Source organism: Nelusetta ayraudi, unplaced genomic scaffold, assembly GCF_046127955.1.
Source record: "Nelusetta ayraudi isolate G7.1 ecotype Tasmania unplaced genomic scaffold, CSIRO-AGI_Nayr_v1 ptg000092l, whole genome shotgun sequence".
Classification (NCBI taxonomy): domain Eukaryota; kingdom Metazoa; phylum Chordata; class Actinopteri; order Tetraodontiformes; family Monacanthidae; genus Nelusetta; species Nelusetta ayraudi.
The window spans coordinates 4,097,965-4,158,912 of record NW_027466142.1 but is presented as its reverse complement, the minus strand read 5'-3'; the positions used below and the strand labels follow the sequence as shown (position 1 = coordinate 4,158,912).

At 41.9% G+C, this 60,948-nt stretch overlaps 7 protein-coding genes across 10 annotated transcripts in view; 4 read left to right on the top strand and 3 right to left on the bottom strand.

The window, feature by feature from the left end:
* The first annotated feature begins 3,403 nt into the window (after nucleotides 1–3,403).
* On the top strand, nucleotides 3,404–17,179 carry top3b (DNA topoisomerase III beta). Its single transcript, XM_076047084.1, has 18 exons — nucleotides 3,404–3,681; nucleotides 6,624–6,755; nucleotides 7,045–7,151; nucleotides 7,238–7,312; nucleotides 8,023–8,219; nucleotides 9,190–9,346; nucleotides 9,435–9,548; nucleotides 10,522–10,612; nucleotides 11,058–11,212; nucleotides 11,357–11,462; nucleotides 12,499–12,645; nucleotides 13,053–13,226; nucleotides 13,590–13,718; nucleotides 13,835–13,984; nucleotides 14,840–14,940; nucleotides 15,430–15,631; nucleotides 16,195–16,382; nucleotides 16,798–17,179. The coding sequence occupies exons 1-18, from the start codon at nucleotides 3,612–3,614 to the stop codon at nucleotides 17,071–17,073; spliced, it is 2,571 nt and encodes an 856-aa protein (XP_075903199.1). The 5' UTR covers nucleotides 3,404–3,611; the 3' UTR covers nucleotides 17,074–17,179.
* LOC142902284 (interleukin-25) lies at nucleotides 4,244–6,153 on the bottom strand. Its single transcript, XM_076047207.1, has 3 exons — nucleotides 6,139–6,153; nucleotides 5,395–5,573; nucleotides 4,244–4,472 (listed from the first exon to the last, which is right to left on the bottom strand). Exons 1-3 carry the CDS (start codon nucleotides 6,151–6,153, stop codon nucleotides 4,244–4,246), a joined length of 423 nt encoding a protein of 140 aa, XP_075903322.1.
* A 1,292-nt stretch (nucleotides 17,180–18,471) lies between the features above and the next one.
* ppm1f (protein phosphatase, Mg2+/Mn2+ dependent, 1F) lies at nucleotides 18,472–28,640 on the top strand. 3 transcript variants are annotated; one of them, XM_076047030.1, is made up of 8 exons: nucleotides 18,472–18,562; nucleotides 19,405–19,674; nucleotides 20,927–21,051; nucleotides 21,161–21,363; nucleotides 21,508–21,696; nucleotides 21,784–21,927; nucleotides 23,588–23,681; nucleotides 26,176–28,640. In XM_076047030.1, the coding sequence occupies exons 2-8, from the start codon at nucleotides 19,502–19,504 to the stop codon at nucleotides 26,553–26,555; spliced, it is 1,308 nt and encodes a 435-aa protein (XP_075903145.1). In that variant the 5' UTR covers nucleotides 18,472–18,562; nucleotides 19,405–19,501; the 3' UTR covers nucleotides 26,556–28,640. The 3 variants fall into 3 exon arrangements, with proteins under 3 accessions (XP_075903145.1, XP_075903144.1, XP_075903146.1); XM_076047029.1 differs by having other exon boundaries at nucleotides 18,517–18,629; XM_076047031.1 differs by lacking the exon at nucleotides 18,472–18,562 and adding an exon at nucleotides 18,624–18,760.
* Nucleotides 28,641–29,149: 509 nt separating this feature from the next.
* LOC142902291 (C-X-C motif chemokine 11-like) lies at nucleotides 29,150–30,843 on the bottom strand. Its single transcript, XM_076047215.1, has 4 exons — nucleotides 30,689–30,843; nucleotides 29,691–29,823; nucleotides 29,515–29,592; nucleotides 29,150–29,400 (listed from the first exon to the last, which is right to left on the bottom strand). The coding sequence occupies exons 1-4, from the start codon at nucleotides 30,744–30,746 to the stop codon at nucleotides 29,319–29,321; spliced, it is 351 nt and encodes a 116-aa protein (XP_075903330.1). The 5' UTR covers nucleotides 30,747–30,843; the 3' UTR covers nucleotides 29,150–29,318.
* A 3,851-nt stretch (nucleotides 30,844–34,694) lies between these two features.
* LOC142902258 (phosphatidylinositol 4-phosphate 5-kinase-like protein 1) lies at nucleotides 34,695–42,001 on the top strand. 2 transcript variants are annotated; one of them, XM_076047170.1, is made up of 10 exons: nucleotides 34,702–34,846; nucleotides 37,386–37,586; nucleotides 38,132–38,182; nucleotides 38,262–38,416; nucleotides 39,194–39,318; nucleotides 40,107–40,141; nucleotides 40,219–40,274; nucleotides 40,377–40,489; nucleotides 40,580–40,742; nucleotides 41,119–42,001. In XM_076047170.1, the coding sequence occupies exons 1-10, from the start codon at nucleotides 34,730–34,732 to the stop codon at nucleotides 41,561–41,563; spliced, it is 1,461 nt and encodes a 486-aa protein (XP_075903285.1). In that variant the 5' UTR covers nucleotides 34,702–34,729; the 3' UTR covers nucleotides 41,564–42,001. The 2 variants fall into 2 exon arrangements, with proteins under 2 accessions (XP_075903286.1, XP_075903285.1); XM_076047171.1 differs by lacking the exon at nucleotides 39,194–39,318 and having other exon boundaries at nucleotides 34,695–34,846; nucleotides 40,256–40,274.
* Nucleotides 42,002–44,602: 2,601 nt separating this feature from the next.
* Nucleotides 44,603–46,982, top strand: paxx (PAXX non-homologous end joining factor). Its single transcript, XM_076046883.1, has 7 exons — nucleotides 44,603–44,798; nucleotides 45,683–45,743; nucleotides 45,843–45,886; nucleotides 45,992–46,167; nucleotides 46,262–46,312; nucleotides 46,604–46,697; nucleotides 46,785–46,982. Exons 1-7 carry the CDS (start codon nucleotides 44,698–44,700, stop codon nucleotides 46,831–46,833), a joined length of 576 nt encoding a protein of 191 aa, XP_075902998.1. The 5' UTR covers nucleotides 44,603–44,697; the 3' UTR covers nucleotides 46,834–46,982.
* Nucleotides 46,983–48,089: 1,107 nt separating this feature from the next.
* Nucleotides 48,090–60,948, bottom strand: part of abca2 (ATP-binding cassette, sub-family A (ABC1), member 2) — a 43,060-nt gene continuing 30,201 nt past the window's right edge. Inside the window, exons 30-50 of the mRNA XM_076046882.1 lie at nucleotides 60,445–60,547; nucleotides 59,450–59,775; nucleotides 58,853–59,066; nucleotides 57,588–57,693; nucleotides 57,395–57,506; nucleotides 57,090–57,150; nucleotides 56,766–56,940; nucleotides 56,548–56,663; nucleotides 55,792–55,939; nucleotides 55,520–55,643; nucleotides 55,261–55,393; nucleotides 54,309–54,429; nucleotides 54,021–54,199; nucleotides 52,707–52,848; nucleotides 52,376–52,510; nucleotides 51,861–51,964; nucleotides 51,672–51,764; nucleotides 51,375–51,477; nucleotides 50,522–50,659; nucleotides 50,224–50,433; nucleotides 48,090–49,306 (exon numbers count right to left, since the gene is read on the bottom strand). Coding sequence (XP_075902997.1) covers nucleotides 49,271–49,306; nucleotides 50,224–50,433; nucleotides 50,522–50,659; nucleotides 51,375–51,477; nucleotides 51,672–51,764; nucleotides 51,861–51,964; nucleotides 52,376–52,510; nucleotides 52,707–52,848; nucleotides 54,021–54,199; nucleotides 54,309–54,429; nucleotides 55,261–55,393; nucleotides 55,520–55,643; nucleotides 55,792–55,939; nucleotides 56,548–56,663; nucleotides 56,766–56,940; nucleotides 57,090–57,150; nucleotides 57,395–57,506; nucleotides 57,588–57,693; nucleotides 58,853–59,066; nucleotides 59,450–59,775; nucleotides 60,445–60,547 — 2,879 coding nt within the window. The 3' untranslated portion in view covers nucleotides 48,090–49,270. The remainder of the gene's footprint in view (nucleotides 49,307–50,223; nucleotides 50,434–50,521; nucleotides 50,660–51,374; nucleotides 51,478–51,671; nucleotides 51,765–51,860; nucleotides 51,965–52,375; nucleotides 52,511–52,706; nucleotides 52,849–54,020; nucleotides 54,200–54,308; nucleotides 54,430–55,260; nucleotides 55,394–55,519; nucleotides 55,644–55,791; nucleotides 55,940–56,547; nucleotides 56,664–56,765; nucleotides 56,941–57,089; nucleotides 57,151–57,394; nucleotides 57,507–57,587; nucleotides 57,694–58,852; nucleotides 59,067–59,449; nucleotides 59,776–60,444; nucleotides 60,548–60,948) is intronic.

Below are 60,948 nucleotides of genomic sequence, written 5' to 3'. Positions count from 1 at the left end.
ATTCAGCCAGGGGGAAGAAATGATGACCATTAGTCGTTAAGGTGGTCACTATCATTAGTGGGACATGTGTAAGGTAAGCAAAGCAACATGTCAGCTCAGAGAAAAGAGAAGGTATCCAGGTGCTTTATTTTCCACTGGGTTTATGGCTCACGTGTCTTTCATCAGCTGATTTAGTACATGAAAACTTAACTTGACTCAGTAGCACAAACGCTGTATTTCTGATGTAGCTCACAAAAATGAAAATTGGGAGTGACATCCAATGTTTTTTTGAAACAAGAAATCGTGACCTGCCATTTTCATCTTTTTTATTAGACAGATGCATTTTGGCTGTATTTAGGCAATATATTGATGCCTTTTGGGGGAATATTAGAGGCTTAGCTGACCAACTAATGTGATAATAATACCGACAGAAATTATTGCTCCACAGTCCCGCAGCATAAACCACATGCATAATCACCCTCATGCAGCAGGGTGATTATGTGCAAGCAGATCTCATAGGTGCCATGCTTTGTCTAGATTATTAGTGTGTGTGTGTGTGTGTGTGTGTGTGTGTGTGTGCGTGTGTGTGTGTGTGTGTGTGTGTGTGTGATATCTTGCATTCAAAATTGTGCCTCCCTGCCTTCCCGCTGTGCACTGTATCACAACTAAGACCCGACCGACCGTCTCTCTGTCTCTCTAAGTTATCCATATCCGTACAAAAGTACACAGCCTCGCTGTTCCAGATCTGATCTTGCTTGCTATTTGCGCACCATTCCAGATAGATCCGGCACAAAGAAAGATATGGGAGCACGTCACCATGGCAACGCCATCTCAGCCACAGCTGTTTAGATGTATGGGGAGAGACGAGCAATGCAGGCTAATGTACACTCCTGCAGTCAGTCGTGGAGCTGTCTGGAAGAAACAAACGGCCTGATGGGGATTGAATTTTTAATACACATTTAGAACATGACAACGGCGCTAAGGTCTCTAAGAGGCAGGAGGATGATCATTTTCTTGCCATTGTGTTATACAGTGGGATGAAGGAGGAAGCAAGTGACCTGGCTTCTTAAAAGACATTTCTAGAGATCTACAGAAATGAATCTTCAAAATGTTGTCTTTTTCTATAGCACAAGACAGTCATTGTATTTCTTTCAAGTATTTTACAAATTAGAACAAATCCTGACACATGCTTCAACACATAAATGATCCACTACAATGTCAAAGCTAATCTAAAACTAAAAAAAAAAATGCTTCTTCATTTATTCCTGCTAGGTTGGCTGTGCACGTTCTCAAGACAAGTGAGTCCAACTTCTTCCCTTGTCTGATCTTCCTGCATTCTGATTTACTGCAGTCTCGACAAAAATGGCTATAAACATTTTACATCACAGTCTTTTGTTTAGTGGCACCCAGTTGAAGGCAGGCTTTGGATTGACTATAGGTAAAATATTGTTGTAAAACATATAGTTTAATAAATAGGTTTCAACAGTTTCAAATCATCAAAAATGTTTCCAAGACAAAATTAGAAACATGACAACATGCCAGTGTTCCATGGTCATGCAGTTGTTTACTGGATACATTTTTTTTCTTCAATTGCCTGAATTTAAGACCAAAACAGAATATTCTCACTCACATGCGCATCTATCCTGGGTCGAACAAAGCAACTGGAAATATATAAATGTCACTTGAGCTGAATCTGTCCCTTACAATTGTCTCTCTCTTTAAATCTAATCTCTACCCCCTCCCCTGACCCAGAAGGACTGTTATCACCAGCTTTGAGTCTCTGAGGGGTGGGTGTGAGGTTGCAGCACATTCTCCTTTTTTTTCCGAAAGCAGCATACGTTCATACAGTGATCAAATGTGATTGGTTCGATTCATTTGCACATAACATCAGTTATGACTCGTGGGAGTTCAGATAAAGCAGAGGAATGACTCACACTCTCACTCTCTCTCACACAAACACAAGCACACTTCCATACATGCTGAAAATTATATGCATTTTATATTTGGATGCATTTTCAGATAGCACAAAAACGAAACTTAAATGTACATTTAAAGTGTGTTTGTACTATTTATATATTCTAGCAAATAGAGATGAAGCAATTGAGCAAAGGGCCAGATCATTACCACATAAGGGAACAGCAAATTATTCATATTCTGCAGGCTTAGACCCTCAGGCCAGTCTTTTGCAGACCACCCCCCAAAATGCAGATTTGGGCGTCAAACCGTCAATAGGTTATGTAAAACATCTCCACAGAGTCACATCCATAGAGCTGCATCTGCTCTGGGGATCTGCTGACTCAAGGGATGGGAGAGTGGGGCCACAGCTCCCAGTTGGGGGCTGAGGATGCATTTAATTGAGCGCCCACTTTGAAGAGTGATGGGCACACACACACACACACACACACACACACACACACACACACACACACACACACACACAGCGTCTCCCAAACCATCTGCCTGGAGGTCAGCATCCTATCACCATCCTAGAAGAAGAGCCGAAACGCCCCCCACACAGCTTAACACACAACAGAGCTCCGAGAACAAACTGGGAGGAGAAAAAAACAGGGTGGAAACTTGTCCCGCCCCGTGTTTTGATTCCATATTTGGCCAATCTACAATCACCGTTCACTGTTTACTGTCAAACTGCTGTTTGCTTGTTTTTACTATAACGACTATAACATTTGTCGTTTATTTTGTTGTAAAAAAAAAAAAAAAAAAAAAAAAAAAAAAAAATCCATACTGAAGAAAGAAAAATGTTTCTTTAATGGAAACGTTATAATGGACTGGTCAGTGAATGACTTCATGTGCTCTACTGCCATCTAGCGGCTAGAATTGGGAACCGACTGCACTTTGACAGGGACACTTCAACCCAGACACGAAACATCAAACTACTTGTTAAACTGACAAAAAGGTGGCTGAATGAAACGTTGATAATATCTACCTTAATACTCTAGAAACTAATTAAAGTAACAAAATAATAAATAACATCAAAGTAATTTTCATTTTGTATATATTGGATTCAGGAAGTGCGGTTTTAAAATTAAATAAATAAATAAATAAATAAAAAGTAAACGTTAATAAACAGTAGTTATCCAGTTATATATTCAAAACGCAAAAAGAGTATTGTCAAAAGCCAAAAAAAACAACAACCAAGGAATAAAAAAAGGAAGAAGATATATTTCCTTACAAAGAAGGTGATAGATGTATTTATGAACGAAGTGAGATTGGAGTGGAGGTGCTTAATGTGCTTAAAAACTGCTATACACGTCAGTCGCAGTTGTACTTAGTTGCAATGTCGATGTATATATAGTTGTGCATGTTATTTTTGTGTTAATCGTACGCGTAAAAGTGGCTCTTTTTTGTTCCTCACAGGCACCCGTAGCTGTATTTGGCACCGGAAACGTTACAGTTGACCCGGGAAGAAGTAAATACGAAACGCGTCGTTGAATATGGGAACGTATGCCCATTGACAGTTGTCATCTCTTACACTACACTTTATTGTACTGTTACTTGAAACCATTCATATGTGATTTCGCTCAAAGTTTTGGACAGCTGCACGGAGTCTTCGCGTCCTTGTAGTGAGCTGAGATTGAAGGTTGGCCAAAGGAGCTGATAGCACATCTCTCAAAATGAAAACTGTTTTAATGGTGGCGGAGAAGCCCTCTCTAGCTCAGTCCATTGCCAAAATCCTCTCCAAAGGTGCGTGCAAATAATTTTTCATACCCTAAAAAACAGACCAGCGATAGAAGGAAAGGGTGATAGTTTTATGCACCTTAGTGCTTGTATTTTGTGCACTTCCCACACAATGGTATCAAAGGTGGGAAGTTTGAAAGAGGTGGTGGGTTTCTTTTTTTGTGTGTGTGTCACGGACTGTTTTATATCGTCGTAATTTTCTTTGAATATGTTACATGAATCTTTGTGGAAAACGGTTGCGTGGCAAATGAAAAGGTGTAAACTCAGCAATTAAAAACACGCTTCATGGACACAATCGTACAGGTTCATGATTTTTTTCTTTTATTGATTTCTTTTTTTTTCTTTTTTTTTTGTATTAGCTAATAGAGGAACAAAAACATTCAATCTTAAAATTATATATATATATATATATATATATATATATATATATATATATATATATATATATATATATATATATATATATATTTTAGCGTTTTCTAGAACCCATTATTTAAACCTATTGCTAAAGACCTTGTCAAATGTACACTGTGATTCGAGGTGTGTTTGCACGTGACGTGAGTGGCAATCAGCTGTGCCTCGAGATGGCACATAGGCAAGCCACGGTGATGAGCTCGTACTCCAAAGAGTAGGTGGCTGTGGGGAAACAGCTGGGATTCTTCTTGAGAACCGGCATCCTCAGGGACACCGGGATGGTCTCCAAGCCCAAACCATTCTCCAGTTCCCTGCACGAGTGGCTGGAATGGCAGCTGGCTTCGTGGATGACCTGCGGAACCCTGTTGAGGTCGATGTTCTCCCTGGTGAGAGAGGAACCACAGAGTTATCTTCGGTTGTTTCGACTTGCTGCTGCTGCTGGTGCCTGGCAGAATAGAAAGAATCCAAACTGAAGAGTAGTTGTATCTAATTTTCATTGTTTGCCCACAATCTGTCTGTAGTTATTATTATTTGATTTTGGGTAAAACAAAAAAGATGAATGGTTTTAGACATTCAAATATTTTTTTCTCACCCCTCAAAAAAACAACAACTTAATTTTCTTTCTCTCATTTTTTTCACAGTCTGATATATTATTGTACATTGTTGGGCATTATGTTATGCACTACAGTAAAATATGCAAGATATTAGATTATAGAAAAATTAGTTTGTTCTGATGTTGCTTGGCATTTAAATTCTACTGACCTTACATCTATCTATCTATCTATCTATCTATCTATCTATCTATCTATCTATATGTATGAAATTTATTTAAAAGCATGTATATAAAAGTAGTTTTAAAATAATGTATCAAAAGAAAATGAATGTGCAATAATATTCGCCAGTTTATTATTTAAATAAAGCCATCATCTTTAGGGGGGTTGACTTTAAAATAAAAGTTATTTTAAAAGGTAAATATCAGCATATGCACGATTTTTGCATATATTTATACCCTCGCATCAATTACATATGGCAGTTAACATGAGGAGAATTACCACATTTGATACGTTGGGGTGGTTGCACTGAAAATCAAAGAATGTTTAACTTCATCAAAATTTAGATGTTTTCACTTTTAAGTGATCGACAGCACAAAATCAAAATCCTAAAATTCAAATGAACAACGTATTGTGAAATAATCCACAATACTCTTATTTAAACACTTGTGACGAAAGTGAACCCTCTCTGCATTCTGCTTTGTTCAGGACAGAGCACAGTTGAGGTTTTGGTTGTGACGGCGTCTCTACTCACACGTAGGACCAGGTGGCAATGCTGCGCTCGTTGATGCGGTTTGGCAGGTTGACCAGCTGACTGTAGTAGTCCTGGAGGCTGTACGCACAGAAGGACTCGTCCACACACTGACTGGTGCCCAGTGGCATGGCCAGACACCGGTGGAGGGCCAGCAGGCACAGCAGAAAGACACGCAGTAGCTTGACACACAGAATGAGCTGGTTAGGTGGACGGCAACCTGAAAGTGTCTCCTGTTTCTCTGTCTAGTCGCCACTTGGCAAATTCTAATATTTTATGCCAAAATTAATAAATGCCACATAAAATAATAAATCCAAACAATATAAATAGAACAGTTTTTGCGCTTTTCTATGTAGTTTGTTGATTTAACACGTTCAACAATAACAATACTTCATATTATACTGCAAGCTCGACTTAAATGGAGAGAGTATTAAACATAAGTAAAATATTATTTTACATATCAACTTTCCTTAGAAAGTTTAGAAATAAACTGACTAAACCAGCATTGGCTTTTTAGACAGTTTTGTGATCACATTTTAATTGTTTAGTAATTCAAAATTCCAACAACTTGCAAGTAGGTTCATTCTTCTTCTTGTTGTATTTCTATGGCAGGTAGTTTCAGCTGTCAGTTAGACAGTTCCAAAAGCTTTAAGTTTGCATGCGGTTGCTAGTGGTGAAGACCTGCATAGTCCAGCTAGTAACTGTTCAAGACACATACGCTCAGCAACATGAAGGCAGTTCTCTTACCTGTTGCTGTTCCATCGCTGAAGGTTCTTATTGGAGATGCTGCTGTTGGTCTCTGATCGGCCCAGTGCCCTGTTGCATGGATTGCTGTCTGGCCACCCCGGACCTCCTTTATATATATGACATGTTCCTAAAAGTGCTTGCCCTTTAAAGCTGCGTTCTCTCTTTTTGCATGTGAGTTAGGGGGACTTTGAGATGACGGAAGGCCTATTGGTCATTCATGCTCTTAACATAATGTCCTGCTTAATTGACATTCAGCCTTGGGAGATTGATTTTATTAAACTGGGACGTCAGCACCCAGTCCAGGTAGGCAAGCAGTGAACCTCTTGACCGCCTGCTCTTAGTGGAGGCCGTGAATGGACTCATGCCCCTGACACGTTCACTACCTCTCTTACGTCTTACTTCCCGTTAGACTCCACTGGTGGTCACCGCAAAGTAAAGATTCAGATTTTTAAAAGATTTCCTTCACTGATCTTTTGTGTCTAAAGGAAGCTGTACAAGTCGCAGAGGCCTCAATGGAGCGTGTTCTGTCCACGAATACACTGGAAGCTTCCAGGGCCAGCCTGTGCGCTTCAAGATGACTTCAGTCTGTGGACATGTGATGAGCCTGGACTTTATAGGTAGGAAAATTTTAATTTGTGAGAAAAACTTTTTCTTTCCTCAAATTGTCATTATTTTTGCCACTGTAAGATTTTTTTAATGCATGTATTTTAACATGAAGTCATTGGTGAAATATAACAGTACAGCTGTGTCAAAGTAGATGTTCAAATAGATGAAATGTAATCAAGTGATGATGATTACAGAAAAGGCCAGTGATATTCTCATTCAGGTCACAGTTATTAAGTCCATTTCCTGTGTTTAAGAACTTGGTTGTTTTTTATTTATTTGTTTGTTTTGTTTCTCCACAAGGCAAATACAACAACTGGGATAAGGTCGACCCTGCAGAACTGTTTAGCAGAGCTCCTACTGAAAAGAAGGAGGCCAACCCCAAACTCAACATGGTCAAGTTCCTTCAGGTTGGTCCAGGAGGTTGACCTATTCACAATAAATGCTCATTCACTAGACGTGATGCCAACTCCAAAGTTTGACGGTATAATTTCAGGTTGAAGGCAGAGGTTGCGACTATGTGGTCTTATGGTTGGACTGCGACAAAGAGGGAGAGAACATCTGTTTTGAGGTAATTTGACTCTGTTGTGATTCCAAAGCTGTTTATGGCATGTCCTCTGAAGCTCTTAGATCTTGAAGAACTGCAAGACTGTTGCACAATGATCCAATTCCCTAAACCTCTTCATGTAGAAATTAAATCAAACAAGTGTTTTTAATGTAATAGGCCATAATGTAATTACTGCAGCCTGAGCAGCAGAGTTCTTATTCTGCTAGTTTATTTCTTTATTTCACTTTGATAATGTCAGTTTGATGTAATCTTTGACATCAACATCATTGTTTGAGATTGGTTAGCATTTTTTTTTGTTGTTAAAATTCAGTTGTAGGTATATTAAGACCATCACAGTATCTACAGGTGAATTGCTCCTTCCTGCCACTACACTGTTATAATGATAACTACCCGTGTAAAAAAATGTTAAGTTAATTGTGACTAATTTAATTTAATCGATTCAATTCTTAATCGACAATTAATCGATAATCGATTCATTGTTAACATCCCTACTTTGAAGTAATATCCGACTAAGAGATCATATTAAACACAGTAGACAAGAGTCCAAGAGATGAAATGACTGGTTGAAAATGCCAGATTTTATTGCTTATGCTGAGTAACAATAGAAAATCAGCTTTTATGGTTTGTAGCTCATGCATTTGCAGTCTGTGAGTAAGATCCTCCCATCACAATCTGGTCGTTCCTCTTTAGCCACACCTCCTTTCGTCTTCCAGGTTCTGGACGCTGTTGAGCCAATGATGGACAGGGCCAATGCCAGGGAGCAGACTGTGTTTCGTGCTAAGTTCAGTTCCATCACTGACACTGACATCTGGAGTGCCATGAACCGCTTGGGTGAACCCAACCGCAATGAAGCCCTGTCTGTGGATGCACGGCAAGAACTGGATCTCCGCATTGGCTGCGCCTTCACCCGGTACGCGATACACACCCACTACACACCCATTAAAAACCACATAAACAAACTCAGAACTTCAACATCAGAATTTAGAGTTATGTCCAGATATGATATTGTAGTTGTTTTTTTTCTTCTTTATGTGCTGAAAGAAAATCACCCACTGTTTAAGTTCCATTTACATGTATAGTCTGAGTCACTTTGGACAGATTGTGCCCATCAACTCTCTCAAAAACAAAAACAACACTCCATTTCATTTCCAACAGAAGCCGAGGCCAAATTAACTTTATGATCACTTTCATATTAAATGCTGGGAATTTTCTGTCAATCCTAATTTTGTTATGGACTTGCTCCAAACTTGCAGAACTTCACACACTACAGAGCAGTAGTCGACCTGGCCAAGACTACTGCCTGTCTTTCCTGTTCTGTTTCAACCACCAATCAAGGTTCAGTTTTTGCAATGTGCCCTGGCTGTAGACAGAAAAGACAAACAGTAGTCCAAAAATAGATAAACTCTGAAATGTACAGTGGTGCACCTAGAAATTTGTCTAGAAAGAAACAAAGTCAATATTTTGAATTGATAAGCTGCAGTAATTGTTTACACAGTAGTGGAATACCCTTAAAATTTTCCTCAATCCCAATTATTGTCATTAAAGAATTTGTTTTGTGTTTCAAAAGGTTTGGCTGCATCAGAGGCACACAAACAAATATAAATTATTTTGTTGTTTTATTGTTAATAAGACAAAATAAGAAACTAAATTCTTGTAGTTCTTGTACTCTGAATGTGTTGCAACAAGGGACAGAGTCAAACATTCAGTTCTGAGCTGGACTGAACAGTGCACGTGCTTGATGTATTTAAAAAAAAAAAACATCCACCGCTGTATGTTTGAATGAGACAGTTTCTTGCTAGAAGCTGTTGCACAGAGAAGGAAACCTGCCTTCATACTAACCCTAACTGAAGCCCGGTGTGTGTTGCTCAAACCTTTCTCAGTTTCCAGACCAAGTATTTCCAGGGCAAATATGGCAACCTAGATTCTTCCTTGATATCATTTGGACCATGCCAGACCCCGACTCTAGGCTTCTGCGTGGAACGCCATGACAAGATCCAGTCCTTCAAACCAGAGACCTACTGGATCCTACAAGCCAAGGCAAGTCCTCAGTCCGACTCACACAGCAAAGAATAAGATCTCCCTTCTGTGGTACTAAAGTAAAGATACACCTTGGTGTGTTGTCCAGGTGTTCAGAGGAAAGGACAGTCCACTGACCCTGGACTGGAGCAGGGTGAGGGTCTTTGACAGGGAGGTGGGCCAGATGTTTGTCAACTTGGCCAAGATGTCTAAAGAGGCAAAGGTGGGTGCTTCTTTATTTTACCATTATAATTATTTTGTTCTGTCCTGTCTGGCACCAGACACAGACACTGTTGTACTAAGGTGGCATTTATTGGGCTGTCAAATGATTCATTGTTTTAATATCAAGATTAATCTCTGACTTTCCACAGTTAACAGCGATTAATCGAGTTCTTATCTGTCATTTTGCATTTCAATACAGTTTTTAATGTCCGTATTAATGTATTAATTAGGGTGTCTTAATGGAGAACCAAATCAACACAAAGAAAGGAATTCCTTATTGATCGTTTGTCTCATTAACTCATTTGAAACAAGGAGCTGGACCCACTTTTTGCATATGCTTTTTACTGGACTTTTAATTTGGGTCCTTTCTCGGTTTCATACAGCACAGCTCCTGTATGTGTGAACAGTTGTTCCCAGTGACGGCAAGGTGTACGCCGGGTCAGAGCACTCAGTTGCAATCCATTTAGCAATCACTTTAGTTAGCTTCTTTGATGTATTTGATCTGTGGTGACTCCCACACTTACAAATGGTGTTAACTCTGAGAGATGTCCGCTCCGCTGCATATGGATGTTCAGTGTCCATGTGGTGGCTTAAACATAAAACCGTCACTGCGGTGTGAATTACACAAAATAAACACAGCTAACGTTAGCAGGAGGCAGCATTGAAATTGTTTAAAAAATGTACGTGTTGCTACTTGTGTTTAATCTCATTATAATTACCGCATTAATGCTCACAGCTCTAATTATTAGCAACACATTTTTCTTAGAACCAGACTGGACGGAACAACAGGGACGGACAGAACGTGAAAGATATTTGTGGAATCTTATGTGCTGCTACTTGTCCACGTGTCCACAGTGCCCTGCTGGAAATATAGAGCAGGAATCCTGCATAGTACTACTTTATTGACCTGTCACTAACATGTTAATAAAAAAAAATAAAAAAACGTTAACCCCATCTGATCTCTCTCATTTCAGGTGATATCAGTGAGTAAGAAAGAGAAGGTCAAACAGAGACCACAGGCCTTGAACACAGTGGAGATGCTGCGGGTGGCCAGCTCAGCTTTAGGTGCGTGCACATTGCCAAGAGTAGTTCTGTGAGTGTAAAGACACCGTTGTTTTTATTTGGTGGAAAGTCTGCCAGTCAGTCCCTCAGCTGCTGTCTGTTCAGCGTCAAGTGAGCAGGAGTGATGTGCTTATCAATATCTTTATCAATATATTGATCGCTAATCAATGTGGCACTTTAAACATTTTCTTTAACTGGTTTTCATGTTTTTGTAATAAATATATTAACTGCCACGTGTGTCTTGTGATTGTTAACTTTTTATTTATTGAAAAAAATTACAAACCAAAAAAGTGTTTTTTGATATCGATATCGCAATATCGACTCCAAAAAATATCGATTATCGTATCGAATTTGAGTGTTATCGCCCATCACTTAGCGAGCAGGCAGCCGGGAACAGTTCCAATATTTGTAAGGGTTTATGAAACGATTCTACTCTTCCATATCACAGGCATGGGACCCCAGCACACCATGCAGATTGCCGAGCGCCTGTACACACAGGGCTACATTAGCTACCCTCGAACCGAGACCACGCACTACCCCGAGAACTTTGACCTGAAAGGAGCGCTGAAGCAGCAGGCAAACAATCCCATGTGGGCGGAGGAGGTGAGGACTTTATCTGTACTGTACTAAGTGTGTGTGTGTGTGTGTGTGTGTGTGTGTGTGTGTGTGTGTGTGTGTGTGTGTGTGTGTGTGTGGTCTGAGAAGGTCTGTGTGTCCACCAACTGATGCATGTGCTTCCTGAATCAGGTGAAGACCCTGCTTTCAACTGGACTCAACCGGCCAAGGAAAGGAGCCGATGCTGGAGACCATCCGCCCATCACTCCAATGCACTCTGCCTCAGAGGGGGAGTTGGGTGAGTCATGCAACTCAACAGGCTTTTATCTGTTATTTTGCATTAAAAAAAAAAGTATTTTTCCCCTTGTCTGCTTTTTTTTTCAGTGTAACATTTCCATGAATGTTCGTTGCACAGTTGTTTCCGTGCCTGCGTCACCAGCTTCTGAAACTCTTGCGTAATTTTTGATGATGAACAATGTTTCAGGTCCACACTGACCTGAGAGCTGTACTGCGCTTTATCAAAAAGGCCGATAGTAGAAATTTGAGAAAATGGCAGCAATTTTAGCAATGCAGTACCCAAATTTGTCCGTTTTATTTTGTGTAACTATTGCCATTTGAACAAATATTGAGCTTCAGGCAGCATTTGATTGGTACAAGCACGGACAATGTTCACAGGTCTTCAGAGATGTAATTGATGTAATAAAATATACATATACATATATAATATATAAATAAATAAATAAATAAAAGTCATTTAATATAAAAGGTAAATGGACTGCACTTATATAGTGCTGTCCAGCACTTTCATAGTAAACCAAAGCGCTTTATAATGGCCTCTCATTCACCCATTCACTCACACAGTCATACACCAAAATATAAATATAATATTATAAATATAATACAATACAATACGATATAACAATGATAACTGGCAATTCCAGGAGGGACCTTGACACTGTCGGTGCACAGACTGTAATGAAGCAAAATGTATTAAAAAAAAAAAAAAAAAAGTTTCACAATATAATATATTTCAAAACAGCACAACTGGTCACTCAGGATCATTTTCAGCCGACTCTGTGCTTAATTTCACAAAAGAACCTGCTTAATTTCTGTTCTGTGTGATATATTTTGCATTCTGTCACAAGCACGAGTCTCTCGATTTGATGTGCGTTTTCACTGTTTGGCTCTGATTGTTAAAAGGCACCGTTGACCCGATGTGATTGAATTTTCCAATGTGTTCACGCAACTTAACACCACAGCTTCCAAGATTCCAACGTGGAGCCCCTGGCTTTTATTTTTTGACCCCGGTTTCTTGTCTTCTGCTGTTCCCTCAGGAAGTGATGGCTGGCGGCTGTTTGAGTACATCACGCGGCATTTCATTGCCACAGTGAGTCAGGACTGCAAGTACCTGCAGACGACCATTGAGTTTGACATCGGCACCGAGATCTTTATGTGCAGTGGCAAAACTCTAATATCACCAGGTAAAAATCCACATCACTTTGTCTGTAATCCTTTAAATTAGGGATGCACCGATACCGATACCGGTATCAATACCGATACCAGTGTTGAGTACTCTACTCGTGAAATACGTGCGGATACCACAACACTGATATCGGTTGTATATGTATGCATATGACAATTTTGGGGCCATCTGCACCCTGTCAAGCTTTTTAATCCGGCCTGTCAAACTCAAATTAGCGGTGAGTACAGAAATGCAAGTACTCGTACTCTACTCGCTCTGTTAAAAAGTGGTATCAGTGCATCCCTGCTTTCAATAGTCAACAAACACTTGTTTTTTCCCCAGCTATTGTTGAACTATTAGTTTTTTCCGCGTGTCATTCTTTGAGTGGGATTGTAAACCCTGATCCCTGCTGATGATCTACCCCAGGTTTCACCGCGGTGATGCCGTGGCAGGGTATCCCTCTGGAGGAGGCCATGCCGGCTTGCGAGAGTGGAGACACTTTCACCGTGGACGAGATCAAGCTGGTGGAAAAGCAGACCAGTCCCCCGGACTACCTGACTGAAGCGGAGCTCATCACGCTCATGGAGAAACACGGCATCGGTACACCCGAGTGGCGCTCACTGAACGAGCTGTAGTATTAAGCCACATAGCCAAAATCATTTGCTGTAGACCAGTGGCTCTCCCACGACATTGAGCATGTTTGGGTCTCATTGCCTACTCTACACTGTCATCCCATAGTGTTCCCAATGAAAGATTTATCTAAAAAAAACTGTTTCAGTCTAAATAGTCTTTGATGATACATATTGACAGTCTTGGAAGAATTTCAGGGTTCTGCATTTTTTTGAAACTAGTACAAACCAAATGACTGTATTTTGCGTTTGTTTGTTTTAGTTTGGACATATTTAAAAGAAACTTCTGCGATTGAGCAGGCCTAATCATCCTGTTTTCCACATCTCCCATCAGGTACTGATGCCAGCATCCCTGTGCACATCAACAACGTCTGCCAGAGGAACTACGTGACCGTGGAGAACGGACGCAAATTGAAGCCAACCAACCTGGGCATTGTCCTTGTGCATGGCTACTACAAGACAGGTTATCAGCAGTTATCAGCAACAGTCTTGGTTCATTGATGACCGATGAGTTTTTGTGTTACTGATGGATCAAATCGCAACATGAAGGATCATGGCTCTGTGTGTGTGGTTTTGCAGACGCAGAGCTCGTGCTGCCGACCATACGCAGCGCAGTGGAAAAGCAGCTGAACCTCATTGCACAGGGCAAGGCCAACTTCCAGCAGGTCTTGCAGCACACTCTGGACATTTTCAAGAGGAAGTTTCACTACTTTGTAGATTCCATTACCAGTAAGTTCATTCAGGTCACTAGTGAAAGTATCTTAAATGTTGTGCTGTGAATAATGTTTGAAACTACAACAAAAAGAACCCACTGAGGCCTGAAGAGACAACTTTGTTCTAGCTGTGCCAGTAGCTTGCGTATCATGTTTCAGACATACACTGATCACCCATAATACAAAGTGAAAAGGTTTTTTAAGTTTCGCAAACTGTAGTGGAGGACTTTCCACAAATGGTCAATTAGGCTTGCTAGTTGGGATTGATAATTGGCCAGAGAAGCAGGAAAAACAATGCTCAAGTTTCTAATTACATTGAAGAAGACAATGTCAATCTAACAGAAGATCCCAGCTCACAAAAAAGTTAAGGACGTTTGACAAAACCAACTATAACCTTCACTGGTAAAATTAGTTTGACCTTCTCTGAACTCCACATGTCTAACTTTAAATGTTTCACTGAAAACACAAAGTAAATTGCATTAGTAAATTGACAGTGTCCTCAGTGTCTGTTTACATTTTGACATGATGGCCAAGAGCACTTCTGACAAAAAAAGGACAAGATGACAACTTTACATTTACTTTTTTTTGTTGTGGTACAGTCACCACTGTTGTTAGTTTTTGTTTGATATGAAGTAATGACTATTACATACTTCACATTAAATGCCCATTCTCTTGGATTATGTCAACCTAGCATGAGCTTTTAATATATTCCACAATTTACCCAAAAGTTGCTATCGCTAGTTGCTAACTTTTTGCAAGTAGTGTGCAACAACATGTTTCTTTTCTTTTTGTTATTTTCCGTTTAAGCCTCATTTAGAGGTCGGCCTTAGTGTAGTCTTGACTCCAGCCCTCAGTCTGTCTGGTGTTACAGGCATGGATGAGCTGATGGAGGTCTCCTTCTCTCCCATTGCTGCAACTGGGAAGCCCCTGTCTCGCTGTGGGAAGTGCCACCGCTTCATGAAGTACATACAGGTTAGCAAACCTAATGCGTATTATATACAAGGGCTACATGAAATTGCGCTAGCACCCAATGTACTTTGCACTCATATTGTCACACTGTGTCATTGCTCAAAAGTTCTGACTTCGGAAATCGTAAAAGTCCCATTTATCCGCCGTTTCTGAGCCAATTGGTGAGCCGCTACTTCACGGTGGCCTTCAAAATTCAGAATGGAGAGAACATGCTCCATTGAAGCCCTTTTAATCTGAATGACCTGGATGAATAAATCATGAGGCCGCTGATATTTCAGTTATTCTGACTCAACGGCCGTAGTTGGTTGCGTGCGACTGCTAAGTGGCAATGTGCCGGTGGAACCACAAGGTCGCCATTTCATGTTGACTCGCAAGTCCCATTGATTGAAGTTGTGTGTCCTGGTGTGAACCTTGGTGTTGGTTTGACGTCAATGCAAACCTTTTTTGTCATTCAAGTTTGAAAAAGTGTTTGACGCTAAAGTGTATCTGCAGGCGAAACCCAGCAGGCTTCATTGCTCCCACTGTGATGAGACCTACAGTCTTCCTCAGAACGGCGCCATCAAACTGTACAAGGAGCTCCGCTGTCCCTTGGACGACTTTGAGCTGGTGCTGTGGACGTCTGGGGCCCGTGGCAAGAGCTACCCTCTCTGTCCGTACTGCTTCAGCAATCCACCGTTCAGAGACATGAAAAAAGGTGGGTCTTGTCTCTGAATGGTAACCCCTTGGAGCATCACGCATAGATTTTTCAACGCCAACATGTTGACCTCAAAACTTGGTTCAGCTCAGCAAAACTTAACACAAGGTGACGGGTCCCTGGGAATTTTATTGTGAAAGGCTGACATTTGGGGAAACATTGGCTACATGAGTAATCTGATTCAAAGCCACTTGTCATGAGCCTTTTGATAGTTGGACAGTAAAAGCATTTTTTTTTTTTGTCATACTTTAAAAAGAACACGTGTGTATACAGTATCTCACAACAGTGAGTGCACCCCTCATATTTCTGCAGATATTCAATTATATTTTTTCATGGGACAACATTGAAGAAATGACACAGACACAGTGTAAAGTAGTAGTAATGTACAAATTGTATAACTTAACATACAGCGAGATGCATACATACACACACACACACACACACACACACACATGTTGGTTTTGCGCTTGCTATCTGGGATGGGAGTACATTAGGCCCTTAACCTCTACAGCCATTGACTCGCATTGTATTCTGACCTTGGCTTTGATCCTATCTCTCTGCAGGCATGGGATGCAGTGAATGCACCCATCCATCCTGCCAGTACTCACTCAACTCTTTAGGCATTGGCCAGTGTGTGGAGTGTGAAAGTGGAGTTTTGGTGCTAGATCTCACATCCGGACCGAAATGGAAGATGGCCTGTAACAAATGCAACGTTGTAGTGCACTTCTTTGAACATGCACACAGAGTGCAGGTAAGAACACGGGCCTCTATCAGTCTTAGAGCGTGATTGGATGGATACCAGTGGTCCCCAAACCCCTGGGCCATGGACCGGTACCGGTCCGTTGATTATTTGGTACCGGGCCGCAGAGAAAGAATAATTAACTTCCGTTAAATGAATTTTTAGTTTTATTTATTATCCGAGTCTGAACAATTTTATTTAGAAAAAATTACCGGATTCTCTCCGTTACGTCCATCTATGGCTCAAATTTGGCTCAAAAGACTTCCAAGAAAAAGAAAGCAACATGTGACAGTAATATCAGGAGTCCTACCATTAACGCTGATTTACTAAATTAGCAGAGCTAATTATGTTTTGTCTTTTAATATCCCATGTTTTGCAGTGGCTTGATTCTTTGTGCTGACTCTAAGGTTGCTGTATCTCCATGCAGGTCGCTCAGGAGAGCTGTGACGCCTGCGACGCCGCTCTCGTCGCAGTGGACTTCAACAAGACTCGTACTCCGCTTCCCGCTGGTGAGACGCAGCATTCTGGCTGCGTTTTCTGCGATCCCGTCTTCCAGGACCTGGTGGAGCTCAAACATGCCACCATGAGGTACCCGAGGGGCGGTGGTGCCAGGCGAGGTGGAAGGGGACGAGGCAGAGGACGACGGCCCAATTCTAAAAAACCCAAAGACAAAATGGCTGCCTTGGCAGCATACTTTGTATAGTATCTGTGGGCAGTTCATCATTTTAGTCGCTCAATGTAGAAATCGGACATGTGTAGACTCTGTGAACTTTCATCTGTTTTGAAAACTAAAACATGAATGAAAATGTCATGCTGTTAGTGTGTCTTCAAAGTTCATGGCTTATCTTCTAAACACATCATCAGTCTTTGCACGACAAAAGAGGACCAACACGTCCTGGTACCCGCGACTCAGAGTGAAGCACCAACAAAACTGCATTTGTACTCTGTTTTGGTAGATCTTACTACTGTAACTTGTGTTTGGGCTGTTATTGTTTTTTTTTTTACCTTTCGCATTCATATGCAAAAAAATTATTTTGACGACTGACTGATGCAGCAATCTGCTGAATAACTTAGTTACACAATTAATGTAGTGTATGAAAAATGCAATGTTTGCCTTTTAAATGTAGTAACAATCAGTAGTTTTCTGAATTATAACAATGAGGGCTGTACAATTTGAAGCTTTGCTTGGCACACTCTGGGGATCTGTTCTAGCCAGGGCAGGATTGCACAGATGATTCCAGTGAAGTCCTGCATTCATCAGCGGGTGATCCCTCCTGTCTGTCTGGAATGGGGGCCTTTCAATTTGCAAATGTGATGGTCTCATGAATTGAACCTGGACTTGGTGGAATGATTCATGATGTTCAGGCCATATCAAGAGAAATGCACATTTTTGTATTTTGTAGGATGAACATACCTAACATTTTGTCAAAGTTTCATTTCACTCAATGTGAAGCTCAAAAGAAGAACTTGTTTGTAGCGTAGGCTTCAATTCATGAATGCCGACCTTTTGCTTTGTCTGGTGTGAACACAGCTGCCTTTGTACATTGGGGATTCTGCAGAATGTCTTGACAACACACACAGTGTGCAGTTCAAAGTCTAGAAATAATGCCGCTAACCAAAAACACTCGACACAGGAGAAGTTGTTTGACATTTAGATAGCCACGAAAGTTAGCATTGCTACTGCTCAACTTCATTCTAATGCAAAACTCGAAAATCAAGACCAGTTTCAACATTTATATTTAAAAAGACTTTCAGTACATGTGTTACTATGTTAGCAAAATATATTTTTGTCGTGAGTATTACATTTTACTCATGAAGAACTGGTTTGTGAATCATAGGACTCATGAACCAGACATGAACTGTGTCTTTTTGGGGATGCAGAAGATCCATCACAACAGGTCATGGTAGTCGAAACCAAACTTAGGGTTGAAAAGTATTTGTTACATGCAGCTCAATGTTTGGAAAACATTTTATAGATGGAATACAACACAAAAACTGAACTGATAATGATAATCCCTATTGTACAAATACTCTTTCCCGCTTTCTGGAACTGCCCATGATTTTGATGCATAACCAGCATAAATGGTTTTTGGTGTGGTCCTTTAAATCTGCACCGGAAGACGGAACTGACATGGTGACGCACCACTCAGGGGTCCGCCCTGCTCCGTGAGCAAACCACAGATCTCTCTACGGTATGGATAGCGTTCTGTTTTAATGTGGCCATCAACGGTGTTTTGATAATCAGTTCTGCGAGCACAGGTTTGTGTTTGTGCGCCGTATTTGTGAGTGATTCTTTTGTCTCGTCCAAGGGCGTTTTCTCCAGCCCGTGTGTTTTGTGTAGATGGGGAAGTTACCATGCTAAGACATTGTTGCAGTCTAGTTAGCCTCAGGTAAGTTGTAGAAATCAATGTTATTTCCACCGCATACTCTGAACGTGCATTGTCAAGAAGTTAACCTTGCAAAAAAAAAAGTGAACCGAGCCTCTGATAGCCCTACATTTACGAAGTAAACCCACGGTACGTAATGCCACAAAATGACACGGCTGTTGCATGTGTGGTTTTAGCAAAATGCACATCTGCACAGGAAATCAACTTCTGAAAAGCTATGCACAGTGAAACGGGTTCGTTTTTGTTTTTTTCAGACTATTCTCTAAGACGCTCGACTCAGGTTGTTGTTCTCATCAATAAAGTTACTTTTAGCCATTGGCATGAGGTGCGACAGCCGTATCCCATGGTTAGTTAAGACGAGTTTAGTGTTGGGGAAACGTCCTACTTCATCACAGTGTTCTTAAACACATCAGATAGTCAAAGTGCTCCTGTATCTGGGCACACCAAGTCCTTTCATTCAGCGTCTATTACTTCAAAAGGGGTGCTTAAAGCACTACATGTCAGGCTGTATATTCAGAGTACACACACACACACACACACACACACACACACACACACACACACACACACACACACACAGTCTCTGATGTGCTAACTAGTGACAATCCAAATGTCTGCCATTCTCTCTGCTGCTGCTGCTGCTACAGTGTGAAATTTGGAGCGTCCCACTTCTTGGCCCGTCTGTGCTGCTGACACCCCACACGCTTCACCCGCAACTCCACCGCAGCCCGTGCCAAGCCAAGGATGGGTGACGAGGAGGAGGAGGCCAGGAAATTCCTGGAGAGGTTTGCGGAAGAGTTCCCAGCTACTCTGGAGGGAGACAGTCCGCTGCCCGTCAGCCCGCTGAGCCGGAGAGTCTCCCTGGAGGAGCTGCACGGGGAGAGCCTGGAGGTCGGGCTCAAGCTGCTGGCTGCCAGGTACTGTTCAAGTGAGGGGGGGGGGGGGAACACATTTGGCACCATCGCATCAAAGCACCATTGTAATATATGCACTTGGGATAAGAAGACGTCCTTCTTTGCTTCGAGAGTAAGCAGGCAGCCCCTACAAGTGAACGTTGTAGTGACACTGTTGACCAAAGGCCTTGTTTCATTAGCACTTTGGTTTTTCCTGAACCCTCCTTGCATTGTGTTTGTTATGCTTTGTCACAGCGGATATAAAATTCGTCCTGACCATCTTTTGCATACTAGGCTGGGTTCCACACATTCCTGACAGCTCTGTTCTTGCATGCTCAGTCATGCTGGGTTGGGTGGTGGTAGGTTTTTCTTTTCTAACCATAGGTGTAGAATTGATCATATTCACAAAAACACTGTAACTGCAATTGGAAGGGGCCACCCAATGTCAGCTAATTATATCAGAGGTCACTGGCAACAAACCTGTAAGTTCTTTAATTGACACTGCAGTGCACATTTGGAAGGTTTCAAAAGGGATCCCCAAACTACTTTTGATGGTTGGTTATTTTATTGGGGCTGGAAGGTATTTATTTACTTTCTTATTTATTTATTTATTCATTCATTTATTTATTTATTTAGAATAATGATTTAGCTTGAAAGTCTCATCCTACTGCAATGAGCTTACAGTTGAAGAAAGTCAAGTTAATTCAAAGCCCATCAATGGTTAATTCAGTCATTATTGACTGAATTAATTGATAACAAAAATATTTTAATAATACCTCAATAACATGTCTCTAATGTTTATGTGAATTTTCCTTTGTTTTTGAAAGTTGGATTCAAGTCATTAATTGTTCAACCTCTTTTCCTGCTGTTTCACAGTGTCTTCTGTCTTTAGAATCCCTCTGTGCTTGTATTTCCTGTCATTAAGACTTGCTGTCCATTAATCAAATCATTAGTGCAAAACCTTATCGCCTTATACACATAATGATGGAAATTATTTCCAGTTTGCCTTCTGTCTTCTGCATTTAGTTTCTGTCAGGAAATTTTCTTATCCTGTCTGTAAAAAAGGAAAGAAAAAAAAAATCCCAAGCCATTGTTCTCCGTGCTTCCTGTTTCCCAAATCTGTTACAGCAGAAATGTCAGTCTTTTAGGAAATGTCCTTAGCACGTGACAAAGTGACCATATTGTTAAATTCAGCAGCCGTCCTGCTCAATGGGGAATGCATTACTTAGATTTATTCCGCTGGTGTTTTGTCTGTTCTGTGCGTTGAATGTCTTAGGGGCGCTCCTGCAGGCCTCAGCGCCCTCTTGAGCCAGACGGCGCTGTCCAAGCTGCTCCAAAGCGACCTTTCACCTTTCCATTGCTCTCAGGACGCAGAGGCTGAAGATGAAGAGCAAGTAGTTTGTAAGTCTGGAGGCCAATATGAAGCTTCTCTGCCGCTGTTGATGGAAACACCAGCAGGACATTCTTTAAACTATCCACTCTGTTTTTGTGCCCCCCCCCCCCCTCTCAGTACTGGAATCGGTGGCCGTGCAACGCGTCTTCTTGAACGAGCTGATAACTGTGGCTCTGGCTTGGCATCGTTCCTTTCCGGAACTCCCGCCGCCTCCCTCCCACTTCCTACAATGCTGTGTTCATGCCATCAAGAACACCAGGAGGAAGATGGAGGACAAGCATGTGACCTTGACTGAGTTTAACCAACTTTTTGGAATACAGGTACAGGACCATATTCGACCTGTTACTACTCCTTTTTTTTTCTTTCTTTTTTTCTTGTTATTCACTCAGTGCCCAAAGTCTAAGTTTACAGTAGATCAGAACACAACTGAGCCTGTTTTCTGTTTCCTGTCGCCCAACACGCAGGACGGCGTGCGGAGGGCCTACTACGCCGTGTTTGACGGCCACGGTGGGGTAGACGCCGCCACGTACGCCTCCACTCACCTTCATGTCGCATTAGCGAAGCAGGAGACGCTTCAGAGTGACGTCGCCACGGCTTTTAAAGTGGCTTTCAAGCACACAGACGACATGTTCAAGGGCAAAGCTAAGCGAGAGGTACTGAGGAACCCCACGCACGTCGCTCTCTCTGCCACTAGCAGGTGATATAACCCGTTTTGCATCTGTGTGTGCGGGTGCTGTCAGCGTCTGCGGAGTGGTAGTACAGGTGTGGTGGCGCTGATCCAGGGTCCGCAGCTGGCTGTCGCATGGCTGGGAGACTCGCAAGCAGTGCTGGTCAGAGGGGGCCAAGCGGTGACGCTGATGGATCCCCATAAACCAGAAAGAGAGGTCGGTATTCAATGTGTGGACACACACACACACACACACACACACACACACACACACACACACACACAAACGTGTGCCTTTTCAGATTAGTTCAACGTGTTCAATTAGCATTGTGCGCACTGTGTCGTACGTTTGTGTGTTTATTTTTGCAGTCAAATTAGCAAGAGCCTTGAAGGCTACACACCATAAACACATCAGTACGGATCAAGATCAAAGGAGTACAAACTGCAAAAAGCTGGCGAGGGCATAAAACAGGATGTTAAATTCACTTGTGACACCATTAAGACAATGGATTTGTTTTATTATTTCAGGCTTAATAAACAACAGCGGCTGCTAAAGTACCGACATTCTGTACTTAAAGGTACAGTGTGTAAAATATGGCTTGATTTATGATTTTTATAGCTGTAAAAGTGTAATACTGCCCATTAATACACTAAAAGTAATTTGGTTTTCCTACACTTAGAACAGTTTTCTAAGGGTCGGATATAAGAATATCCATAGAACAAGGGTCTTGCTACCAGTTAGCTGCCATCTTGCGCCGCCATATCTCTAAGGAAGCCTGGTGAGGACAATCCAGCCGCCTGACAGTGCGTATCGTATTTAGGGTGACCGTTCGGGTCCTCAAATAAACCAACGAAGAAGAAGGTGGACAAGGTATCCAGGTTTGTGTGCAAGAGGCCACTGTAGTTCACTGGCAAGCTCAGGAGGTGAAGGGAGAGTGAAAGATGCTGCAATCTGAAATATAGCCACTTGCTGTCGCTGTTTCTTCTTCAAGATCTGCAAATATTACAGACTTCACCTTTAATTAAAACCAACATTGAGAGTGGCTCACTAGGACAGAGCAGTAGAGAGCACTTTCATGGACAGTAGCAGTCACCATCAGACACAGTGTTATAACTGTGTCGGGCACTGATCCAGGGTCTGTAACTCCTGGTTAAACCACGTGTAATTCTTGCTTTGAGTGAGATTGATGATCCTCAGCGCCTCCTATTGGTGCAACTACCAACACTGCCCGGCTTTCAAATGAGTCATTTTTCCAGTGAAAAGTGCTGGTTCAGCTTCCACTGTATCGTTATCATTGTTGCAACGAGCTTCCAGTATATCCCCATTTCTGTCCAATAGCTGCGGCCACTGACTCATTCTACTCATTGTGCACCTGTTGTTCAGCTGACTGCATCGGGAAGCTTTTCAAGTTGCCCCTGAAATAATGCAAGCTCACTTGCAATGTTAACTGTCATACTTCCAGATGAAATTACAAAAAGTAAAGTTTTGGTTGAAGGTAAAGTTTACGTAGATGTTTAGCAATAGTAATTAAGCAGAGGTTTGTTGAAGGAATTGTTAAATTATTTAATTTTTGCCCTTTTTTAAATTCCAACATTCCATTTCAGAAACCTATATTTGAGAAGACGGAACAATTTGGAGCAAAGGGATTTTTTTTTTTACAGTCTTTCATGTCATGACGTAGTGACAATTTTGCCAATAGCCAAATGGTACTACCTAACCAAATGATAAATGGCTTGTGTACTGTTGCCCAAATGCTCCAAGTTAGTGTGCATATCGCGTCATAACAGCAAAACTGTACAACTTGGGTCGAATGAATAGTGCCAATGTGAACACAAAATAAAGTTCCATATGTTTTTTTATTTTTACCTCTGTATAGGATGAAAAACAGAGAATTGAGGATCTTGGAGGCTGTATCACTTTTATGGGGTGCTGGCGTGTGAACGGAACCTACGCTGTGTCCAGAGCCATCGGTAAGAGCTGCTTTTCTGGTTTTCTGATTTTTACTGGCAGCTCAACATACGAAACCGCCTCCTTTTGTACTGCCAAGAAGTCAGATTCATTTAAAAAATTGATTCAAAATTCAAAAAAAGATTCAAAATTGCTTCACCTGCCGGCTCTTACGGTGGCCGATAAGGGCCAAACAGAATACAACTGCCTAATGCGCCTTAGTTGGCGAAAATAGCTACAGGTATGAAAATGATGGAAAATTGGACAGTATAAGAGATTAAATTTTCATGCAGAATAAATCTGCATGATTTTGGCCAAAATCATTTTTGGTAAAACCACAAAAGACAATGGACTAAGTTATGTCAAAAAATCTTTAAAAGAAAATAGCAAACAAATTTCCCAGGGATGTGATGGGGAGGAAATCGAGTAAAATTTGACTATTTTCATTTTCGTTTACATTTTTTTTCCTTTTTACATTCTTTCACACTAATGAATCCAATTTCAATGTAAAATCCATTTGTCGTGCAGCCGTAGAATGTTGTCCTGCCTTGTTGTGTTGTGGAAAAATGACGTCTTGACTGAACAATCGGAGTCTTGTTTGTCGCCATTTACTTGAGAGTCTTAACGGCCTCAGTCTCGCAGAGCACTCTATAGTGATGGGAGTGCAGAAAGGAGACCAGTGCATCCTTTTGTACTCCTTTTTTGCATGCGTCCCATTCTGAACATCTATTGTTGTTTCCTAATTGTTACCTCTTAAAGAGCCAATGAGAAGGCTTTAGGCACTAAAGACGGTGGGTCATCCTCCACTCTGTCCATCTAATGAGTATGTACAGTATGTGGTGTTGAGTTTGTCGGTGATAGATACATGAAACAAAGACCAGCAATGAAAGAAAAGAAGAACATGAAGAAACAAAACCGTATGATTTTGGATGAGGTGATAAACCTTTTCTAAAGTTGTGGAAGTGTGTAACCTTGGTCCAAAGAAATACTGTATTGATGAACACATCCAGCCTTAGACTAACCTGAAGGGAACTTCTCATATGTACCCCTTGGGGTCAGTATGGCTCCACTTAACATATATTGGCCTCATACATTCCTTGGAAGGAAATCCTAGATTGGTCAATTTTTATGTTTTGGGCGAGATTCAAAATCCCATATTAATCCATTGTTGGTGACTGGTTCAGATATGTGACTTTCAGGTATCGCTGATGAAAGGAAAGTTTTGGCGTTAGTTGATGATGAGCTGCTTGAGAAAATCTGAAGGTAGAATCAGCCCCCAGGAATGTCCTGCTGATAAGACAACTAAATGAACCCATCAACCTGGCTCAGTTCCAGTCCGTGCCAGTCTCTGCTTAGTGTCGAGCCGTAGGTCGGTTTGAAGGCTCCCAACAGGGATTTGCTGGTGAGAAGCTTCAACCCCCAGTGGCCATTATGTTTGTTCACAAGAAGGCGAGGCTCTAATAATATCCAACAGTCCTGCAGAAAGAAGTAGAATCCATATGTGGCCCCTACAATCAATCAATCAATCAATTTTTATTTTTACAGCACTAAACCACATCAAAAATCTCAAAGCGCTTTGTAAGAACTGAGGAACGGTGCAAACATAATGAGTTGGGGTCCACCGATACCACTTTTTTACCAAATGAGTAGAGTACGACACTTGCATTTCAGCACCCACCAATACCGATACCAAGTACTTAACTTTAATGTGGCCATTACATATTATGGAATTACTTTTTTTTTTTTTTTTTTTTTTAATTTTTCAACAGTTATGTAATTTGAACAACATTCCTCAACACGTTTTCTAGAACAGGGCGTTGGTTTCACTGCAGCAAACACAAATTTAACAAAATTGTCATATTCATACTTACATATTCAGCTGGTATCTGTGTTGTAGTATTGGCACATATTTTACAGATGCAAGTAGTGTACTCAAACCCCGGTCTCGGTACCGATACCAATATCGATAACAGTACAGACACCCAATTCTGACATCGCAATCGGTACTGATACCCCAAATTGGTATTGATAGCAGTACTGATATTCATCAAGTATCGCTACAGATACCTGATACTGGTATTGATATTGGTATCACTATTGGTACAGATACCTGATATTGGCATCAAAATCACTACTGATATGCACTATGCACTGGGGTATCGGTACAATACCCGATACTGGTATTGAAATCGGAACCAATATGCACCGGGTAATGGTACAGATGTGCAACACTGGTATCCTGGTATCGATAACGATACACAATACTGCTGTCAATATCGGTACCAATACTCGATTTTGGAATCTGTATCGATACACGATACCGGTATTGATATCGGTACCCATACTCGATACGGGTATTGATATTTCGCCTAATAATGAGCATTACAAGGAGACTTGTACATGATAATTGTGAACATGGACAAAAACCCCACTACAGTTGAGAAATGCCTGTCCTCCATCCCACCCTGATCACTCAGTCTCAGTCACAGGGTCTTCATCTCCTCCCCTCTCCACCAGGCGACTTCGACCAGAAGCCCTACGTGTCGGCCGACGCCGACTGCTCGGTGACTCAGCTGCAGGGCGACGAGGACTTGGTCCTGCTGGCCTGCGACGGCTTCTTCGACGCCGTCAAACCCTCGGAGGTGCCGCGCCTGGTCCTGGCCGCGCTCCGCCGGACCGCCGAGCCCGAGGGCGGAGGAGGGGAGGACACCCCCAGCCCCGGCCCCGCCCCCTCCGAGGCCGTCGCCCAGCAGCTGGTGGCTCACGCCAAGGCTGCCGGCTCCAGCGACAACATCACCGTGCTGGTGGTCTTCCTGCGGCCCCCCGAGCTGCTCCTGGCCCGGGACTCTCCTCAGGGGTCCTCAGACTCCGGTGCCTCAGAGGCTTCGCAGCAGTAGAAGAGGAGGAGGACGAAGAGTAGGAGGAAGAGGAGGCCATTTCTGAGCCTTTTGTGCGTCTGTGGTGCCGTCGGGCATCATGTGCACTGTAGCCGGGCTGCTTAAAGAGGCATTCCTCAATGATGCACAAGCTTCTCCTCCAGAAAGGTCAGTTCCTGGGGGGGCGAGTGTCAAGTCTCGCTCCAACATGTCCCTCCCTGCATGTCAGCAGTATGTCCAGCAGTATTTCCTTACACACTTTCCATCATTCTGTTGTTGTGTCTTTGCTAGTTTAAACAAACTAAGTGTTGTCTAAGCAGTATTTTCGAATAACAGTGACCACTTGATGTTTGTATTTGTGTGTGTGGTTCTGGTTTTAATCTGACCATTGATCACGTGTGACATTCCCCTGCTTTTTAAAAGGGCTTTGTGTGAACGTTTTCCGTTGAATTCTGTGTTGAAAAATGTACATATCGCTAAAGAACAAAGACGAGGGCTGAAGGAAGTCCAGCTGTACTGAAACAGATGGGGTCCACTCTCGAGGGTGCGTTATTTTTCCTCAACCTTGTACATGGAACCAGGAGAGAGGATGATCTGCGCTGAAGCTCCAATTGAAACCTTTATTTGGTCTGGTCTTGTTGTCAAGATATTGAGTTTTCTTTCAAACTGCAGCTCCTGCACAAAGCTGACTTTCTCCAACCCTTGCGCTGACAGGCGTGGTTTGGTAGGTTGGGTGAGAAGACTTCACGCTTGCATTGGTATTCAAACAGGCAAAGTGTCTTTACCGTTGCCTCTTCTACGTTTTGTACTCGTAATACTTTGTACCTCTGGAAACTGTCGTCGGCCTCTGTACTCTCTCGGCCGACTTCGGGCACAAATTGTGGCAGTTTCTACTACTACTGCTAACCCAGGAGTTTGTTAGCTTAGCACTTAACAGCAGGAACTGCCCGGTTTGAGCTCGGCCCTGGCCGATGCCACGGCAGGACTTGATTCTGGCTCCGACTTCCAGATATCACAAATCAAAGCACAGTCATGTCTGGAAAGAAAACAATGGCAAAAAAGTGTGCAGGACACCTGGATGGGGGAGGGGTTCCATCATCAAACCACTAGAACCCTGTCAGGACCTTGCATCCTCCCCCTCTACGTTTGTGCCACCAAACAGTCTGTTTTACAGTCGGGACTCTTGTCTTGTCTTTTCTCTTTTTCTTTTTTTTTTTTTTTAACCTGATTTGGTTTTAAAATTATTAAAGGGTTCTCAGACCAAGTTAGGTCTGTTGGCGGGGAAACATTCCAGTCCAGGTCAAATTCTGAAAGTATTCACAAACGGTTTCACTGGATTGCAGACGTGATGAATCACAGCGGCTCCCACCGGCTTTATTGGTCTTCTCTCATGTGTGTCAGGAAAGCGTCGTTACCCCTGGCTGTTATATTTTGCCTGTTACCTTATCAGTTTTTTTTTAAGCTTCACATGTGAATGGATAATACATACAATACCATCCATTTTCTTTTTCTATGCAGAACCAGTATTAAATGCCAATTGTCTTTTCCCATGCAGATATAAATTTAAAAAAAACAAAACAGTATGCTTTCTCTTGGACAATTTCCAGCAAGTGCATCAGTGCCTTCACAGTCACGAGGAAGCTCCTTGTCAGCAGTGAAGAAGGTCTCAGGCTCAAGTCGACTTGCAAAGGGCTCGAGAATTTATTTCTGTCGATCTTGCCCGATCCGTGGTATTTCGCTCAAGCTAAGCAGTAATGAATGAACTGCCTTAAGGAAATGATTTCTTTTGTTTTGTTTTGTTATCGTTGCTCTTGAAGATGCTTTTCAACTGCCGCACAAAGAAACCTGCTGTATTTTTACTTGCATTCAGACGACCACAGTAGTTGTTTGTTATTTAACTAGCATGGCGTGACAGGAGTGTTGGTGTGAAGCTGTTTTTTTTTTTTTTTTTTTTGGACGTACTCTAAGGGCTCCGTGCGCGCGCGTGTGCGTGTGTGTGTGTCATATCGAGAACAATAACTTAAGCTGTAACTTTGGGCAACATTCTGCCGTGTGCCGTTTTTGTATTAACAGCTGAATTAAAGCAAAGAAAGTTGTTCAAATCAACTGCATTGCATTGCTGTTTTTTCCCCCCAAGCCTGTGACTGTTATATATATAGGAAGCTATAGAGTGTCACCACAACTGAAGATTGAGTTCTAATTAGTCATCCTGTTTCCCTTCCCACATTCCACTTGCAGTCTGAAAGTAGTTTATTCTGTCACTGCTTGAGGAATAAATGTTTTTCAACCGCTTTCATTTTTTTAAGGCTAACCAAAAACACTATTTAAAATATGTGTCCACAGCTGACATGCGTATATAATTCAAATAAATGTCAAGAAGTAATAGTAATAACTGTCCTAAGTACGATCCTGAGCTTTCTGAATGGAATCATCAGTTTTTTAGATGTCTTTCGAAGAATGAAACATAAAAAAATAAATAAAAAAAAGATTTATCAGAAACAACCTCCCTTGTGGTTCACTATTTTTAGTATCTAGATCTTATGAACATTCATTGAAATATAGACTTAGTGTAAGTGTATCGACACTGGAGAACACACACACAGTACGGCAAAGAATTCTACAAACAATGTTATTTTATTCAAAAACAGAAAAGATTATTCATTATTCACATCATCACATGATTTTACTAAATATATTTACAAAGCAACACTTCTAATACCACACCATTATCTTAAATGAAACTCCTTCAACCATCTCCAGAGCTGCAGCAGCAGCAGCAGAGACCTACAGCTGGGCTGTCGTCTGCCGTCTGTCTTGTGTTGAGCTCAGAGGTAATCCTGCAGTCACACTTGTGCTCCTCACGTTCCTAAATAAACAGAAATCATATTATTATTGATTCTTTTTGTAAAAAGTGTCAAATCTGTGTTACATTTTTATGTTGGAGAGTTTTTGAAAATGAACACAGCCTAACTTTACTTACTGGAGTTTTCTTGTCAGAACATATTTTCCAGCGTGAGACTTTGGATCCACACAGTAGGTCCCCTTTTTCGTTTTGATTCTGGGAGACAAAAAAAAAAATTGTTTCAGTGAAAAACTGAACAACACTGTTTTGGAAAAGTGGTTAAAATCTTTATATACATGTATATATATACTCACGTGATCTCCACCTGTGGGCAGAAACTGCTCGGGTAAAAGACTCTGCAGTCCTTCAGCAATGGCCCCAACCTTGCGGGAGTCTGTATGAATCCATTTTTGCACAGGCACCGACTGGATCTGTTGACTGGTTGTCCTGCGAGAGGAAAGCATGTGGCATTGTTTTTATTCACGTCACGGCTTTGTTCAGTCGGCCGTCTTCATAATAAACATTTGATTGAAACTTGACCCACTTGCATAACATTTCGACCAGCGGTTCTCAACCAACTGGTCTCAGTCTCAGGACCCACATTTTTTTCCTTATCATGAAGTCGCAACCCGGGTTTATTCCACAGCACTCAAAATTATTCCACAAAAAAATAAATAAATAAATAAAAAAAAAAAATATATATATATATATATATATATATATATATATATATATATATATATATATATATATGCTTTCTATCATGTCTAGTCAATAAATCATTGTGTGATTATTACCCATGTAAAACACATCAGTCAGGTCATGTAAAGAGACAGGAGACATGCACCAATTCTTTCCCAGCTTTCCCTGTTTACACCTTGACTGACTAGAAGTAGGGATGCACCAATACCGATACCAGTATTGTGTATCGGTACCGATAACAGTACAACATTTGTTTGTACTGCAGTGAAACCTGTGACAGTCGTTCCATGTTCTAAAAAAAAAAAAAGATGCAGAGGAATGTTTTTCAAATAATAGAACATCTGTGAAAATTTTTTAAAAAATCTAAGTAATTCTATGATGTGTAATGGCCCTATTAAGTACTCGGTATCGGAATCAGGTGAGTACTGCAATTGAAAGTAAGTAAGTAGGTGGCATCACATCCCTACATAGAGGGATGCTCACGCTTCTCCTCAACAGCGAGTTTCTCAAAAAATTTAAAGTCACGCAAAAGTGCTGCATTAGTGGTAAATTGTCCAACAGCTTCAGAGGTAAAGTTTTAGCTAAGGCCAGAATCTGTGTATGACAGTACCTTGTGCGTAGAAGCAGAAGAGTGAGTAGATGAGAAGGGTGGCGAGCGCTGAGTTCATGGTTGTGTCTGTGGAGCGAGTCTGGGCTGTGAGCTCTCTGCTGTTCTCCTCCGGATTGCTTCTCGAGCTGAGGCCAAGCTCTTTTTAAAGCACCCGTTGTGCAAAGCACGCATGCGCGTGGACATGCTGACAACGATTGTTTCAGTTTTCTGTGATGCAGTTTCACTTTCTCCAAGACTTCCCCTTTATCTGCAGAGACCCTTTTCCCAGAAATGGGCTGGAGAGGGATTGCATTCGGCAAACTGCAGCCTCCTGCACGTGGAGCAACGGAAAAGCTGCAAACTCGACTTTAATCCGTTTAAAGTATTAGACTATACTACTATATTATGCCTGTTGAAATGCACTGATTTATTAGCTTATTTGTTGTTTTTTTTACTTTTAGACCCCACATTCACAAAGTTTACTTTCTCATGAAATCATGTGGTCAGTAAAGCCGCTGAACTCTTATCTGGTTATCATGGGGGGGGAAACCAAACAAAAGGGACAGTCAAGGTCAGGGGTCACCAAGCTTTTTAAACCTGAGCGGCACTTCAATGGTAGCGAGTCATAGGAAGGACAACCAGTCTGCTACACTCTCCTGAAATAACACGTGAAGTCATATGTTATTACTAATGATACTCATCTATGTGAAGAAAGGCATCGCGTTAATGATTTCTCACAATAATTATCAGCAACGACTTAACAAGATTGGACAAAGATAACCTCAATATTCAACACTTCCTTTCTACGAATCTCAGCAGTTGCTTAAATTTTCAGGTTATCACTTCAAAAACATCTCATAGGAAACATGTAAAATTTTCACTATTTGCCACTGACAAACTCTTTTAACCAATCGTGAACTATGTTGCATATGTTCCCACACGTTTGCATGTGCAAATCTGCATTTTTAACAAAAAAAAAAAAAAAAAATCACTTTTGAAATGAACAGTTTTTAAATCCCCCCCCTAAATTTCTCCAGACTTTACACATAATAAAATATATTTTTTAATTGTTTTCATTATTTTGTTGTCATTTTAAATTTTAAAATGAAATGTGCCGGTTGCAATAAAATGCTACTTATATTAGAAATATGTTTTGATATTGAGCAGAAATACTGAAGAAAAAGTGAAAACTTGTTTGAGTGGGCAATAGACCCGCTTTCAGTTCCCAAAAGTATGGTGAAATCACGATATTGTGTTTACACTACCCCCCCCAACCCCTGCTGTGTACTACTGAGCGCAGTGGCTTCTTCAACAGAAGCGCTTCTGTTTCTGGGAAATGCTCCTCGTCTAGGAACGAGAATGTAAAAAAGGAAATCTGGGAAGTGAAAGCATGAAGCCATGGTGCACAGGGACCCTGAGCGGCAGAAGCTGATGCAGCCACTGTCTGCGAAAGGTCAGTATGTCCGGTGCAAACAGCCTGATTTAACTCCAAGACACTTAAAGGAAATCGAAAGTCCATCGCTTCTTTCCTGTAAAGGAGAAATTACAGCTTTCCTGGGGCAGTCCCATGAGTTCACTTCCTAGTGAATCACGTCCTGGTTGCAACAGCTTCCTGTGGTCAAAATTCTTCAGAACAGATGTCACTTGTAAAGCCAGCTTCTCGAACCTCAAACTTTGTCTCTCCTTCCCATTTTAGTTCATTTTCTGCATTCAGCATATATGCATGCACGTACATACATACATAGTTTGCTGCCATCTTGCACCGCCATATTTCTAAGGAAGCCTGGTGTGGACAATCCAGTACGTCTGACAGCGCGTTTAGTAATTAGGGTGAACGCTCGCGACTTCAAATAAGCCAAAGAAGAAGAAGAAGGTGGTCGAGGTATCACGTAATGTAAGTTTCAGGTTCGCAGGCCACTGTAGTTCACTGGCAAGCTCAGGAGGGGGAGGGAGAGTGAAAGACACTGCAATCTAAAATGTAACCACTTGATGTCGCTGTTTCTTCTCCAAAATCTCACCCTCAAAATATAAACATCAAGGGGCCCTATTATGAAAGACTGACTTTTTCTTTTCAGCACTTTAATTTCATTTTGCATGACCCGATTGCCAAGTAACACACCAAGTATGGAAATGTGCTGAATCAAACGTTCCCCGTTTCACCTGTTGTTGTTTCTGATGTGTTCCACCTGTGTCTTGTTTATCCTGATCATTTAAGTTGTAGCGGAGAACGTCTCTCCAAACCTATATGACATTTTAGTGTTGGGCGCCAGACAGAATTCACACTGTCAGAAAGATGAATTAAAATCTTTATATAGATATTTTTTATAGTTGGAGAGGTGAAGAGAATACCCGACTATTGTCTCCCTACAAAATTCACGCAATAAGGGAACCAAAAATGAGTTTGCAATGTAAGGGTGTTTTAAAGTCCAACAAAATTCATTACAACTTAAACATTGAGCTTCATAGTCACTTTCCCATCAAATATACACATCAACAAACAAACATTCATGCAATCCTAAATTTCTTGAAAACACAAACAATCAGAATCTCAAAGCTCAATATACAAATGAGTCCTTTCAATGTGTGAGTGAGTGAGTGTGTGTGGTCAGGTAGAGTTCAGTTCAGTTCATAGATGTGGTGTGTGTGCGTGTAGTCCTGTTCAGTTCAGTTCATGAGGGTGAATATAGGTGTGCGAGTGTAGTGTGTGTGTGTGTGTGTGTGTATGTAGTCAGAGAGGGAGAGTTTAAGTGAGGAAGAGAGCGAGCAGGTGACTTCAGCAGCCAGGTGGAGAAGCCTGGAGAATGAGGAGGTGCAGGGACTCAGCTGAGGGACAGTGGCCTTTGAGCCGGTCCAGAGCAAGGGTTTTGGTGTTCCAAACGGGTGACTGTTTGCCTGCTCCAGGGAGTTCACTGCTCCTCCTCCTTAAAGACGCTTGTTGTCTGGTCCACCTCCAGTTCACTCTGGTCGTTTGGTTTTTTTTTCGTAATCCATATTCAGGTTTGTTATCCTTCTTTTCCTGATCTCACTTCTCACTTTCCTTTGGTTCTGCCTCAGCTCTTTTGCTCTTCTTTGTTTGAAGATCCCTCTCTTTTTGTCAGCACAGGTGTCTCTGATTTGTAACTTCCCTCCTCCTCCTCCTCCTGCTTGTGTGATGTCACTTCCCATTTACACCACTTCCTGTATCCTACCTTGCTACAAAGTCCTGCGCTAGTGCGTCTACTTTGTTGTCTTTGGTTTCCCCCAGAGTGAGCTGTTTATGGATTAAAGAGACTGCTGACTGCAATTGAACCCTCTGGCTCCATCTGCTTCCTTTTGTGCGTGGGTCCACTTGTTCTGAACGTTACACAAACCATGTTTTGTGTTGGAAGTAGACCACTAAATTTATGCTCCTCATCTTTGCAACAAACTTCCAGAAGATCTGAGGTCTGCGCAAACTGTTGGCGCCTTTGAATCAGGGCTGAAAACATTATTGTTCACTGCAGTGTACTCATAAGTTAAGATTCTCCTTACTTGGTGCATTATATTTTGTGTTTTTTTCCCCATTTTTAATGTATTGTATTTTATCAATGCTTTTCTGGTTTTATTGTCTATATAAAGCACTCTGAATTACCTCTTGTTGAATTGTGCTATACAAATAAACTTGACTTGACTTGACTTGGACTTGACTGAATTGATTCCATTAAAACTGGACACGGCCATAATAGGACACATTTAAATGTGCTAACCGCTTCCCATGTTGCATCCTCCCTGTCGCCATATACTAAAGCGCTCTAAATACTTTAATTCATTAAACTAAAATTGCGTTTCAAAATTATTTCTAACATATAATAATTAGACATTTGTGGAGAATTTTCCCCCCCAGTTACGGCTGCTACTTTAGTTCAGAAGATGTTGCGTGAGAGCAAGAACCAAGAGTCGTCGATAAACTGTTTCACAGACCCATATCAGGATTTTCTTCTGCCCCTGGGGTTTTCTTCGAGCCAGGACTAAAGACGCTTCAAGCGACGCACCTTTCCTGTTGTGGTGCGACACACCCTCCAGACCTTGGCTAACCTGAAAGGAATGCGGCAGGGGCGGAAGCATCTCGCAGACAACAGGAGATTCCGAATCACTTGCCGAGGACAACGACTGTCAAGCATTTTGCAAAACTTTTCTGTGGAGTTTGAGCTAAACCCTCAGGTAAGAACTTCTCGTGTGAGTTCCCTCAGTAGTATCACTCAGAGGCGGTTTAAGCAGCATCCTGCTGTGTATCGACTGGCAACAGGCGTGTCCAAATAAACCCTCATACGAGTGACTCATTTAAAAACCATCACCTTGAGCTCGTGCTGTCTGTTTTCGGGAGTTATTGGTCACTTCAGCTATTTAACAGTAATTGGTATCTATTGTATGGAAAAAAGGTGAACGCTCAAGGTATATTAAGAATAGCACATCTATTTTAATAGTATACTAGACACAAGATACCTACCAGAAAGATACTATTGTATCTTACTGATATCAGTAAAATACAACAGCATCTTACTGTAGTGACTGGGTCCAAAACACCTGCGGTGACTTAATCACAGAACATTTATTCTGTATAACACTACCAGCACAATAACCCAAAAATAAAAATGGTAAAATTAGACAATGAAAAATGAATGAGAGAGAAATAAAATCCTTGGTGTAGTTGGTAGTATTGGTTCACTGGAGGCACCTGCATTTACCAGTGGTAAATATCAACTTAAATTGTGCGGGATTTGCCAAATGCAAAATAATACCAGTTCACAGATTCAGCAAAACGAGTTTCGTTACTTGTGTTCCACAGGGATGGAGTCAATCATCTGACTGGTTGCCTTGTTATTCTTGAGTAGCTACATTTTCAAACCTGAAGGATTAAAACAAAACCAAACATTGCATGTTTATCAACAGTTAAAAATCCAGTGTGTAATATGTGTGTAATATTTGGTTTGATTTATGATTTTTATATTGATAAAACGTTACTGACCATAAGTGCATTAACCAAAGCAAATTGATTTTGCTACCCTTAGAAAGGTTCTCATATATATAAGAAAAAACATAGAACAAGCTCTTGCTCCCAGTTAGCTGCCATCTTGCACCGCCATATTTCTAAGGAAGCCTGGTGTGGACAATCCTGACAGCGAGTTTCGCATTTAGGGTAACTGCTCGCGTTGTCAAATAAAACAATGAAGAAGAAGGTGGACAAGGTATCCAGGTTTGGGTGGGCAGGCCACCATAGTTCACTGGCAAGCGCAGGAGGGGGAGGGAGAGTGAAAGATGCTGCAATCTGACATGAAAACACTTGATGTCTCTGTTTCTTCTTCAAAATCAGCAAATATTACACACTTTACCTTTAAGAAGAGGTTATAACTGACTGTATATGCATAACTGGATTGAGACAACACAGTAGACAATCTTTTAACCTTACCTCCAACCATACAATCATTTCACCTTAACTTTACATAATATATAGAACTCACTTTATGTTGATAGGAAAAGTTTAATCTGTCATGTTTGATGAAGGGCGACACGGTGGCTAGCGGTGCCGCCTCACAGCAAGAAGTTTGTGGGTTCGATTACGGGACCCGGGCCTGGGACCTTTCTGTGTGGAGTTTGCATGTTTTCCCTGTGTCTGCGTGGGTTCTCTCCAGCTTCCTCCCACAGTCCAAAAACATGCATGTGAGGTCAATTGAACATTCTAAATTGTCCGTAGGTGTGCATGTGAGTGTGAATGGTTGTTTGTCTCTATGTGGCCCTGCGAAGAACTGGTGACTTGTCCAGGTTGTCACCCTGCCTTTGCCCTAAGACAGCTGGGATAGGCTCCAGCAGGACCCCCATGACCCTGAATAGGAATAAGCGGGTATAGAAGAATGAATGGATGGATGGATGGGTATAGAAGATGAATGAATGAATGAATGTTTGATGAAATGTGTATTCCAACACACGTTCCATGTGACTGTGATACCCCCCTTTTTCCAACAAGAAGAAGTCTGCCTTTTGTCCTTGTCGCCACCATTTGTGCTTCCTTTCAGTTATGAAAGAAATGGAATGTGCTCTTTATCCAAACATGGTCCTTTTGACCCCTTCTGTTCAATCTCATGATCTTCCAGCCACCAAGGACGGAGGCGGGACCTTTATCAACAACCAGCCCTTATGGGTCATGTTTTGTCTGGGTTGTAAATATCCCCTTTCTTCAGTAGCTGAGAACCTCTTGGACAACAAGGCTATGAACCCTTTTGTCAAGTTTGTTGCAAGTAGCAGCGATGTGCCTCTGCCCACTGTGCTCTCACACAGAGTGTACAGAGTGTGCACACAATTTCCTTGACGTGTCGCCAGCCGACATTAGTTAATGACTTAAATGTTAAGCCCCAATTCCACTGGCCAAAAAATGTGGTGTTTTTTTGCAAATAATCGGCATTTGGTGGCGGTGGAATCTGCTCACCGCGCCGCGCTGTCTCTGGCTGTTTCGCCCGCTGCTCGGGCACAAAATGGACCAGACGCCGAAACAATCGCTGCGATACCGAGATACGTGATGTGACCTAAAATTGGTTTTGGGGAAATATGCCTGCATATATCTGTATCATTTGTCATCGGAATTGGAAATCAAGCGGACAATAACGGCTTATCAGATATGGGCAAAAAGTCAACATCGGACATCCCTAGTATATTTTAATGTGCATTGTGTGGATAAACTTGAGTTGAATTCTGGTATTTATTCCAGTTGCCCAGGATGCCACGGCGTAAGGAAGCTACTGGCACCTCCAGCCAGGCCAGGCAGAGACGCTGGTGGCATCTGAGACAACGGTGGAGGATGCTGGGGGTGTTTGAGATCAACCAAAACCATGAGTTCTACCATCTGACAAGCATGATCAAGGAAGGCATGCTCGCATCTATTCAGACCAGCATGGACACAGCAAGCCAGGTGAAGTATCCTGATAATCCATCAGTGGCTGGATTTTAAAGGTCCAGTGTGTAATATTTGGCTAAATTTATGATTTTTATATTGGCGAAAGTTTAACATACTGGCCACAAATACAATAATAAAAGTGTAAGTAATTCGTAATTTGGTTTTCATAACCTTAGAACGATTCTTATATGCATATAAGAATATACATATATCAAAGTTCTTGCTCCCAGTTAGCTGCCATCTTGCGCTGCCAAGTTTCTGAGGAAGCCTGGCGTGGACAATCCAGCCCACCCGACAACAGGGTGAACACTCGCATCCTCAAACAAACCAGAGAACGGTAAACAGTTCGCAGCCCACGGTATTTCACTGGCAAGCTCGAGAGAGGGAGGGTACAGAGAGCCAAGTGAAAGAACATTGCCATCTAAATTACAACCACTTGATGTCGCTGTTCCTTCCTAGAAAATTCAAATATTACACACTTAACCTTTAAGTAGCGTACACACACAAACACCCAACACATTTTGTCGACACAGTAACTGAGACTTTTTGCTGTTCCTCAGGACACACTCACGCCTGAACATTTCAAGGCAGTGGAGACTCAGAGCCATGAGGTAAGCAGCCTCTTCTTTAACTTGTTACGATCATCCTTCAGCAGCAGATATAACAGCAGGATGCTTCCATGCCTAACAGGGCCTTGAGATGCAGACATTTGCAGGAGCGGTGTTCTCCAAATTGAGACGCTCCCTGGACATCAGCGAGGAGGAATACATGAACTCACTGTGTTCAGACGGCCACTACCTGCAGTTTGTCAGCAACTCCAAGAGCAAGGCGGACTTCTTTGTCACGTAAGCAACATTCTTCTATAGGGCAACCTTGCTTTAAATTAGTTTTACCATATGTGATGTGACTACAACTTGTGTTCCACCCTGTAGGGTAATGAGTGAAACAACAAGACATTCAGGCACATTCACTTAATGCAGATAATGGCTCTCCTGCTACTGACCACAGCCTGCCTGGCTTACCTTGTATATTACAGTGTTTCTCTGGCTGCATCCTTTTAAGGCTCCTCTCACCACCACTCCCCCACTACAATCATCTTATTGTGTTTACAAGGGGACCTGATGGACCTGCTTATGACACATTTGATTATATGTTCATTAATAGCGTGTTTGATATTCCAAAGCTAGTTGAAATACAACTAAACTGTCACTGGCAGCTGTCCCATTGGAAACCCATTGGAAAAGTTCTGCCAACTTTTCACATTTATAAGCAGCATAATTTTAGCTAACGACAGCATTGCTTTGGGTGCATGGCCGGTCCAGCTTTGTGAAAAAACGGATCGAAAGGGCTCGATCACCCTCCACCGCTATAACACCACCAGAGCTTCACATACCAACATTTAACATTCTATGTAACAATGATGAAAAACACATTTTGCAACTACATCTTTTTCATTTTCTCCACTTCAAAATCTAACCAGACTCTTTGATTCAACAGAAAAAAAAACCCTACGTAAAAACACGGTCAAAGAAACTTGAAAAACAAAACAATACTTGCTGTCAGCACACACTTTGTGACGTTAGACGTTATGATTTTTTTTTGTTTATGTTTACATTTTGCAGAAATGACAAGAGGTTCTTCATAAAGACCCAGAGCAGGCGTGAGGTTGCCTTTCTGCTGTCTAACCTGGAGAGATACGCAGCCCACTTGGAGAAATACCCACATTCACTGCTGGTGAGGTTTCTAGGTGAGAAAACTGCCACTCGTAGTGCGAAGCCTGCGGAGCTAGCTCAGGCAGACCACTCAAGGCTGGGTGTGTCACCTGACTGATCAGCTGATAGGTCAGGTGCTCTCCTCACCTGATAGGGTGGGTGAATTAAACCCTCCCAACACCTTTGCTATTCCTCTTAATGCTTCTGCTGCTTTGTGTGGTTGATGCTGATCTCCTGCTACTGTGCGCGCTCACTGCCACACTGCTGCTCGCTGCCTATGAATTTTTTTTTTTTGCAATCCCACCACCTAAAACTGGGGTGGGCAAACTTTTTGAGTCATGGTCCACAATGAGTTTGAATATTTGGCAGAGGGGCTGGAGCAGGAGGAGATGGATGGAGTGTTTTGGTGGACCAAAGGATTGTCCAGGCTGCTCCAGTGTTCCTGTACTTCAAGTGGCCTTAATTAAAAGCATCAGCTGGTCGAGACAAATAGACCTAAAGCAGTGATGTCAGCATGTTTCTACTGTTCCTGTATAAACATACGGAAAGCAGAGGAAGTGACCCTTTATACCACAAAGTCACGGTGGTTTCTGAGGTGTTGTTTACTTTGTTAACCGCCGCTGAAAAGGAAGTGATAAGAAGGAAGGGAAGTAAAGATTTATTTCAGTTCTGAAGCTGTGGTGCTGCTTTTGTTTTTACATCTCCATGTATGTACCTTGTAAATCTTCACCCAGAGTAGACCAATTTCATCATAATAGAATGTGATTACTGTAAATCTCTTTTGGTTTAAAGATATATACACACGACTCTTTCCACCCTGTAGGTGTCCACAGGATTGTGATTCCCCAGCAAGTAAAGGTATTTCACAAAGATAAGATTTCATTCTACGTGTTATTGTTGTGTGTTACAGTGTAGTTTTATCTGTGTGTCAATAGAAGTACTTCATAGTGATGCAGAGTGTGTTTTACCCAGATGAGAGAATCAACATCAGGTACGGTGTTGTGCGTCTCGCCCACATTTTATCCGTGTGATTTCTACTGCCGGATTCATCCAAGGAGTCTCCTAATGCAGTGTTGATGCTGTTGCTCAACAGATACGACGTCAAAGGCTGCGAGGTCGGCAGGTGGACCAACCCTGACACCGGAGGGAAACAGATCATCAAAGTGCTGAAAGACAACAACTTTCAAGGGCAGAGCATTGCGTTAGGTCAGTGCTCTACACTGTTCTAGACGCGTCTTTCGCTGCTATGTTTTGGTGCGTGTGCGCGACATGAAATTGCCGCCGTGGCCCTTGCAGGTGGGGAGACATCCTGGTTTGCCAGTCAGGTGAAGCTGGATAGTGCCTTCCTGCGGGAGCTCAATGTGCTGGACTACAGCCTCCTGCTGGCCCATCAACCACTGCACCAAGATGAGCTGCAAGGAAAACATTCTCTGGCAAACCTCGTCATCCGAACCGCAAAGTAGGTCATTGTTGTCTTTGTTTTGATTCAAGGCCTTGTATGTCGTCATATTTCTAAGGAAGCCCAGTGTGGACAATCCAGCTGCCTGACAGCGCGTATTGAGTTTAGGGTGAACGCTCGCGTCCTCAAATAAAGCAGCAAAAATGAAGGTGTAGGAGGTATCCAGGTTTGGGTACACGGGCCACTGTAGTTCACTGGCAAGTTCAGGAGAGGAAGGGAGAGTGAAAGACGCTGCAATCTAAAATGTAACCTTGTCGTTGTTTCTTCTTCAAAATCCCTGTAAAATATTACACACTTAACCTTTAAGCCCCAATCTGCTGATAATATGACACACATTTCATTGTTTTCTGGGGGGTTTTCTCCGTCTTTTCCACAGGTCGCTGGACTGGGATGAGAGTCCGACAGAGGCGACACCTCCAACCCTCCCGTTACTGGGGACAAACACAGACGAGGGGCCAACAGCTTCAGGAGGCTGCGCCTCGGGTGGGTCGCAAGCAGCGGCCAAGAGCTCCAGTGAGGAGATCCCTCTGCAGCAGATGCAGGGGCCCACAGGGGAGAACAGGACGGAGGTAGAGCTGCAGGAGTTCCACCAGCATCACGGTCGGCTGCTGCCCAACTGCAAAAATGCCGTCCATGTCATCGACGGGCCAGAGCGCCGCTACTTTGTGGGCGTTATCGACATTTTCACCGTCTACAATTGGAGGAAAAAACTAGAGAACCTGTGGAAAAGCGTCCGATACCCCGGGAGGGTCTTCTCCACAGTCAGCCCCGCCAAATATTCACACAGGTTCTGTCAGTGGATTCAGGAGCACACGCACTGAGCGAGTCGTACAACCACGGGTCTTCTTTTAGATGGAAGCTGATATGTTCTCACAGTTTGATATGCATTATTATGTAAATAATATTTACATTTTACTGAGCATTTGTATTTTTTCTTTATTAATGAATGATTTGTTCAATAAGCCTACTTGAATGTTACACATCATAACTGCAGCATCAAACCACCTCTTAATTTTCTCAAAAATCGTGTATGTTCGAAATAAAAATCAAAATATGAGTGAAATTTAAGGAAACTATTGATTTTGACTCATTTGAATCACTCTGTATGGTGAACACGACAGCAACTTTGACATAACTCGCTTAGAATCCCACTGATATTTCAGGCCTGTTTAAAATGCCACATTAAACGCAGTCCATAAATGCATTCGATTATAAATTATTACTGTTTGAGAAAATAAACTTGCAGAAACTCATTGAAAGACTGCGGCAAAGAAGCACATCACTATAAAACTGTCAGTGTTCCAGCAGAAACGCATATAAACAACATTTACAAAGTACTTTTTCACAAGCAACATCCATCCATTCATCTTCTTTACCCGCTTCACTAGTCAGAAACCCTCTCTTGGGGCAATGGCAGGGATAGACATAGAAAGACCAACAAACTTCTGCACTCACAGACACAGACACAGACACACACACACACACACACACACACACACACACACACACACACACACACACCTACGGTCAATTTAGAGTTCCCAATTCAACTCACGTGCATGTTTTTGGACTGTGGGAGGAAGCCGGAGAACCCACGCAGACACTGGGAGAACATTTAAACTCTACACAGAAAGGTCCCAGGCCCAGAATCCAACCCACAACCTTCTTGCTGTGCGGTGACTGTGTCAACAACTTTGTTCACAAATACAGCTCCCCCCACAAATGAAAATTTGACAGAGGGTACTGCAGCAGGAGCAGGTGGATGGAGTGTTTTGGTGAACCACCTCATAGGAGAAAAAAGTATGTCATGGGATATGTCGATGTGCTTTAGTGTCAATTGAAAATGAACAAAAGTGTTCCAACAAAATATGTCTTTGAAGCCCCACTGTATTTAGCTCTTCTTGAACTGACTCTTAAAACACTGAAAAAAATGGTTGAATACAGTTATTCTATGACTTTCATTTTTTTTTTTTATCAAGACAGAGCCTGACACCAAATTGACTTTATTGCTTTGATACCTGCTGCAGTCATAATGCTAATTGAAAATATTACTTTCACTGTGGAGTTGTCTGTCTTTTCAGGATGAACATGGGAAGTGTAATGTGGAAAAAAATGCTGCTGCGGGTGACATTGTGAGCAACTGCAGTTTTTTTTAGACTTGTTCTCCCTTTTCTACGACAGATATGTGCTTGTTATGTCTTACTCCGGTCAAGATGTTACTCCTAGTTCCTTTAACCTTGATTGGACTGTCTTCAATACACGATATAAGATTATCTCCAACTTCTTCGTCTGTTTTAGCCTTCCCCTCTTATCGGTGATGTCAACCACTTTTGTTCAAAACTCTTTGCACCTCGTTCCTCTTTGCAGTCCTACAGACACCATCCGAGTGTGTTTTCCCATTACAGAAGGCGTTGACATGGTTGATTAAAATGTTTGAATAAAAATGACCAAAGGATTGTCCAGGCTGCTCCGGTGTTCCTGTACTTCAAGTGGCCTGAAGTGAAGGCATCATCTGGTCGAGACAAATAGACCCAAAGCAGTGATGCCAGCATGTTTCTACTGCCCCTGTAGAAACATGTTGAAATCAGTGGACGTGACCCTTTACACCACAAAGTCATGGATGTTTCTGAGCCACCAAGGTATTTTTTAATTCCTTAACCGCTGCTGAAAAGGAAGTGATAAGAAGGAAGGGAAGTAAAGTCTGTTCTGAGGCTGTGGTGCTGGTTTTGTTTTTACATTCACCGAGAAAAACCAATTTCATTATCATAGAATGTGATTACTGTTTATCTCTTTTGTTTTGAAGATTTAAAGTTAATATGCATTATTATGTAAATAATATTTACATTTTATTGAACATTTGTATTGTTGTTTATTAATGAGTGATTTGTTTAATAAGCCTACTTGAATACTACACATCATAACTGCAACATCAAACAACCTCTTACTTTTCCCAAATATCATGTACTGCATGTTCAAAGCAGGGTCGCCCTGACTGTGCTTAAATAGTCAGTCTGATGCTGGTAAATCACATGGGACAGCACATGGCGACAAAAACAAGGGACTGCGGCAATCTCCGAGACAAAGACGCTGTTACAGAACCCTGACACATTCAAGTATAAATTATTACTGTTTGGGAAAATAAACTTACAGTAACTCATTGAAAGACGATGGCAAAGAAGCACATCACTATAAACTCAGTGTTCCAGCAGAAGCACATACAGACAACATTAACAAAGTACTTTTTCACAAGCAACATCCATCCATTCATCTTCTCCATTCATTTCCTTCACAATTAGAGAACATACAACACTCCTGAGGACCAAAGAAAAAGAAAGGACTCCAGGCGCTCAACAGACATCAAGCTAGGATTGGTTGCGGTCCTAGGGGGACATAAAAGCTTGGCAAGCGCGCCACCAAGGGGTCAGCAGCAAATATACGGCCAGCCAAAAAAAAAAAAAAAGCTTTCCATGACCATACTTAACAGTTTTTAATAATGCATACTTTTATCAAAAAGGATTTGCACATTTATTTTTCATTTTTGTCATTATCATTATTCAAATAAAGGTTTGTGGTTATTCCTACGACAACAACAACAACAACTACTACTACTACTACTACTACTACTACCACCGATGATAATAATAATAATAATAATAATAATAATGATAATAATAATAATAATAATAATAATAATAATAATAATAATAATAAGAAGAAGAAGAAGAAGAAGAAGAAGAAGCTGTAAATCAAAACATTTAATACATTTAGGACCTAAGCCTCTGATCATCGATATACACTCCGTCCAGGAGGTGGCGGTAGTGTACAACATAAATCCGGTCTGCCCATCGCCTGGAACCTCAAGAGGAAGAAAACTGAACGACGACGGACAACGACGAAGAAGAAGACTTGTTTATTTTTGCTTCCTCACTGTGTTTTGATAGAAGTCCAGGGAAACATGGCTGGGCACCAAACATTTCACTCCACTGTGTGGGACAAAAACAGGCAGTCGAAGTTTCTTCTCTACACGCACAGAAAAAACGAGAGGCTACACGTCTGGTAAGTCGAGGGCTGTTTTAAACTTGATGGAGGAGCATTTGAACTTTGTACCTGCCTCAGCCTTACATTTCATTCATTTATAGTGATTGTGTGAATTAAAATGTCATGAAAGAGAGACTGTCATAATAATATTGAAAATTATATTATTATTATTTTTTTGGTCAAACTGTTTCTGCTTATACAAGTTCATAGTGTACGATTTACATAGAGTGACGGGGTTCGGTGCCTCCGGACCGCGGGTTTAAGAGCCCCTACGAGGGCGTCCCTTATTTTCATTAATTTCAAAGGTGGAAACCCCACTTAAAACGTTTACAGTACACTCCAATAGGTGAGAAAATCATTAAATATCAAACAAACAAACAAACAAACAAACAAAGATTCCGCCATAGAAAATCCATTTATTTTATGTTACAAGGAAAACATAGAAACGTGATAAAAATGTATAATATCATGTACTGCAACACAGGGGTAGGGAAACCTTTTGCCTGGTGGGACTCAATAGGTTGTAGAATGTGACAGAGTGGCGGGAGCAGCAGCAAATGGATGGAGTGCTTTGGTGATCCACCGCATAGGAGAAAAAAATATATCATGTCACTTGAAGAAAACGTGTGGTTTAATGTATCTATTGAAAATGAACCAAAGCAAAGTTACAACGAAATATCTGCCTTTAAAAAGTCCCACGATATTCGGCTGTTAATTGAAGCGACTCATAAAAAAAAAAAAAAAAAAAAAAACAGAAAAATGGATGAAATGCAGCTGTTTTATGACTTACTAGATATTAATATCAGGTGGACGGGCCGGATTAAAAAGCCTAACGATGCCCGATGTAACATCATGTATTGGGTCCCGTTGCTAACGTCACCCACTTGGATGTTTGTGTGCAGCGTGACGGATGTTGTCAGTGTTTGGAGAACAGAGCACACGGAGGAAAGTCCGAAGCAGCCGGTAAGTCTGGATGTGCTTGATGCAGTCAGCCAGTGTGTGGAATCTTGTCTGTCTGCTGTAGTTGTCAGTTGTAACCACACCAGTCTGTTTTGGAGACAGATGTTTAGCGCCAAGTCCAGAGAGGATTTGCTGCTCAAACTGAGGTAAGTCAACACCAGGCTGAGCACCGACTTGTCTTGTTGCTCTGCTTTCAGTGTGTCAGTCAGTCAGTCAGCGGTTCTCTGTGTCCCCCCCCCCCCCTCCCTCAGCTCAGCCAGCGGGAAGGGGGATGTGTCTGTTGTGGTGAGTGACGGCAGCGTGGAGCTGCATGCAGGAGGCCACCTGAGTGCGACTCTGCCCAGGCTGGAGGATCAGCAGGGGGCCGCGGAGCTGCGGGAGCTGCTGTTCAGGATGGCCGACGCTCTCGCCGAGCACGGCGCCACATGTTGGTCCTTCCTCCTTTTAAACAAACAAACAAAAAAAACAACAACTGCTGTTTGTAAAAATCTGTGCTTACTGAGTCACACCATCTTTTCAAGGTGCATCTCCAGCTGTTAGTCCAGTGAAGCATCAGAAGAGACGAGCGGCAGGTACAGTGTGACCTGAGACTTTCATTGAGAAGTGTTGAGGTTTTGATGCTGAATTGGTTCATAACATTCCCACTTTTCTCCTTCCTTTGTTTTTTTAAATGATCCGAATCTATGGGAGATGATGTTTTATTATGCACTTGTTGAAACAGATAGTTTTGGACTTAGCGGTACATTAGGTACATTGTGGCATTCATGGCTCAGCTTCACTGCAGTCCATGTACCTCAGGTGGCTTGTGATGAAGTGGCTCTGTGTCACACGGTTCTGCCTCTTGGATTTTGCTCTCTCCGTAGAGTTCGAGCCGCGACAGCTGCAGAGCTCGGCTCCTTTCGTGGTGGCGAAAAAAAGACCCGCAGGCGCGTCGCTCATCAATCCAGGATGTAAAAAGTAAAGTGAAGTATAACGTTTGTCACCAATCTCTCAACGCATCAGCCGTCTTCAAATGGGAACCAAGACCTTGTGGTGTCTTCACAGGAAGGCGAAAGCCACCGGTGTGGCCTTTGACGACGCAGATGAAGACTGATCCTTCAGACTGCCGCTGCAATTTATTTATTTTTTTAATCTGCTGTCCAAGCATGACATCAAGTTTTATATTATTGCTTTTTAAGGAACATGATTTTAAGGGTATGATGTGTTTTTTTTTTAAATCTATGAGGCTTTATATTGTAAAAATGATTTGTGGAAATGCTGAGATTAATCAGTTCGGATGAGTTGTCAGTGCCTATAAAATAACAAACTGATTTTGTGCAGGACCACAAAATCCCACCTCTGTGTTGCCTTTTGTTGACAGCCATCAGCTTCCCTGAGTCAAAGCTTCCTTTTTAATTTAGTTGTAGCCATTTGAAAATAAATCTGACTTTAATTCATTAAACTGTCACTTGTATTTTATTAAATACTCTTGTCTCTGTTGTGCTCCTTCACATTTTAGTATTCAGCAGTTAAACTAGCCAACGTGATCCGTCGGTGAAGAATGAGCAAAAATTGACTTTCTGTGATTTCTAAAGCCTCCACTTCCAAGTAGGAGCCACCTGACTTCATATCAGATCCCCTTCCTGCTCTTGGAGGTTTCTTCTTTTTCCACAATGGGCATGGGCAAACTATGGCCCCGGGGGCCTTATGCAGCCTGTTAAGTTTTTAAATCTGGCCCACTGAACTTTGAAGTAATGATATCAATAGTAAGTAAGTCATAACATAGCTGTACTTCATCATTTTTATTTCCCAGTGTTTTAAGAGTCATTTCAATAAAGAGCTAAAGTTGTGTTACTTTGCTTTGGTTCATTTTTTAATTGACATTAAAGCACATTTTCTACATATCTCATAATATATTTTTCCACCTATGAGGTGGCTCACCAAAACAGTCCATCCATCTGCTGCCGTCTGGCTCCTCAGTCAAATTTTGGTGCCCATTGTGGCTCAGCAGTCAGCCCTGGTCTCAGGGTAGATGGAGGGCGTTGCTTCTGTTGAGAATATAAAACCCTTCGAGGCAAATTGTATTTGTATTTGCAAACCTGGGATGTACAAATAAAATATGATTGATCAATGGGCTGAAAGGAAAGCTCTGTTGTGTGTGTATTATTATTTTAATGGGCCACACAAACATGTTTTGTATCATTTTACAGCGTTATTGAAATAATGTTACAAAACGACATCTCAATGGGAAACAAAGTCACCAAAGTCAAGGTTTTTTTTCTTATTTTCTAGTTTAATTCAAGTAGGAAAACAGCGCACCAGTGCAATTATAATCACCAAAAAAAAAAAAAAAAAAAAAAGAGACCAGAATTAACTGTGAAAGAATAATTCAAACTGTATTATTATTATTTTTTTGACAGGACAGATTACAACTTAAGGATCACAAAACTCAGTTAAAATCCTGTGCCGACGCACAGTCAGAAGAACCTCCGTGCTCCTACCGAAAAGGTACGGGGTCGTCGGCAAATCATAGAACGTGTACTGTATCCGTGTTAAACAAGATATTATTCTGAGCTGAGTCACATCACAGTGATGGTAGTGCAGTTATTGTGTACACACGCCTAGAAAGCTAGTTATCCTCAAAGAAGGAACTGTATTAAAATGAATTATTGAGATTGTTATATCATACACGGTGTCTGGGTGTAAAAGAGGACCGTGTGTTGGCAGAGTCCACGACATAATGATATGTTACAAGAATGACGAAGAGCATTCATGAAAAAAACAAAACAAAAAACAGACCAAACGATTAGACGGGAGACGGCGTCAGCACAATGACCATGCCATGTACATCTTTTTTTCATTGGTTGACATCATTTTCAAAGATCTCTTATCTGCATTTCCCTCCCATTGGAACGAGCAGGTCTGTGGTTATAGTGCAAACAACCAGGGGAGAAAAAAAAACACACACGATATCCAAAATAGAATCATTCTTCTCGCTGCAGAAAAATATACTGTGTCACGTCACCACCGAGATGAACTTAATCACAACATGCTTTCAATGCAGCTCTAATTTGGTGCGATATGAACCGGCCCGCTCCGATACACTGGGCCCTTTGGCAGGAAGCCGTAGAACCGAGCCAAAGCGACCCGTTTCCCCCTCAGCCTCAGTGCGAGGTACATTCTCCATCAAGGAATAAATATGGAAACATTCAAGAACACAGACTTCAGTCCCATTCAAAGCACTTTTCCTTTCTCCACTGAGTCAGTACCTGCAGACCGGACTCGGACCGCGGGCAACCCGGTTGAAAAAAAAATGCTGTGGTCTCTCCTGGGAAGAGAATTTTGAGGCTGAATACTGAAACTACAAGTGCTGTGTTCCAAGGTGCACAAAGTTTTGGTCCTCTGAACGGGTCCCATTCAGCTGCTGCTTTTTTCCCCCCGCTTTGGACCTCTGGGTTCCCGTCCAACCGTGTGTGTGTGTGTGTGTGTTTGTGGGGGTGGGTTTCACCCCTCAACCACGCTCACGGTCAACTGCTTTTCAGTGGCTCAGTTTAGCAGAGAGTGTCTGTGTTAAAAGACAGCTGCACCTGGCAAAACACAAATAAAAATGTCAAATGTAACAGTGAAGGTCTTTTGGGTGGGGAAGAGAGAAGGACAAAAACAAATTGTGTTTTCTGGGGATTTATGATCAGTGCAAAGTCAGAGGTTTGTTAAAGATCCAGTATGTAATAATTGGAGATTTTGAAGAAGAAAAAGCGACACCATGTGGTTACATTTTGGATTGCTGCGTCTTTGCCTGCCAGTGAACTACAGTGGCCTACGCAGCCAAACATGGATACCTCGTCCATCTTCTTCGTTGGTTAATTTGAAGAGGCGAGCGTTCACTCTAATTACGAAACCTTCTGTCAGGCAGCTGGATTGTCCACACCAGGCTTCCTTAGAAATATGGCAGTGCAAGATGGCACCTAACTTGTACTGCGTATATTCTTATCAGGGCGATTTTGGACGAAAATAAAATCGCAATTTTTTTTCTCTTCGGGTAAACAGTACATGTCGTACGCAACTTAGGAAAATAAATATTTACTAACAGGTAGTGGCGAGGGAAGCATACGTAATCACTTCCTGGTTTTAACATTTGCTGTAGCTAGGACAACTACGGATGCGAGTAAACAAAGGTAGCCAGTTAACAGCTTCGAGGAGAGAGGAGGAGTACGGTAGCCTAGAGGCGCCGACTCAGAATCAATTATCCGATTTTCCTCTTTTTAACGTTGACTTGACTAAAAAAAATCCGACTTCGATTTAAAATCGATTAATCGCAAAGCCCTAATTCTTATATATTTGAAAACTGTTTGAAGAGTTGGAAAGCCAAATTACTTTTATTGTACTGCGAGTATACACTTTTGTTAATGTATTTATGGACAGCATGTTAACCTTTTCACCAATATAAAAATAATAAATCAAGCCAAATATTTCACACTGGACCTTTAAGTGGCCATCATCTTACCCTCTCCTCTTCAAAGCTAATGAGACCTTCATCATCGTCGCTCTCCAGCTCCTCGGGCCCTTCGCTGATCAGGGCGTTGAGCTCCGTGTTGGCTGGCCGGGACTTGAGCAGGTTGATGAATCGCTGCAGCGTCGACGGCCCTCCGCCCAGCGGCGACGCCTCCTGCTGCTCCAGGTTGTCACTTTGCTTCTTAGCAAAGTTAATAAACACCTGCACAGGGAAGAAAAAGAAAAGCACGGCGTCATCTTGACGATGGACTCTCCCGATGTCTCCAGCGTTATTTGGGTTTTGCGCTCACATTGTCCAGCGTGGTCTGGCTGACGGAGTAGTCCTCGATGCCAAGCACCTCCACCACCTGCTCCATCTTGCTGAAGACCTGAGCCAGCGAGATCCGCTCCGACTTCAACTGGTACTGCACTTTGGTGTGGTGCCGCTCCTGAAACGGGACAACATCATTATTCACATCTATGATCATCAATGGGTTTTCATACTCCCGTGATCAAGAAGTAAACAAGCATATTTTTACTACAAACTCCCAATCCTGGATCACAGAGAATGGCATTGCTTTAAACCTTACAGGGCATATTATGTAGAAATGCGGTCAAGACTTTTGAAGACACAACCAAATGTAGGGAAATGGAATGGAGGACACAGGAATATGGTGGCTAGCTTGTTCACAAATTAGCTGAATTAGCTCATACAGGCTAATGTTTTCCCCCTTTTTAGCTCTGCTCAAGATTTCATGATTATTTTAGATCATCTTAAATGATTTGATGCCAATGAAACAGGGAACGTGTGTCATGTGCAGAAAGCATAAAGCTAATGACCGGACTGACATGGACGGACAGTAGGTTTTGAAGAAGTTACTGAACTTAAAAAGCTAAATCTTCAGTTTTTTTCTCCTATAGCATCAAACAAACAAGAAGTGATCCTGATGACAGCAGAGGTAGTTGTAAGTAACCATGAAAGGGCAGGTGGGTTGCTGAGATCATTTCAGATGTATGAAGCATCCCTCCAGGTGTGTCAGGATAGAGTGCGTAAAGTAGTATTTCTCATTATCATTGGTACTATTCTAAAACACTTGGCGCAGAATCTGAGTTTGACAAAGACATCTCCAACTTGTCAGTCAGACTCAGAAGTAGACAAGGTACCTTTAGCACAGCTTCAGGGAAGTTCCTGTTGAAGAACCGAACTACCTCCTTCACATTGGAGCTGCTCTTGGTTCTCACGGTGATCATGTAGCCATCTCCAAACCTGGAACATCATCATGGCAATTTATGTAGCTATTGAACCTTGATTTATAGGCTTCTTTTGGCATGAGGTCTAACGTTAAAGGTCAACCAAGGTCAACTAAAGATCACATTCTCTGAACTTCAGTACCCGCATAGGTTATTTATGATTGTGCAGTTTTACGTGTCCCAACAACAACAGGACGTGACTCTTCTGACCTGTTTTTGAGGTGCTGGATGCTTCCGAGGCATTTGAACCTCCCGTTCACCATGATACCCAGTCTGGTGCACAGAGCCTCACACTCCTCCATGCTAGAGAGGACAACACGGTATATGATATCAGCTTCATGAGCTACACGTTGATCAAAATAATCAGTGGAAGGTCGTGACCCTCAATTGCTACCTCACCTGTGTGACGTCAGCACAACAGAGCGGCCGGTCTTGATTATATCGAGGATTAAATTCCAGAGGAACCTTCGTGCCTTCGGGTCCATCCCAGTGGTGGGCTCATCCTGGAACATCCCACAAAACACTTCAGTCAGAACCTTGGTAGTAGCTGAGGACACTACTGTTGGCTTTATATATGTATATATATATGTATATATATACACATATACATATACGTACATATATATACATACACATATGTATACATACACATATATATATATATGTGTATATATATATATACATATATATATATACACATATATATATACACATATATATATATACACATATATATACATATATATATATACATACATACATATATATACATACATATATATACATACATATATATATACACACATATATATATACACATATATATATACACACATATATATATACACACATATATATATATATGTATATATATAAAAAATCCTGTTTTTCCTGTCTTGAAACTTGAAAAGTACCAGGAAGATGAGTGCGGGGTAGCCAATCAAAGCTATGGCAGTGGAGAGCTTGCGTTTGTTTCCTCCACTGTACGTCCCGGCAGGCTTGTCTGCGTACTTGGACAACTCCAGCTTTTCCAAGGCCCACCGCACCACCTGCAGGAGGGGGAACAGGAAGTCACTGATGAGATGGTAGGAACCCCCCACCACCATCTCTGTTGAAAGTTAGTAAGAAAGAAAATGGTGTTTAACTAGTTAGCATCATTTGGATTTGACTCAGATGAAGCACTTAGATAAAACATCAAACAAAGCAGGTGTTTTTTGTCAACAAGCATTGTAAATCAGGGCCAACCCTCTCCTGGTCCTTCCAGGGAATCCCACGGAGGCGAGTGTACAGCTGCAGGTGTTCCGTGGCAGTCAAGTCATCAAACAGAGCATCGAACTGAGGACAGTAGCCAATACTCTGCTGCACACGCAACAGGTCCTTCAGGATGCTGCGGGGGAACAGAGAAGACAATCACCAGTCACAGAAAAGTTGATTCTAACAGCAAACTGTTCCACTGGAAAGCCACGGACGGACTCGCTCAGAACAAGAGGAACCTTCTCTTTACCATTTTCGTGCGACTACGATGGAGGTCATTGTTGCTTAACAGTGTGCAGCCTGGAAAAGTTGACATTTTATCACAAGGCCACAGAGAGACACACAGCTAATTGCATTCACACCTGCAGCCAATTTGGAGACCATGTAAACACCACATTGAGAGACCCCATGAAAGAATCCATGAGCTTCTTGCTGGGATCTGACAGTGCAACAAGTGCACTACCATGTCGCCTCTACACTGCATCTTCACTCATGTGAAGAACTCCATGATGCTGGGACTACTGGTTTATGGCAATAACAAGTGGCTGTCTGAAGTCGACATCAAAGAAAAGCTTTTGTGCAATTCTGAGGGCTGCAAGTTAAACACAGGCCTCTGGCCTGTTCTGGTTCTGGTACTGGTACTGGTGGTACCAGAGCAGAACTGGAGACAGAGCGCAGCACTGAGAAAACTAGGTATAGATTTTTCTTAAATAATTACTAACTGATACTATAAATTATTTGTCTAAATACTACAGAGTGAGCTAACAGCTATATGGGCTACAATAATACCCCTCAATTAAAAAAAAACAAAAAACAATTTGGGTGCAAAATACGTTTTAATCTGAAAAACAGATGTGCAATCTAACATGTGGCATTCAAACATGATTTTTTTTTTTCATTTAAAAGCTAAAAAAAAAAATTTAACTGATATTTGCAACTGTTGTAAAATACGAAGATATTTATTTTTTACTCAATTTAATTGAAAATTATAATAAATACATTGTGGGTGGAAACTTTATAATTTGGCTCTGAAACAAAGACCACCGGGTCTGAAATATTTCTACATTTCCATTTTTATGGCGCAACATTTAGTCTCCACTACAACTCATGCTGGTAACTCCAGCGAGGACGAACTTTATTCGTACATAGAATTGTACGACCTGGCAGCGTCACACTGGCTTCCTTGCGGCCCAGTGGTGTAAAAACATATTTATTTTCATTGACTCTCCAAGTGTGCTTAAGCATTCTGCCCGGCCATGAATATTGCACGCACAAGTAAAGCAAAGTGTCTTTTCTGGGACTGACCTGTTTGCATTAATAAAGGCTTCTCCTCCAGTCGTGCACTCGTCTCCCGTCAGCATTTTAAAGGTGGACGTCTTGCCGGCTCCATTCACTCCCAGCAGCCCGAAACACTCGCCGGGCCGAACCCCGAGACACAGCCGGTCCACGGCCAGGATCCGACCCATCTTGCGAGACTTGTACACCTGTGACACACCCGGAAATTAAACAGAGTGAACAGACAGTTCGCACTTCTAAAAGCCTTGCTTGCCTTATTTATCTATTTGAACGTGGTGGATCAAACTGAGGACAAACCTTTGTCAGGTTGTCGATTTTCAGCATGTCGTTGTCGGCGTCTCCACGCAGCACTCGGCGCCTCTCGCAGGCCACATCCACGTCGTCGTCATCAATGGGTTGGCTGCTGACCGGCATCCTCCTGCACACATTGAATTCAACTCAGGAATCATTTTTCTGAAGTTTTTTTTTTTTTTTTTCAAACTTAAGTTTTATTTTGGCAGGTTTGAAAATAAATGATTAAACGTCTTCATCAGGGAGGGACACTTATCAATGATGGATTAGGGTTCAACTAAGTAGTATTAGAGGTCCAGTGTCTAATATTTTGCTTGATTTACAATTTTTTATCTTGGTAAGAACTTAATATACTGCCTATAAATACATTAATACAAGTGTATACAATAAAAGTTATTTGGTTTTCCTACCCACAGTACAGTCCTTATACATATATATAAAAGTAAGAATATACATAGAGCAATAAGGGTCTTGCTCCTAGTTAGCTGCCATCTTCCACCGCCATATTTCTACGGAAGCCTGGTGTGGACAATCCAGCTGCCTGACAGCGTTTCGTATTTAAGGTGACTGCTCACGTCCTCAAAAAAACTACCAAAGACGAAGGTGGACGAGGTACCCAAGGTTGTGTGCGCAGGCCACCGTAGTTCACTGGCAGGCTCGGGAGGGGGAGTGTAAGAGCGCTGTAATCTAAAATGTAACCATTTGATGTCGCTGTTTCTTCTTCAACATCTCAAAATATTACACACTTTTACTTTAACTGCGTTTATAACAGTGAGTAAATTATTCAAATTAATTAGTAGTGTATATCCATGCAGGAAAAATGCTTTATTCATACAGTACTCATATAGTACATTTTGCTGATGCTTAAAAATTGTGTAGTGTTACCAAGAATCCTACATGGAAGATGCGTTAATCCTGAGGTAGTAAAACCAAACTGCGACAAGTACACATGACTTACATGGGTTTCCTCAGGAAGTTGTACTGGCAGAGGATGGTAATAAGGAAGCCGACAAAGCCTTCAACTGTCATAGCGACCAGTCCCCGAGTCACAATGTCCCACTCAAACGGAGACTTCATTTTATGAAACTGGCCTGAAAGAACAAGTTCACGAGTTTTATTGAAAGAATATGTTGAAAATGTGTTTTTGAAAACAAGACACACACATATCATACAACGCGTATTTCTGAATGAAGCGTGGGGCTTGTTTATCAGTGTACCTATTTTAGCATAGTACTCATTGATGTACTCATTGTAGGCCATTTCCATCAGACCGTGGCCGAGATTGTAGTTGGGGAAGATGAGAAAGCAGGATTTCAGGTAGCTGTTGACTTTCTTCAGGTCCTGGAGAAGATGATAAAAACGGAAACATTAAAATTTACATTGTGATAAAAAATAAATGGTAACCTACACCCTTAGGTCTTGGACAGATCAACGGTGAATTATATATATGTTATATAATTCATATACAAGTTATATATCTCAAACTGACCTTATCGTGTTCAAAGAGCTGGAGAAGGAAGGTGGCGACAGTTGCAGTGATGCCAATGAAGAGGTTGATGACTATGAGGAACACATACGCTGTGGAGGGGACCTCAAACCAGAAGGACGCTGGGTACATGATGGGAGTGATGGACCACCTGAAAGGTTACACTCATCTTAGTGTTCGTTTTCATCACACAATACTCTCAAAGTAGAGTTTATTGTCCAACCAAGAGCAGGTTGCAGAGGTGAGGTTGCGTATACCTGTGTGTGAATTAGCTGACACAGACTACAGTATATTGTAACCAGACAAACAGTTTAACAGACTGCATTACATATTCAGTATGAGCTATTCTGTAACCCTGCGGTTTCATATACATATTTTCATTTTCTCGATTAAAGATCCAATGGATGAAATTTGGCTTTATTTGCGATTTTCATATTGGTAAAATCTTAAAATACGGTCCATAAATACATTAATAAATGTGTATACTCGCAGTCCAATAAAAGTAACTTGGTTTTCCTACCCTTAGAACGGTTCTCATATATATAAGACTATACATAGAGCAATAAGGGTCTTGCTCCTAGTTAGCTGCCATTTTTCAAGGAAGCCAACCTGGAGAGAAAATATTTTTTTTTACCCTCTTTTCCTTTTTCCTTCTTTTCCCCCCTTTCCCTAAAAAAAATCCCTCACTGGATCTTCAACAGACAAGAAAAAAAATAAAAAAAAATAAAACAAACATGAAAAGTAAAAATAGTGTCTGACCCATAGAGAAGGAATAGAGACAGAACTGCTGGGAAGTTGGTTGGGGAGGTGTAGGCTGGCAGGTCGAACACAAACAGAATGATGACACAACATGTGGCTGGCACCAGGTAGTTGAGCTGGGAAAAGACACGAATGGCAAGAAGGTGTTCAGACAAAACACCGTCCACTGTAGCCAGGGGTCACTGTTCATCACGTGCACGCCGTCTGCCTCCTCCCACCATGTCCCAGATGTAGTTGGCCAGCCAGTAGATGACGGGGTCACAGCCGCTGACAAACTGCAGGTGCTTCGCCTTGGTCGACTTCTCCGCCACGAGGAACACCACGAAGCTGGCTGGCACAAAAGACATAGCCACGATGATGAAGATGGCGATGACCACATCGGTGCCTTGGAGCCTGAGGATGCAGGGGGAGACGGGCGGAGATGAAGAGATTAAACCAGCTCTTAATCGACATGATGACGTAAATATGATAACAAAGTTATTCTCCATTGTTCTCTTCACGTCATACAACATCCACTTGGTTGCTTCTCCTGAGGAACTTACAAGTAGTCCAGAGAAAGACTGGCACTGGTGCGATTCATTGGGTGGTTCGTCAGTGTGATGCCTGGAAAACAAATGCACCGAAACAAGTACATTAACACAAGTAGTACTCATAACTGAACACAACAGAGAAGGCCCACGCTACAATCTCCATCAGCGTTCCTCAACTGCTAAAGAAAAACTAGTTGAAAATGTTGGGAATTTATTTTGCAGGACACACAACTCGATTGAATAATTTATTTTCTTCATGATGAGGTAAAAATGTGGGTCCCGAGACTCCACCAGTTGAGAATCACTGGTCTGCTCACCATAGGCAGCAGGGTTGCCCTTCGACGTGGGCAGATTGGCTCGAAGGATGGCGTTGTTGAGGACGTTGAGGTACGTCGGCATGCTGTGGTAACCTTTATTATTGTACAAAACCTTAAAAACAAGCACTTTGTTAGTTTGTCAGTGTTTGGCAGATTGTGGAATTGCTGCGTTTGACCTGTGAGGGTTCCTGACCTGAGCAGACCTGCGAACTGCTATTTTTCGAACCATTGGAGGTATTTCTTCCCCAAAGGATGCTGGGATTGACTTCTGAATGTTTCCCACTGTTATGCCGCCATATCTGTGAGTGGACAAAGCATTGGAGAAAGAGGAAATATTGTTTATGTTACGAGAGCACAACAAAGTTATAGACACCTTAACTGTATCTACAGATTGGGGCAGGACTATTTAGGTAGAAATCTGAATTATGTTATTCCATCTCAAACTCAAATTGTAATGTATTGATTATGGCTGATTTGAATAATCGTTTGACATGATGCAGTTCTCCATAGGAGAAATAGAAAATATCCAAAAAGCACAAAATGCAGATCAAGATAAGACCAACAAAACATACAAAGAGACCCACAAATCCACAGGTGAACGTGAACCAAACTGTGTGGTTTCTATGTGTGAAGTCTTGAATTCGAGCACGACCTTGCCAGTCTTGCTCACTCTGCATTGAAAACAAAGTCAGTGAGTGTTGTGGGATGGCAGAATGGACAGTAGATACACTGTGGAGCCATTCCAGGCAGAATGGACAGTAGATACACTGTGGAGCCATTCCAGGTCAAACACACATTTGGTGGATTTGAGGCCAACCCGGGTTTCCATCCAATGCAAAAAAAAAGTCATTGTGAGTAACGTTGTTTGGTAAAATATGAAGATGAATCTGAAATTATGCCTCTACTGTCAGAAAGAGAAACAGTCGGCATTATTTAGGGAGACGCTTTAGTCCAACTTGCATGCTATTGCAACTGTCTGTTAGAATAAGCTTATCAAAGTATGATTGGTCTGAATGTTCATTCACCCAATGGACCTAATGGAGCAACTATAGGAATAGGAAACCAATCAAAAATGCAAGAAAGAAATAAGAAGAAAACTATGGCAAACTGACTCATGTAACCAATAAGTGGGATAGAATAGCTAAATCTGTCCAGAATACATTGACAAACTACAATTTTATTGAGAGAACATATTTTACTACATGTGGTTTTGTCTTGAACAAAAATAAAAATAATTTTTGGAGATTGTAATTGAATCCTTACTGAACCCTAAAATTCGGGCTGTGACGAATCCCTCATAACTTTGCAAGTGAGCACAGTTTCTAAACTGACCACGAAATCCTCACTGCCTGAAGCAAGCTTCTTGTTCATTTAGGTCGATGGAGTAACTAATAAGATGAGATGATCAGGCTGTGCTGTGAGAGTGGGCTGTTGCCTGCACCACAACAACGTTCCTACCTGTGCAAACGCAGTCGGTCGGACGTGAAGAGCACGTACTCGGACACGTTTCGACCCGTGATGTCCACGAGGATGTCGCCCGTCACCACCTTCATGAGAGGAGGCCTCCCGCCTACACCACTGGGGCAGGAGAAGCCCGTCCCCTGCATGGAGCAGGTGCATCGCACAGGTTCATGGAGAGAGAGGGGTAGGACAGGAGAGGACGTCACCGGCTCTAAGGAGCAGACAGACAAGGTTGAAGAAAAACTCGGTCGGTTAATGTGACAATATCTTTGCAGGATGCATTTTTTTCTGTGTGTGCGTGTCACTGTGTATGTTTCTCACATCATACATTCTTACAACATGTTTTTTTGTTTGTTTTAAAAAGGTATATCTGAGGCTTTTGAGAAACTTTATCAGTATTGAAGTTGAGACTGCATTAGCATCAAATTTGGATGCTGTGAAAATCATGCACATTGTGAAGTGATGGACACACAAAATATGTTAAGCGCAACGTAATTAAAAATGAATTTACACCTACTCAAACAAAATACCAAAAAAAAAAGAACGACGGACAGAAGTCTTAATGGTTACAAGTCAAAATGAAAACAGGCCAACCATGGACTCTAGTTGGCGAGGCCACTGTGAAGTTCCACAGTCCATCCTCAAAGCGAAGGTCTGGATCGTCTGAGGGTGCCGGTGACGGAGGTGGCGGCACAAAGTTGGAGAGTGGGACCCCCTGAGTGAAGGAGTCCAGACACATGGAGTCAAAGTATCGAGCGGCCAGAGTCTTGGAGTTGTTGGCGCTGGGGTTGAGTGTCTGCGCCAGCTGGTCCAGGGTGCTGTTGTAGGGGGTTTTCAGCGTGCACGTCGCGCCCACACCGGAGGGAAGACGGAGCGTGTTGATGATCTTCTGTGGGCTGGCATCTGGCGACAGCTTACTCCTGGAGATCAATGATAAAAGGTGCAACGCAGCTGTTGGTGGGGCAAAAAAACCTTGTGTCTTTGTGGTGTGGTGTGTTGTGCTAAGAATCATCCTTAAGTCTTCAAGTGCAGTTTGCTTTTGTGCAGTCACCCACAGTTACCCACATGCTGCAGGTGCACTGTTTAAAAAAAAAAATCTCTGGCAAATATTTCATTTATCATTAATACTGTATTCCTACAAACTAGCAAAAAAAATGATGGATGACATTTAAATCGATGCTGTAATCTGCCTTTAAATTTAAAATTAATCTTCTATGTAGCCTTGACAATTCTATTTCATTCTACGATATGCAACACAATTTCTTGCGCACCCCTGTGCAGAATTCCCACTGTCAAGAAGTAGCTGCAGCTATGTCACATTCATTTGATTTTTTTTGAGTCTGGCAGTAATTTGGACCGGACATAACCATGTACATCAACCATCAAGTGAACCTAAACCTGCTGCTGTCTAACTTTCTGACCACAGTAATGAGGAGACCAGCACTTGGAAATATTGAGACTGTCACAAACCAATCTTTTGCAACCCCAATACATGATTCACAGATTTATTAAAAACAAATCATACAATGTTAACACGTGAGATAATGTAACACAAAAGCACTGGATAATGTGCCTGTGAATCATCTCACCGATACTGAGGTCTGTCTTCATTGGCATAGGGGATGAAATTTCCTCGAGGTTGAGTATAGTTGTGGTACTGAGATGGGGATAAAATCAGGGGTGGTAAATCTCCTGCAAGATAAGACGGGGAGAAGTTATTTTATCACCAAGAAACCAATAAAAAGTCTTCACATCAGTGACCATGCTGACTGGCTACAAGACACGAGTTCACACAGATGTGTCACTACCAGGATGTATTTACACCACATCCTGTAAAAGCAGGCTTTCTATCTATCTATCGAGATCAATTTCCCCAACATATCAGTCACACGCTGTGGTAAATGTGATGTGATGATAGCAGATTTAGGGCATGTCAATCAAAACAAATAGATAATCCAGTATTTCCTTCAAAGTGGTGGTTTGGTATGAACACCACCCTACTTTGTACTCAGCTGAATGGTTCGATGTTCATAATAAAACTTTCAAAGTGTCACTTTGCTTGATTTATTTAGCAGTGCAAAGTGACAAATGGC

Coding starts and splice junctions, on each gene's coding strand:
- top3b (XM_076047084.1), top strand. CDS start 3,612: ATGAAAACTGTTTTAATGGTGGCGGAGAAGCCCTCTCTAGCTCAGTCC. Junction 7,152..7,237: donor ACATGGTCAAGTTCCTTCAG/GTTGGTCCAGGA, acceptor GTATAATTTCAG/GTTGAAGGCAGAGGTTGCGA. Junction 12,646..13,052: donor CAAAACTCTAATATCACCAG/GTAAAAATCCAC, acceptor GATCTACCCCAG/GTTTCACCGCGGTGATGCCG.
- LOC142902284 (XM_076047207.1), bottom strand. Junction 4,473..5,394: donor ATTGCCACCTGGTCCTACGT/GTGAGTAGAGAC, acceptor CTCTCTCACCAG/GGAGAACATCGACCTCAACA.
- ppm1f (XM_076047030.1), top strand. CDS start 19,502: ATGGGTGACGAGGAGGAGGAGGCCAGGAAATTCCTGGAGAGGTTTGCG. Junction 19,675..20,926: donor CTCAAGCTGCTGGCTGCCAG/GTACTGTTCAAG, acceptor TGAATGTCTTAG/GGGCGCTCCTGCAGGCCTCA. Junction 23,682..26,175: donor CGCTGTGTCCAGAGCCATCG/GTAAGAGCTGCT, acceptor CCTCTCCACCAG/GCGACTTCGACCAGAAGCCC.
- LOC142902291 (XM_076047215.1), bottom strand. CDS start 30,746: ATGAACTCAGCGCTCGCCACCCTTCTCATCTACTCACTCTTCTGCTTC. Junction 29,593..29,690: donor TGCCCACAGGTGGAGATCAC/GTGAGTATATAT, acceptor TTTGTCTCCCAG/AATCAAAACGAAAAAGGGGA. Junction 29,401..29,514: donor GTTCTGACAAGAAAACTCCA/GTAAGTAAAGTT, acceptor CTGTTTATTTAG/GAACGTGAGGAGCACAAGTG.
- LOC142902258 (XM_076047170.1), top strand. CDS start 34,730: ATGCGGCAGGGGCGGAAGCATCTCGCAGACAACAGGAGATTCCGAATC. Junction 38,183..38,261: donor TGGAGACTCAGAGCCATGAG/GTAAGCAGCCTC, acceptor CATGCCTAACAG/GGCCTTGAGATGCAGACATT. Junction 40,743..41,118: donor CTCGTCATCCGAACCGCAAA/GTAGGTCATTGT, acceptor TCTTTTCCACAG/GTCGCTGGACTGGGATGAGA.
- paxx (XM_076046883.1), top strand. CDS start 44,698: ATGGCTGGGCACCAAACATTTCACTCCACTGTGTGGGACAAAAACAGG. Junction 45,887..45,991: donor GATTTGCTGCTCAAACTGAG/GTAAGTCAACAC, acceptor CCCCTCCCTCAG/CTCAGCCAGCGGGAAGGGGG. Junction 46,313..46,603: donor TCAGAAGAGACGAGCGGCAG/GTACAGTGTGAC, acceptor CTCTCTCCGTAG/AGTTCGAGCCGCGACAGCTG.